The following is a 72089-nucleotide window of genomic DNA, read 5'->3' on the forward strand; positions in this document are numbered from 1 at the left end:
TGAGAACAGATTGGAGGAGGAGGAAGGGAGGCATTTGAAAGTGCAGCGAATCTGAATGACCCAGACCTCATTTTACTACTATGGAATGTGATCATTTTTAAAAAATGAGAAAAGTTGAGATGTCCTGGAAAGAGTGCAGACAGGGAGAGGAGGAGCAAGTACCGAGGTGGTGTAAGCGGCTCAGCCCCGCAGTTAAGAGTTCCGATTTCAGAATCAGTTGGCCTGAAGTTAGCAGAGCCCGAAGCCTCCACTCCTTCACCATCTGTGTGTGACCTTGAGCAGATCACTGACTTTGCCAGACTCGATCTGGGGAAATCACTGTATAAAATGCATTGAAACATAATACTTAGAGTAGTGCCTCTATCTATGTATCTACTCTTTAGACTAGATGTTTTGTTGCTGTCTGCTCTGGATCTTTTCATCTTGTCCTAGAAGCCCAGTTCTCATTGGGAAATGACCTTTCCAACTGTGATTTCTGTGTGGTTTAGGGGGGAGTTGTCTCTCTTTCTGCTCCAGGATGGATCTTGTGACCCAGTCCTGTCCTGATCAAGAATTCCATATCCCTGGCCAGAGTGATCAGAGTTGGGCTAGTGGTTTCCTGCCAGCTCTCACCAATGGCCAAACCCAAGCAGAAGCCAAAGGCAAAGAAGCAGGGCTTACGGTATTTTCAGGACAGCCTCCGGGGGCTGAGAACAGAATCCAGAAGCAGGGGAGGGGGGGTCTAGAGAGGCAAGTGGAAGACAAATGACACAGTTCATAATTAAAACAGTGTTATTGGCACCCGTATAGACAGAACAAATGTGAACAGACTAAAAAGTCCAGAAATATGAATAAGTACATGTGGAAAATTTGGTATAGGGAAGGGCGACATCTCAGATTCCAGGGGAAAAATGGTTTTGTGAACAGTGATGTAAAGATAACAGGATAGACACTTAAAAAATGATAAAACTGTGTCCACACCCCACGCCATTCATCAGGTTAAACTCCAGATGCGTTAGAATTTGAAATGTGAGGGACGCCTGTGTGACTCAGTAGGTTAAGCATCTCCCTTCGGCTCAGGTCATGATCCCGGGGTCTTGGGACTGAGCCCCGCTTTGGACTCCCTGCTCAGTGAGGAGCCTGCTTCTCCCTTTCCTCCCCATTCATGCTCTCTCTCTCTCTCTCTCAAATAAATAAATAAATAAAATTAAAAAAAAAGAAATCTAAATGTGAAAAACAAAAGCATACAAATATTAAAAGAAAACTGGCAAATTCCTCTAACCTTGGAAGGGGCCAGAGTCTTTTTCCTGTGACTCACAATTCAGAAGTGTTAAAGGATTGATAAATTTAACTACTGAATTCTTTTAAAATTTTGCATGACCAAAAACATCACATGCAGTCAAAGTGAAATGAAAAACCAAGAGAAAAATATTAGCAACTTATATCATAAAGGGCTAATCTCATTAATTGTAAAAATCTCTTCAAAATTGAGATAAAATGGGCAAGAGACAATGTTCATAGCAGAGGAGAGCAAAGGTCTTCAAACACAGGAAAAGATGCTCAACTTCACTCAGAATAAAGGAAATGCAAATTTGAACTCCACTGAAATGCCATCTCCCATCTCTCAGCCTGGCCAAAATCCAAGTGCATTGTTTGCAAAGAAACGGTCAGTCTCATATGTTGCTGGTAGAAGTGCAAAATGCCCACGTCCCACGAAAGGGAATTTTATAACAGGTAATGCTATTGCATATGTAGTTACCCTTGGATCCAGTCATCTTACCTCTAGGAATTTGCCCTGAAGATAGACTTCCATAAAAAGGAAAACATTCCCCGTGTTATTTATCTCCACTGTATTATTTCCAAGAGCAAGAAGACTAGAAACAACTGAAATGGGCATCATTCAGAGGATAGTTGAATAAACTAGGGTATGTTCACACAGTAGACTATTCTGCAGTTTGAAAAATCAGTGAGAAGTATTTCTATGTACAGCTTTGGAGTGATTTCCTGCGGATTTTGTTAAGTAAAAAAGCAAGTTGTTGAACACTGTGTAGGGTTTGCTACCTTTTGTGTAACCAAAGGAGAAGTATATACTGTATTTAGAAAAAGCAACAGGGAAGGATAAACTGGAAACTCATGCAAATAGTGTTTAGCTGTACAGGTTGGGGGGGATAGAGCCCAGGGACAGATATTTCTTGGAGTGCATTTTTTTATATGGTTTTAAGTTTTAACTATGTTAATGTTCACATATTCAAATATTCAGCAAAAAAAGTAAAAAGGCAACCAAACATTGAAAATAAACTGAAACAAGCAACCCTAGAAATAGTTAAATTTGCCACTTGATCACCCTGAGAAAAGATTTCAGATGACTTTTGATCACGGTACTCAGATTGTCCTTAAGAATAAGAAGAGCTGCAAAGAAATATCGAACTTCTTCAGCAACTTCATTTTTCATAGACATATAATGATTATAACATTGTAATCAATTAGTGCTTATTATAGGGTAAAGGAAATCTATAATATGTATGTATATGTTATCAGGAACTAAGGTTTTGGGTTTGAGATAAAAGGAGATAAAAATGTGAATTGAGGTGTTCCAAATAAGCCTTGTAGTATTAAATTTGAATTTTGACTATCAATACAGACTCATGGTTTTACTAAACAAATATATCTCCTAGTTCTGTGCATTGAAAAGACATAGAAGAAATGATATTCTAATAGCTATGAGCTCACTTGGCACCCAGATCTTAGTTTCTGAGTACCATTCTCCCCTAAAAGGAAACAGGGCTCCTGGAAGAAATGGGTGATTCTAAGTCTGAGGCAAAGTATAAAATGAGTATTATTGTATGAGAACGCAGGAATGTTGAAGGCATGTCAAAAGGACAAAGTCAGTTCATAGTTGCTCCTGCTGGCCAAATCTGGGACATTTTCAGCATCAAACCAGGAACATAACTTTGATTGCAAAATACAGAATGAATAAGTCACCAGTCCATAAGTGATTCACCAGTCCATAAGTGATTCTAGACAAATAAAAGAGCAATATGGATGGATGGATGGATAGATAGATGATAGATAGATAGATTATAGATAGAGAAACTCTTTACTCTGAAAATTGGTAACTAGAGGAAATAATTATTTAGTTTTGCCTTTTGTATTGTTATGTTAATCACCATATATTACATCATTAGTTTTTGATGCAGTGTTCCATGATTCATTGTTTGTTCATAACACCCAGTGCTCCATGCAGAACGTGCCCTCCTCAATACCCATCACCAGGCTAACCCATCCCCCTATCCCCCTTAGTTTGCCTTTTAAGAATACACTGTAGTTCATCTAGTTGATACAGGGAAGCTTTTCTTTACTAAATGATGCCACCTAATAACTGCAGAACAAATGATAGAATTAGAAAATCCCAAATTCACAGCCCTTAGTGAGATCATTTAATTCCAGAGTGGTGCTCACTACAGGTAAAAAAGGTGGCTCTCTAGGGAGTGGGTTTCAAGCATATGGAAGAGAGCTGAGGGAGTGAGAGAGTTTGTATATTTTGCCCATATGTCTTCTTCAGAATATTCATCACAAATATAGTGCTTTTACAATGAAAAGAAAATAACTTAAAAATCTACTGCAACTTCTATTTTGTAACTTCTTACTTGTCCTCCAGAACCTCACTCACTCAGCTGTTTCCACTTTTAAGCAAACTTCCCAGGCCACCCACCCTAAACAAGTTTGTCTCTTCCTTTTTTACCGGCCTTTATGATTGTACTTACCCCATTTTGAACATATAATTGATTGTCTGTTTACTCACCTTCCACCAAACGATTAGGGTTTTGTTTTTCGGGTTTTTTTTTGTTGTTGTTGTTGTTTTGTTGTTTTTTTTTTCTTACTTCTTCGTGGCCTTGGCTTCTGTTACCTGTTTGGCACATGGCAGAGTTCAATACATGCTTGCTGAGTGTTTAACTAATGAACTTGGAGAAGGGCTTTCGGGTGCTAGTCATCACAATCAGTTCATACCTGATACCCTCCCTCCTCTGCAGCAAAATCCTCTGAGGAAAGAGGTTTAATTTTATACAAGTCAACAAGTAATTATTGAGTAAATTATGTAATTTCCCTGGGCCTTCAGTTTTCTCATCTACAAAGGTACGTGGGTGTGGGGAGGAGGAACTCAGGCTGTTGGGAATAACTGAGAAAAATAATGTGCTTAATAACAACTTGTTGGATGAACAAACGAATGAATACATTATAGAATTTATAAATAAATGAATAAGTGGGTGAATGAAAGAACGCAGTGATGGCAGGAAGGAGAGAGGAAAGAACTGAGGAGGGTGAATGGATGGATGGTGGATGAATGGGTGGATGGATGGGTGGATGGACGGGTGAATAGATGGATGGATGGATGGGTGGATGGTTGGTGGATGGTTGGGGGGTGGATGGGTGGATGGATGGACGGATGATGGATGGATGAGTGATGGATGGATGGATGGATGAATGGTGGATGGATGGATGGTGGATGGATGGATGGATGGTGGATGGATGGATGGATGGCAGATGGATGGATGGTGGATGGATGGATGGATGGTGGATGGATGGATGGATGGTGGATGAATAAACAGTCGGGTCTGGCCTGATTTGTTATTAGGATTAGGTAAACCACAGAAGGACCAACAGTCACAAAGAGATCATTTTCTGTTCCAGTCATGAGTTTGTCCCCCTGTTTCTTCTGCTTTTGTGATTAGGAATGATTGGCTTTGATAGGATAACCAGATTGCAGACTCCTGTGATGTGACTCCTTCCTAACTCTGGGCCTGAGTCCAGTTGCACATGGAGTGACTCATCTCATTCAGCCTGGACCCACCCTGAGAAGATAAAGTAAGTCTTTGAGCCCTTAGAGCTGATGGGCTGCTACTATTTCCCCAAGTTGAAGAGGATATTGAAACTCCACTCCCAAGTGATGTAGCTCTGCAGGAAGGCAAATGCTTTTAGGGCAGGCTGGGATGCTCACCTGTGAAATCTACAAAAAGAAGAACTAAAATTTGCCAGTCCCCATAAATGATGAGTTACTCTTGCCTTGCAGAGGAAAGGAAATAAGAGTAGCAGATCAAACACCACCACAAGCTGTGCTTAGACAGTTTAGTCGAAGACAGGGAGGTTGAATTCAAGTCCTAACCCTGCAGCCGACTAGCTAAGGACATGTTGACTTGCCTCTACCTCATTCTGAGCCTCAGTTTCCATATCTGGAAAATAAGGGGGCGATGGTTGATGCTTCCAGCATCAACATTTGCAGGACCACGAGCCCAGAGACTGTTCTGGCCAAGGCTGACTTGCTTTGAGCTCCTCCTTGTGTCTGAGTTTCCCATTCTTCATGATGATCATAATTATGCCGGCTTTGCATGGTTGCTGTGAGGGTCAAACGGGATCATGGATATAAAAGTGCTTTAAAATGGCTTAGAATATGCTGAGAATGTGAATGTTTGATAAAAACTCCAAGACAGCCCCTGCAATGTTGAAGTAGAGAGATCAGAGTGGGGGGTATCAGAGAGTGAAGTACAGCCTGAGACAGTACTAGATTCACTGCCACAGCTCCCCCGTGGTGCTCTCTTCCTCTGAGGCGAGTGTGGTCTAAGGCATAATTTCTCTGGGTGCAGCCATCTTGGCAAAGAACCCGGTAACCGCAGGCCATCTTCTGAGCCCACCTGTGCCCCCGGCTCTGGGAATTGGGAACTGGGGGGAAAGCGTGGGTTAATTCCCTTGTTCATAGCACCCCCCAGCTCCTGCTCTCCCTGAGGTCAGTGAGGGGATGACCTTCCTAACCTGCTCAGATTGTCCCCATTCCACAACGAGTCCACCCCAAAAGGAAAATCTAGCTCTTTTTCATAACTCTTACCAAAGAAAACTCACAGCTCGCTTCGGAGCTACGGGGCAGGCACACTGCAACATCCACAAACAAGTTCGAATTACACCGTACCCCTGATTCTAATAGGTCACCCTTAGTTACTTCTACAGCGCTGGTTCCAGCTTCCGGTAATGTTGATTCAACCTTCTTGCTCCTCCTGTTTCCTCCTCCTCCTTCTTGCTTTTTTTTTTAAGATGTTATTTATGTATTCGAGAGAGAGCGAGCGAGCAGGGGGAGGGCCAGAGGAAGGAGGAGAGAGAGAGAATCCTTAAGCAGACTCTCCCTGGAGCAGGGAGCCCGACGTGGGACTCGATCCCAGGACGCCGGGATCGTGACCTGAGCCGAAGGCAGCCGCTTAACCGACTGAGCCACCCAGGCGCCCGATCCCCTCCTTCTTGCCACCTTTCCAGCCTCATTTCCGTTCACTTCTAATAGTGGATTCTCTAATCTCCTCTTGGCTACCTTGGTACTGCTCACACATGTCTTTCCATGATGGATTTCCTCCCCAAGAGAAGCTTATGCTCCTACACAGGAAGGCTGAGCATTTGTCTGATTGTCTCATGCAGGTCATGGAGGGAGAGATGCGAGCTGCCTGGCCAGGCAAGGTCTGGAATTAAGGGTTAAGGTTGCAGAGAGCTCTCCTCCGCCAGCAGTCCCGGGCTATTCTGATGGGGTCCGGGGGTAGGATAGACAGTGCTGAGCTGCCCCGAGATCAGGAGTGCCTTCTTTCTTTTCTTTTTTAAAGATTATTTATTTATTTGACAGAGAGAGAGACAGCGAGAGAGGGAACACAAGCGGGGGAGCGGGAGAGGGAGAAGCAGGCTTCCCGCGGAGCAGGGAGCCCGATCTGGGGCTCGATCCCAGGACCCCGGGATCATGACCTGAGCCGAAGGCAGACGCTTAATGACTGAGCCACCCAGGAGCCCTAGTAGTGTCCTCTTTCTTACAGTCTTGCTCAGAAAGTCCCTTCTGGAAGCAACAATAAAATATCTATGGTTTGTCCTGGGGTTGGAGAAGTCCATAAATCTCCTGATATTCTGGTAGTCAAGCTTACTGCTCCCTTTATTTTGAGAAGGAGAACCAGAGAAACATAGAGAGCAGAAACTACTTTTTCCCCCCAGGACTTATTAACAACAAAGCCCAGTCCCTGGGCAGATAGATGTTCTACAATCTCTTCAGAAACTCACTGGCTTCCAGCTCAGTTTAAAATCGAGTAACCATCAAGGTAAGTAAATGGATCTTTTTTTTTTTTTTTTTTTTACTTTTTTGTTTCAGTCCTTGCTAGTTTTCTGTCCGGAGGGCCACCTGCCTGGCATATCCCTGCAACCCACAGCCGCTAGCACAGGCTCCAAGTATGTCTCACAGCCTGCTCCCTTACTCTGTGCACAGAACCAACTTTCATTTCAGACTCAACGCCTCCAAAGACCCTTTCCACCTGGCTTCCAAACCTTTGACCTTCAGGTGGTTTCCAATACTTAGCAGCTTAATGTATCTATTCTATTGTTCCAAGTTACTTTTAAAAAATCATCTTGATTGCCTAACTCTTTCTGTATTTCAGTCTGGGTTCTTTCTTCCCCTGTTCAAGTGTGACATACTCTTTTTGAATTTGTTCAAATTATACATTCAATTAGCAGAGCACTATATTAAATTGATGACATCTCACTGAACACAGAGGACTCTTGGATTCTGTCTCTTAGCAATTAATTGGTGTCTAATCCATTGATAGAGTTTTCGAAATGAATAAACTTCCAAACACTTTTCCTGATCGTTTTGAATCCATGAAACAAATCTTGATCTCTTTTGCTCTGTCGCAGTTTTGAAATTTTTAGATTGGTTTTACTGAGCTTTGAAATGGAGATCAGGTGATCTCCAGATGGTCAGATGATCTCCTGAACATATTTGCTGGCATCTCTTTGGCAGTTGGGTTTCCACGAATATTTTATGTTTGTATGGGATCCTGGATGTCGGGTGAGTTTCCAGTCGGATTCTTTGGAGACAGGTGTGCAAAGATGCACAACTATGTCCATGCTCAGGTCACATGCCATGTGGGCTGTCTCCAGGGGTTTTCTGAGGCTTAGTGTTTTCTCTGTGTGTTGTGGGGAGGGGGTACCATTTGTCAAGTATTGTTTGTATGTTGTGTTTTCTCTATTACCTCCTTTAAACCCAATCCCATGAGGCAGGAACCCTAAGTCTCCCCATTTTGCTAGACCTGCCCACAGCACACAGACCCTGTGTCAGGCAAACACATCCCAGCCTTCTTCCATCTCCTTCCTGCCCCTCGCACACATCCTTGGGCACATGCGAGAATAGAGCAATGTGGTATAGAGGTATATGCCGGTGCCTGAGTACTGCCCCTTACTGAGGAGACCTGGAACAAGGCACTTCACCTTTCTATGCCTCAGTGTCCCCATCTGGAACACAGGGATATAGTAATACGGTGGGTCCTCATTACTACCGAACTCCAGATTTGCAGATTCTGCTACTGGATACAATTATTTGTGACCCCTAAACGCATACTTTCACAATCATTCATGGACACTCATGGAGTGGGGAAAATGTGAGTTGTTGGAAATGCACGTTCCCAGCTGCAGTCAAACCAGATGACACTCTGCTCCTTGTTTCAGCTCTCCTATTTTAAGCAAGCGTGCTTTTTGCAGTACATTCAGGGTTTCTCGTTCTGGGGCTGTTTGTGATCTTGAGGGGCTGAAGCTCTGCCACCGTTCCTGAGCACGAGAAGGCTGTAAGGTGCATTATGGAACAAAGACGTGTGTTAGCTAAGCTTCATTCAGACAGGAGTTACGGCGCTTGTTGGCCATGAAGTTAATGTTGATGAATCAACAATAGATTTAACGAAATGTCTTTAAGCAGAAATGCATAAAACAAGGTTATGTATTGATGGGTTGATGAAAATGTTGTGACCAGAGGCTTATAGGACCCTAACCTTGTGTTTCCCTTGGGAGCAATGGTTCAGAATTCATGAATTCTGGGAGAATTTATGGAACAAAACTAGCATGAATAATGACAATCAATTGCACTGGCCCTTGCAGGGTAATAAGATTTAAATAAACAGGTGCATATCAGGCTTAGAACTATGGCTGGCACACAGTACACATCAAGAAATGTTAGCTTCTATTATTGGTTGCCTAAAAAGCCCATCTTCATCTTCATCACGCGGCCCCTCCTTCTGGATTCTTCCACCCTTCACTGCCCTGCGGAATCTCTGAGACCAAGGAGGAGAAGTCCGGGTTCTTCTGTGTGCCTGTCCCACCTTGGACAAAACTTAACTGTAGCAATTTCTGCCCGGAGCCATCTCTGCCCCATGGTCTCATTTGACAGGTCACTCTGTGGGTTAATGGGATACTACTTCTAAACTCCTAACAGAGTGTCTGGACTATATAAGGGCACTACCTGGCTCACTCTCATTTCTCTACTTTGGAAAACAATCTTGTCTTCTGGAAGGTTCTCTTTCCCATTATACAGGAACGCTTACACATCCTTGCTTGGCCCAAGTCAGACAGCACAAGGGTGACAGCTCAGGGGTGGGAGTTGTGAAACACAGGCACAATGCAGCTACAGGACAGAAGCCAAGAACTTCAAGGCAGAAGCAAGACCCTGAGCAGGAAGTACCTTGGCCCTGACCTAGCCTTCTCTCTGGTGTCTCTTGAACTCCTTCCAGTAGCATGAACTTCTGCCATCCCCCAGGGCTCTGTGGCTCCGGAGTGATCTCAAGCCAATGTTCTGAATGCTGAGACCCCCAGGGACCCCTCAGAGTGAAGCTTGGCTGTCTGACAATTACCACCCTCCTCTGGCTCTGACCACTACCCCTCCTCTTCCCATCATCCATCTGGACCAGCCAAGCCCTACACCACCACCGACCACCCACCACCCACCATCTGCTTTATTAAATGATTACAAAAACATCCTCCCTTCTCCACTTAATTTAGGTCCCTCTGATAGTAAGAGTCATTTTATTTTCTCTGAGAAGACTAAACGAGGCTGATGAGTCTTAGGAAGAATTCAGCCACGGGGGCAATTGTCACTCATTCTATGTGACCATTCCAGCAATCATGTCCTAACTCTGATACTATGTATGTGACTTACTTGCCTCCTAGAGGCATCTGCTTCCCAAAGGCAAAGAAGGTCAGCACGCGTGCCTCTTCCACCTGGAGTCATGAAGACTGAGTGAGTAATCCGGGTAAAGCCCCAGAATGAGTATCCAGCACAGGGCTCAACAAACTTTCTCTGTAAAGGGCCAGATAGGAAATCTTTTAGGCTTTTGAACACTAAAGCAGCCGTAGACACAATATGCAAAGGAATGGGTGTGGCCGTGTTCCAATAAAACTTCATTTATGGACACTAAAATTTGAATTTCACGTAAGTTTAATGTTTATAAAATGGTATGTTTCTTTTGATAGTTCCTAACCATTTAAAAGTATAAAAAAGTCATTCTTACTTCACCAGCCCTACAAAACCAGATTGGGCCCATGGGTCATATTTTGCCAACCTCTTCGCTGGGAGGTGGTCATTACTCACTAAATGCCAGCCTTGGTGACAAGCAGGATCTTCTTTTGTAAGTCCCTAGCTCCTGATTGAAGTAAACTTGGTGGCAGCTTTCTCTGAAGACCTGTAACCCTTTCACTACTCTCCAAGAACAGTCTGGAAAGCACACTTGGGAAGATTCTTGGTAGGAAAGCAAAGACATTTCATCCACAATGATCTAAGCCAGTGGTGCATCAAGAGAAGGTGCGCTAATGGTGAGGATGGTGGGCTTGGAGCCACAAGAATGGGTTCCAGCTGCAGGAGTTTAAGGACATCATTAACTTTTCAGCCTCAGTTTCCCTCAGGAGGGAAATGGAGATAATACTCTTCTAATAATAAAAGTAGCTCACGTTATTGAGCCACATGAAGTGATTTACTGATAGAAATTCACCTAATTCTCATCATAACACTGTGGGTGCCGTGATTATTTATTTATTCCCATTTTACAGACAAGGAAATTGAGGCAGACATGTTAAATAATTGGCTCAGAATCACAGAGCGAGGCAGAAAGAGTCAGAAGTCAAACTTGGGTGCTTTTAAACTCCTTCATAATGTTCAGCCTGTCTTTTTAAACGTCAAGCTCTATTTTAGAGGCTGCCTACTCCATTCCCTTAACTTGTCCATATTTTCATATATCAGGTAACCCATCCATCCATCTGCCGGGCTGGTGCTGCTGATACGCAATGAGCAGGACACTGGTCTGGCTACCCAGGATCCCCAGGGGTAAAGAGGGAGGCAGATAATACCACCACTCAACTGAAGTCTGAGTGGTGTCGGGGGGACCCAGGACAGGGAGTGGTTGGTCCTAGAAGTTGGCAGGGGGCATTTGTGAAGGGTGGGGAGAGGTATCAGGAAAAAGTCATAGAAAATACCATTTTTGAGTTGGGCCTCCGAATTCCTTGGCTTGGCATTCAATGCTCTTCACGGCTTTGACCCAGTTTGCCTTTCCAGCATCCCATCTTGCCTCTTTGCCCACCCAAAGCTTTGCTCCCATAGCGTCAGACCATTCGTGATACTTCCCAACAGCTGGTCCATGGACAAACACAGCATGGGGCAAAACTTACACCGTCATGTGGCAAAAGTAAAAGTAGGTCTGTGAGTGACTCTTCCATCAGCCTGTATTTGTTCAATAGGAATAGCATGCTTTTCTTTTTTTGCTGTGTTCTTCCTAATTTGTTGATGTAAATATACTCTTTCTTTTTTAGAAATGAAGTAAGGATAGAATAGATAGTAGGTTTTTTTCTGTTAATTATTTCACTTGGCACCCCTGCCCCCGCCCCCCACACACACAGTGGTTGCCAAGACTTACCATTTTTTCAAGACAGTGGTTTGTGAAATTGCCAAGCCCATGACCAGTGTTTTTTTGCTCTAGCGCACAGGACTATTAGCCCAGTTTTATCCTTGGGATCCACTGGGTGTGATCCTTTCTTATCTTGACCTCACCAGAAACAGCTTTGGGAGTCTCTGCCCTTCCCCAGCCCACCCTTTTCCTATGTGTGGCACATACTGTTGGCCTTTCTACCCCAAACCCACTGCTTGCCCCTTTCCCTTGGCAGAGTCTGTTGCCTACCCCATGATCCAGCTGTCAGATGCTTGCTTCCTCCAGACTTCTGTTGAGTCAGGCCGATAAGCCCTTGACCTAATTCATACACATGGCCTAACTTCTGACTGTTAGCAGGAAAAAGAGAACTGATCACTTCTTTAAAAATATACTTTTTCTGGGGGTGCCTGGGTGGCTGAGTTGGTTAAGCGGCTGACTCTTGATTTTAGCTCAGGTCATGATTTCTGGGTCCTGGGACTGAGTCCCGGGTTGGGCTCTGCGCTCAGCCAGGAGTTTGCTTAAGGATTCTCCCTCTGCCCCTCCCCCTGCTCACCCTCGGCTTGCAATCTCTCTCTCTAAAATAAATAAATCTTAATAAAAAATAGACTTTTATGAAATATTTGTAACATTAATAGAAGTACACAGACTAATGCAGTGAATACTTGTGCCCACGACACTCGGTTTGGCCAACCTTGCTCCATTCCTTTCAGATCTCTTAATCCTTTGTTTCAAATGAAACATCACAGCACTGAAGTCCCTAAGCACCCCTTCCGGCCTCATTTACTTTCCTCCCCAGAGAAAACTTCCAAACTGAAGTGAGCATGTTTCTCTACTTTTACTCCATTGGTAGGAGCCCAGGAATAACACGGTTTTAAAATAAATGGTAGCAAACTCCAGGAGTCATTGCAAACTTCCTTTACTGTAATTCAAGATTGCGTTTTCTGATATTTATCCACAAACCTTGACACCCTTCGTATAAACCTGCGTGAAGTATCGCTGAGTTATGTATTCTTCTTTCCTGTTGATGGACTTCTAGACTGTTTCCAATTTGGGGATATGGCCACCAGGGCTCCTGCTAACTCTTGCACCTATCTCCCTGTGCAAGTTGGACTCCCTTTTAATAATTTCTCTGATGTGTGTGATGATGCCTGAACAGCAAAGAAATGCAGGGCAGTGAGGGGAAAAAAGGCCAGCAGCGCCCGCCCTGCCCTGCAAGTCAAGGCTTAATCTTGACCGAGTAGAAAGTGACACTTGCCAGTGGAGGAGTGCGAGATGGTCTCTTGTTCAGAAATCGGTTTCTGATTTATTTCCTTTGGACCCTTTGCCCCAGGGCCTACCCGCCTGGGCTTTGCTGATTTTCCGAGGGTATCACTGCCCTTGAGGATTTGCAAAGACTCTTTTCCATGGATGCTGGTAATTTGCACAAAGTCCTCTGTGAGTTTCAGAAGTCAGTTTCAAAGCCAAATAATTGAGGCAGTTTAATTTTAGCTCTTCAGTTCTCCTTATAAAAGTGAGCTGTTTATGAGAAATCTAAAAATTTTCCCTTCCCCAGAAGAATGATCTTTCAGGCCTGAAATAATCTCATGCAGCGGCACACTCATGGGTGTACATACACGTGAGGTCGATCAAAGGCCTTGTCCCAAGTTTGCTGTCCCTAAAATTAGCCCTGTAACTTCAGTGTGAGTTCTAGGCTGGGCTCGTCTTGACTCGCTCTGCTTCTGCCTCAGGGACTGAGGATTCGGGCCCCACATCAGCCACACACTTCTGAACCTGCTTTGGTGGCAGGCAGCTGCCGTGGGCCAAAGAGCTACAGGCTGGCAGGAGTTCAAGGAGGAGGCTTCTCTTACAATTCTGATAAGGCTTAAAATGTTCCCTCGGGGCTGTACCTACCTAGAAAGGACTTTTATATAAGTCATCCTTTCACGTCCCTGCAGGGAGCAGGGCAGGAATTCTGAGCAATCTGTATGTGAATTAAAGCCATTTTTTTGCTAAACTGCAACACTCACCATGTGACACTTTTGTTGAACTTTAACTAAAGGCTCTCGGGGCTGACCCTAAAAAGTTGGAGCTCTTTAGCTTGACATTCAAAGCCCTCCATCGGCTGGCCCTGCCGACTTTCCTAGAGCCGGTCTTAATAACTTTTGTCCTCCTTCCACCGTCTAGTTTCTGGTCACACGGAACTACGTACTTTCCCCCACTCCATACACCCATTTACACTCTAGTGTCTTCACACTGCTTTCCCCCCTGCCCAGAATGGCCTTCCTTCTCTCCTCCATCCTCAAATTCCTACTCATCTTTCAAGACCCAGGTTAAATGCCCCATCTCTTGGCAACCTTCACACGCATACTTAGACCCTCACCCATCTCTGCATCATAGTCTTTCCTACGTTGGTGTGTCTGTCTCTCTAACGAGACTGCAATTTTTGTGATGGTAGGATCTGTGTCGTACTCATCACCCAGGACAACACGGAGCCTCATGGTTTGGGAGTTCTGGAATCCAACGGGCTCTGGCTCATGCCCCAGTTCCAGCAAATATTAGCTGGGTGACCTTGTACGTTTACTTAACTGGCCTTAACTTCAGATTTAGCATCCATAAAATGAAGATGTGTCAACCTCATAAGGAGATGATAGGGATGCAAGAAAGGCCTTTAAGAAAGGGCCTGACACATAGTCAATGCTTGATCAATGTCAGCTACACTGATGGAGCTGTCATTTACTTTTGGCACCTAGCGTGGATCCAGGGATGGAGGAGGTGCTCAAGCAACATTAGTTAAATGTAAACATTCACTGCCTGATATGGTCAGAATTCTGATGGGTACCTGAAATATCCAAATTTCAGATACTTTGACTTGTGCTCCAGGGCTGAGTGGACTAACACACAGTCATTCACACCCTGGGTTTTCCCTGTCCCTCAGAAACTGTAAGCTCTGTGGACCATACGTGGCCATCGGCACCGACCCGTTGCACGTGTCCTACTGGAACTTAGGCAGTCATGACTCTTGGGGTTCTGAGGTCCCACACTTCCTTTTTCTTCATCTGACTTCAGATTTTTGTGACTTTTTCACTGGATCCTAGGGAATTTTAAATACAAATTATCACATCACTGGAACATCCTGATAAGACAGCTGCTGCTTTGTGCAGCAATATTTCAGAGCTTTCAGGAGAAAATGATGAGTGCACTTGGAGATATTGGCAATGTACTTGGGGATCATTACCAAAAAGGTGCTCTTTGAGAATTTGAATATACTTAAAAAATAATAATACTAATTCTTAGAATTTGACCTGTGCCACTGGGATGTGATCCTTCCCATGTATCAGAGGTTAAGATGCACATCCGAGGAATTTTCCATGGGTAGATGATATAGTTTCAGGGCATGTCTTTCCTGAGCAGTAGCTATTCATTTGGGAATTGAATGCTTACTTACTTGGGTAAGATAGAATCCCTGAAATCTGAGTGATTACCAACAAATCTAACTTCCATATGCATTGCTGGCAAAACAGGATGGATGAGCACACCCACCGGGGAGAGCTATGTGTAGTGCAGGTAGCTCATAACACACTGTCCCCCATCTTTTATGACATTGCTGTCACTTATTCCACTTAATCCATATGTTATCATCACCCAGTACATCGTTACTGTTATTATTTTCAAGTTATCTTTCAGATCAATCAAGAATAAGGGGAATACAGTAGGCCCACCCTTAGTCACGGCTTCTCATGCCACAATTTCAGTTAACCATGGTCGGCTGCAGTTGGGAAGCGGATGAATGGATGATCCTCCTGACCCATCATCAGAAGGTCAATAGTAGCCTAATGCGAAGTCGCAACGCCCACGTCATCCACCTCACTTCATCTCATCCCGTGGGCATTTTATCATCTCACATCAGCACAAGAAGTAGGATGAGTCTAGGACAATCGCCTATTCTGAGAGAGAGAGAGAGAGACCACATTCATATTGACTGTTATCACAGGATAGCATTATAATTGTTCTATTTTATTATTAGTTATTGTTGTTAATCCCTCAGTGTGTCTAATTTCTAATAGAAACTTTATCATAGGTGTGTATTCATAGGAAAAACCATAGTGTATATAAGGTTTGGTACCATCCACAGTTTCAGGCATCCACTGGGGGGTCTGGGAACTGATGTCCCACAGATAAGGGGGGAACTATTATAAAAGATTTTATTTTATTACTGATAAAAGACTGCATTTTTTTATTTGCTGTATTTATCTATTCCTTTCCCAATTCTTTTCCTTTCATTGTGTCGTCCTAAATTTCTGGCCCGTAGTATTTCCCTTCTCCCTGAACTACTCCTACTAACGTTTCTTGCAGGCCAAGAGTGCTGCTGCTGATTTCCCACGATTTTTGTTTGTCTGAGAAAGTTTTCGTTTCTTATTTACTCTGAAAGATAATTTCACTGGATATGGATTTCCTGGTTAGTGGCTGTTTTCTTTCAACATTTTGAATATTTCATTACATTCTTTTTGCTCGCACAGTTTCTGCCTGCTTTAATTCTGACCTCTGCAGCTTGGTGTTCTGAGCTTCCCGAATCTGTGGTTTGCTGTCTGAAAAATTCTCAGTCCTTTCACTTCTGCCTTTCTTGCCTTTCTCACTGTATTCTCATATGGTCAAGGAAAAGAGCTCTGGTACCTTCATCCCTTTGTAAGGGTACCAATCCCATTGCTATAGATTGAATGTTTGTGTTCCCCTGCAAATGTATATGTTGAGACCTAGCCCCCAGTGTTGATAGTATTTAGAGGTGGAGGTTTTGGGAAATAATTAGGTCATAAGGGTGGAACACTCACTAATGAGATTAGTGCTTTTAGTTGAAAAGGCCCCAGACAGGGGCACCTGTGTGGCTCAGTCAGTTAAGCGCCCAACTCTTGATTTCCGCTCAGGTCGTGATCTCAGAGTCTTGGGATTGAGCCCCACTTTGGCCTCCTTGCTCAGCAGGGAGTCTGCTTGAGATTCTCTTTCTTCCTCTCCGCTGCCCCTCCCTCCCCTCGCGGTCTCTCTCTCTCTCTCTCTCTCTCTCAAATAAATAAATAAATATTTAAAAAAGGGGGGGGGGCCAGACAAATCCCTCACCCATCCTGCTAACTGAGGTTATAGAGGGAAGATGGTTATCTGTGAACCGGGAAGTAGGCTCTACCAGACATTGAATCTGCCAGCACCTTGAGCTTGGACTTCCCAGCTCTGGAACTGTGACAAATAATTTCTGTTGTTTATAAGTCACCCAGTCTATGGTATTCTGTTATCACAGCCCGAACAGATTAATGCACCCATCATGGAGACCCCACGCCCATGACTTCATACAAGCACAATCACGTCCCAGAGGCTCCACTGCCAAATACTATCACATTGGGGGTTGGGGCTCCAATATATGAATTTTGGGGAGACACATTCAATCCATAGCACCCACGGCCCATTCACACATCACGTGAGAGGTTCTCCCTTCCCTGAACTCACCATACTCTTTCATATCTCCAAATGTCTTCCTTCGATGGAGAATTCCCTTCCCCGCTTCTCAACCTTCCAAATCCCCCTTAAAAACCACTTAGATAGTGCAGCTTCCCTGAGCCTCTGGGGAGCACCAGTCACCCCCAGTAAGCACATGGATGTCAGCACAGAACTGGAATTCTCTCTTACCTCCCCTCATCAGGACTAACCATGAGCCCTTTGGGAGCAGGGGCTGACTAACTCCACTTTGTCTCTTTAGGTATGGTCAGGCAGATAAAAGGTGAACTCAGACCACAAGGATCTCTTCACCATTTGTCCTGGCTTCTTTCCTCTGCTCCTCGCTGCTCAGAGGCAGAAAGATTGAGTTAAAAATTATTCCTTTCTCCTTTCCTATTATCAAGTCATCCTCTCATTGTTATTTTTTTTTTCTTTGAAATTCAGGGTGAAAGCCTACTCTCTGCAGAGCTCCAAACTTTCTGAGCTTCTGCATTCCTGAGTTGACATGTATTATTCAACCATCTCTGAAAACATGTTCCTATGCTTGTTTTGGCTCCTATCAACCAGACAACTGCATTTATGCTGAGGAACTAAATTTAGTCTCCTCTGTAGAAGTTTAAGTGCCATTTAGAGCAACTACACAACTAATTTGAGGTGGCAGTTTCAGCCTCATGTAGAATTTGCCATCACAGCAATGTGGAAGATGAATGGTCAACTGATTGCTCCCTTACCCCCCCATTCAAGCTGCTACCATTGCTAGTAGGTTCAGTCCTTCATCCTCTACAAAAGAAGCCAACTTCATTTTCTCTATAGGGTTTGATGCCCAAAGAAAGCCTGAGCTGTAGGTAGAAATCTTAGTCCAAAAACCCAGGTGAGTAAGAAATAGAGCTTCATAATTTAATTTCTGACTCTAAGCTTCCCATCTGACTGACTGGGAGAAAACTTCACTTTGACCCTTCTCTGTGGGTCCCAGCACATGTGTAGGGTTGGGCCAAGGTTCTGGGATCTTAAGCAGGGTCAAGGAGTAGTGTATACAGGTTATCATGGGGGAGATCCCTAGTTTCTGTCCTCAGGGTCTGTTAGGTCTGGTGACTTCTGCCTATTTTTGTTTACACTGGGGATCTTCTGCAAGGCCCTCTGTTGCCTCTTCTGCCATTTTTTCAGGGTCTTGCTACTTCCCTCAGTGGTGGTTCAAGTGGTATCCAGCCCCTTGGCCATGACGCACAGACTTCTCTCCTTCCCTCAAGCCCAGGGGTATCTTTTCTTACTCTGAGGTGAGGGAAGCCTTGATGTCATCCCTTCTTTGATCAAGAAGCTCTGTTTAGGCCCCAAGTACCCTCCCTTTTAGGTCTTCTAGAAAACTCTCCTAGATATTTTAAGGACCTACCTTTTGAACACAATAGCCAGGAAGTCTTATAGGCTACTTCAGCTCTCTGCCCAGGAACACACCATCCCTGAGGCAATGAGTCAGCATACAGCTGACTACTCGCCTGAAGAAGGGAAAGAAAAATGGGAAGAAAATAATGTAGATTCGTATTTCAAAATCTTACCCAGCCATAATCAGGTGGTAGGGGGTCTTAGCGGGCACAGAGACATTTTCTCATCTCAGCCTCAGTAATAATATACTGGAACAAAACTCCCCTGAGAGCAGACATGCTTTATTTTCAGCTTACATATGTTTAGGTATGATGCAAATAATTTTGGTTAGTGCTCATTGATTGTGACACTAAATTCCTTGTATAAAACATAGACTTTTTCGGTCGTTCATGTAATGTTGTATCATCCCAGAGTAGAAATGTGGGAGAGGGACTGCTCAGTCAAAGGCTGTACATTTACTATTAAAACAAACTTGCTGGTTTTCTCTCCAAGGGCTTTCTCCAATGGTTACTTTGATCAGTTGTGCATGAGACACCCATCTCTCCCACTCTCTCGGGAGAGAGAATCGGGTATCACGTCCGCAAGTGTTTTGGGCCAGGGAGCCTCTGACAAGATGATGGCTCCCCACATAAAAAAATACAAGGGACATATAGCCATTGGCTTTGGAGAAGCCAGGCAGACTCCCAGTTGAGAGCCAAAAGGAATGTTTAGATTTAATGCAAATTTGTTGATTTCAAACAAAAAAGAGAAAAATGTAATAATGTTAAGTGGGTTTTTAAAAAAATCTTGTCTTGGAATTTCAGCTAACCCTCAGAGTTTAGAGAAATGCCTGGTAAGGAACCTGCCTTCTAAAGAGAGGCACTGGGCAGAATCTCACTGTGACCATAACTCATTTTTCAGCGACCAGAAATAAATAGAAATCCAATGGAGAGGATCCTTTGAATTTAAGTGAATCGGGCAGTAAGGTGAGATGGAGAGATCTTTTCCAGAAGGGAGCCTAGCACCTCATCTCCAGCTGGACTTTTGCTCAATTGCAGAATATCCCAGGACCAGATGGTTGCATAAGGAAATGCTCAAGTAAAACTGACCTGTGTACCCTGAAATTGGCAGCCCCAGACCCTCACCTGGATGAGTCTCAAGTCAGGAGGCTGCAGGATTTTCCTCTCAGGGAGGAAGGTGGGAGGGAGTTAGAAGAGAAGGAAATACAAGTCCACTGTCTGTTGGAGCAAAGGATTGTGAGTTCCCACGGGTCGGGAGGAAACTTCAGATCGCCAGCTGAGTGCCATCTTGAAAAGACTCTTGCTGATAGAGCTGAATGCCAGGGGAGTGGTCCCCAGCAGAAAGACTGCATATGAATCTCTGGGACAGAAGACTATAGACACCTTGAAAAAGCCAGGAATGCTGTGTGTGTGTGTGTGTGTGTGTGTGTGAGAGAGAGAGAGAGAGAGCGAGAGAGAGAGAGAGAGAATGATTGAGAGAGACAGAGAGAGAGGAAATGAAGCCAAGGCAGAGGGCATTGGCCACCATAAGAGCTCCAGAGAGTACTAATTAACTAAATAGAAATCTACCTCATTCCTATTGTCCCTCTTCCCCCCCAGGTAGCCCCCGGAGGGCCCCTAAACACCAATATTCGAAGAGGGGGTTCTGGAGTAGGCCTGAGAGGTGGAGAGAGTGGCTGTGGCCTGGATGAAAGTTTGAAGCTTGGTTGCTTGGTTGGTGGAGAGCTAGAATACTTGAAAATTCAACCAATACCCAAAATGAGTGGGGGAAAAAACAAAACAGTTAAGGAGGCTGCCTGAGGTTTGGGTGGGAGGAAAAATAAAGATATTTCCAGATTGTACTTTTCCAAATTCAGATTATTTCAACATCCAGTCACGGCAGCCAATGAGGGAGAGGTGCAGCTAGAGACATGGCTGCAGAGAATGAACGCCCAGTCTGCATAGGGTGCCATGACCATTGCCCAAAGGTAGAGCATGTGGTCCCAGGGATGTAAAGCATGTAGCGCACAGGGCCACTGGGAATGGCAGAATCATTGTGACATAATGGGAAATACATATATTTAGTCCCCGCCCCAAGCTCCTGACACAGAACTTCTAAAACCCCTGTAATTTCCTGAGTAATGGAGGTGGTGGGAGCACCTCACACAGAACTCTGAAATCTCTTGGAATTTCCTGGGTGATGAGTGCATCTTTTGTTTTAATGTGGTGACTCTTGGTGGGCTCCTGGAAAGCTTCAGGATAGGGGCTGGTCATCAGAAGGCTCAGGCCATGATTAGAAATTTGGAACTTCAGCCACATGCCCTCACCTTCTCCAGAGATTGAGCTCATAATCAATTATGCCTATGTGATGAAAGCTCCACAAAATTCCCTAAAATCTGGTGTTCTGAGAGCTGTCAGGTTAGTGACCCCACATCCCCATGCCAGGAGGTTGGCACAACCTTACGTTCATGGGAACGTAAGCTCCTGTGCTCAGGACCCTTCTGGACCTCGCCCTATCTACCTCTTCATCTGGCTGTTCATTTGTATCCTTTATAATGTTCTTTCTAATAAATTGATTAAGTGTTTAAGTAAATATTTGCCGGAGTTTTGTGAGCCCTTGCAGCAAATTCTTGATCCTGTGGAGGATGGGCATGGGAACCCCCAACTTTGTAGCTAAGTCTGAGAGAAATATGGGTACCCTAAGGACCCACTGTTTGTGATTGGCATCTGAAGTGAGAGCAGTCTTGTGGGAGTGAGCCCTTCACCTGTGGAGTGTGATACCAACTCCAGGTAGTTAGTGTCAGAACTGAATTAAATTCTAGGATATCCAGGGGCCCCTGGGTGGCTCAGTCGGTTAAGCATCTGCCTTCAGCTCAGGTCATGATCCCAGGGTCCTGGGATCTAGCCCCCATTGGGTTCTCTGCTCAGCGGGGAGTCTGCTTCTCTCTCTCCCTCTGCCTGCTGCCCCCGTGCTTGTGCATGCTCTCTCTCTCTCTCTCTCAAATAAATAAATAAATAAAATCCTTAAATTCTAGGACATCCAGTTGGTTTCCAGGGAATTGGAAAATTGATTGGTGCAGGGAAGAACTCCCATATTTGCTGTCAGAAGCGCTGTGAGTGGAGACACAGTTTTTCCTTTAGTTATCTTTTGTCATACCATGTTCCCACTCTACTCCTACCAGCTAATTCCAGTCCCCAAGGCCTATCAGGATAGCGTGGATATTTTGGCCCCGTCTTCCCTTCTCAATTTCAACTGCCACCAGCTAGTCCTGGTTTCATTCACTACCTTTCCCTCAGACTGTTACAATAGACTTTTCACTGGCTTCCCCAGTACAGCCTCTTCTTCCGATAAACAACGTATTATGCCAGACACTGTACTTTATGCTTTTATTTCATCCTAGCTGTTCCTCAAGATAGGTCCAAACTCCTTGGTCTGGCATTCACGACCCAGCACAAGTCATTTCTAACTTGCCTTTCAACCCTCACCGGCCACTCTTCCTCGCACAAATTATACACGGGTCTACACCTCTGTGCCTTTGCATATTCCCGCTCACCTCTATGGGCCAAACTCCTATTCATACTTTAGCACCCACTCTTTAAGAGCCCTGCCTCATTTGAAGCCTTCATGGATTCTCCCAAGGCCATTTTCTGCATTTGCATAACATCACATATAAAGCTCTTTTCCGTGTAAAACACATGTTGAAACAACTTACATGTTTCTGACATCTCCACATCCCCAGACTGGGATGGGAGCTCCTTGAGGGCAGAGGAGAATCTGGTTCATCTCTGTTTCTCTAGCGTTCAGGGTGGGTTCACATTTGAATGAATGAATCAGTGAATGAGGTGGAGTCTGCAAGAACAATGACTGCATCATCACCATCCTATTATTTCAGCTTTGCCAACATTGTTTCCCCAGCTAATTTCTGGACAGTGACGTTATAGTATTGGAGCTGCGTCTTATTTCTAAATCAGTTGTAGAAGATCTTATTGTATCCCAGAAAGCCAAGACCAGGCACTTGACTAGATTATAATTCAGAATGTGGCTTGCTCATCTGCATTTTCAGAGGACAGAGATTGCAGGCCGTCACCCCAAACATGTTTGTTTCTTCAGGGGCTTTGTGAGATTTTCATATGTCAGCAACAGATTCCTTGAATGTTTTCTGGCTTTTCATAGATGATAAGACTAGCTCAGATTTGCAGCTTGTAGAGCAGCTAGGACAAAGGGCCCAGGGGGAGCTGCCATACACAGCCCCCCCCAGGAAGAGAGGGCCGCCACCCAATGTGGCACCCACGACCTCAGTTGCACTGGGGAGCTCTGTATGATTTCATGAACTAATCTAAAAAGAAGTGGGTTGTGGTCGTCTTTATACTCTGTGTGAATTACTTCTGTTTCCCAAACTCCAGCCAGGTTACAGTCCCTGGTTTAACATCGAAATATTTGCTTTTCCAATAAAATAAAGACGTGATACAGTTTTAGAACGTCGTCTTTCAGAAATCGGACAGGAGAGATCTATATCTGACTCTCTGGATGTGTCTCTAGACGCCAGGCCTACGAAGAGCTTGAGGTTGCTTCTGGGAGCCCGTGAGGAAGATGTCCCAGGACACAGTGATCTTCCTTCTACATCAGAGAGACCTGTGTTCGAATCCTCATCTCACGGGCTGTGCAATGTGGGGCAAATCACTGAACCTCTCCGAATCTTTTTCCTCATCTATAATCCAGGGACAGTAATACCCACCTTGCAGAGTTGCTCACAAGTATTAAAGGCAGTGTATGTAAAGTGCCACGTGCAGTACTCGATGTATAGCTAGAATATTATCTGTGACTCATGGCCTGCTTTGTATGTGCTGGGCATTTTACATGCACTGGCTCATTTAAGAGGAGGCAGAACCACCTGAGGATAGTTGGGGATACATACACATAAGGGACCAAAATCCCCCATCTGGGGATCTGTCTGAAGGAAATAACAAAGCGTGTGCAAAGAGATCTTAGTTTAAAAAAAGAAAAGAAAAAAGAGATAATTTCAACATGATTTAGTTAGTGAAAGAGATCAGAAATGACCAGTGTCCCGTAAGAGAATGATTAAACAGACTATTGGATAGCCACTAAAACAATGCTGCGGAAACAAAGAATTAAGGATACGGAGATAAATGCACAGGAATGGTAAAGGTAAAAAGTCAGCTTAAAATTTCTGTACGAAATGAATGACTTTTTGTTGCTCTGCATATACATGCACAGGTGTGTGAATATATGTCCAGAAAAGTTGAATGAAATGCTACACGTGAACCTTACCGGTGCCCATGGCAGAATTTGGGAAAACCGGTCATTCCTATCCCTGTCTTTGTACCTGTCCGCGTTTTTGGCTTCTTTCCAGAGACCTTCTGCTGTTGGGTAATAAAAAAACAAAACCACACACGAGTTATTTGTCACGTAAAAACTACAGTGGTGGGCGCGCTCACATCTTTCTGGTGGTTTTGTCCTAGCTGGGGTAAAAGCATTTTGCAGGCAAAGCCTTCATGTGATTTGATATTTATCAGGTAGGCTGAAAATAGCACACAGGGGAGGCCAGGCAGCGGCTCTTAACCTCGTTTTAGGAACAAGTGTCCTGAGAGACGCAGGGAGTCCGGATTTTGCCCACGTTCAGCCAGTGGGAGGTCAGACCCGAGGCTATTTCGCTGCCAGCCTCCTGCCCAACACGGTGAGGAAAATTACCAGGACGACAAGATGTGGTTTTCAGGTTAATCAGCGCTCCCAGCAGTTGGACACAAGAGGTCTATGTTTCAATTTTCCCCTCCTTCCTTCCCCGCCTATGGGAAGAGCTGGTCAACACATGGTCCCATTTCATCCGTGCACAGCCTCAAGGGAGAGAGTAGAGGTGAGTAAAGCATGTTCTAGAGAGGTTAAAATATTTCTGGAGAAATTGAGTACCTTGTTCAGAGAGGGAGGGGCATTTTTTTTTCTCCCCTGGAAATACTAAATCTTCTATTTTTTTTTTTTTGGATGAAAATATATATCTTTTATAAAATTTTTAAAATGATTAAGTATATCACATATTTCTATGAGTGGAATTCTAGTATATGTATTCTTTTTTTTTTTTTAAAGATTTCATTTATTTAACAGAGAGAGATGCAGCGAGAGAGGGAACATAAGTAGGGGGAGTGGGAGAGGGAGAAGCGGGCTTCCCGCAGAGCAGGGAGCCTGATGCGGGGCTCGATCCCAGGACCCTGGGACCATGACCCGAGCCGAAGGCAGACGCTTAACGACTGAGCCACCCAGGCGCCCCTGGTATATGTATTCTATGACTTGCTTTAGTGCTTTATCCATGTTGATGCAAGTAGCCATAACATTCATTTTTCACAGCCATATACTATTCCAGTGTGCATATAAACCATAATTTCTTTATCTATTTCATTTTTGTGGGACTTTTTTTTTATAGGTTTTCACTCTTACACAAAATGCTATTTTGAACTGGTACACATGTAAGAATTTATTGAGAGTACATACCTAAGAATGAAATCAAATGGTTATGAGTGATATAATTCTTCAAAATAAGTAGGAAACCCTAGATCATTTTCATTTATTAATGTACACTGTCATTAGCCTCTTATGACTGTTTCTGCTTCTCTTTGGTCTTCTCCTTGTCAACTCTGGTATTTCCAGACTTTTTTCTTTTTTCAGTTTTTGCCAATATAGAGGGGGTGCTTGTGATGTGCACTTTATTCCTGCTGGTTAAGCAGCTTTCCACATGTTTATGATTCATTTGTGTTTACTACTCTGGGCAATACTTTTCAAATCTTTTGCCTGTTTTTGCTGTCGGGTTGTTTGTCATTTTCTTACTGGTTCACAAGGAACAGTTCTCCATTTTGGTGAAGATGATGATGATCTGTGTATCTATCTTTATGCCACTATAAGCCGTCTGACTGTAGCATAGAGATTTTACTGATGATGCTCGTGCTGATGCCCATCATGGAGACTATGACAAGATTGTGGCACACTGCATGGCTGCCAAATAAATCTGTTCTTAGTTCTGTGACCATGAGCCCACAACTTGATTCCTATTATTTCCGATGACTTCTCTATGTATCGTATGGAATGATGATATTCAACTCACGAGGATGCTTTGAAGGATAATGTATTGTAAAGGGCCTGAGAAATAGCAATTATTTAATATGTGGTAAATAATGGTAAGAATAGTCACCATAGCAACCACACCAGGGTGACCTTCCCCCTGCAATAGTGCGTAGAGCACACGGGCCTGTGCAAAGCCACTCTGGGAGTGGCTAAAGATGCTGATGTGAGCTCCATTCTGTGTCTTTTCAGACCAGTCTCTTCCCAGTCCCACTGGTGAGCCTAAAGCAGTTTAAGATACCTCTTTCTGGGAGGTATGTTCTTCTGGATTAAGTTAAATGGTCTGAACTGGACTATTGGCTCATGAGGACATGAGCTCTGTCATGTTTGCTGCTGTTGCCCCCAGGAACTAGAACAGATCTGGGCACACAGTGAGTGCTCACCAAATGTTTCTTGAATGAATGGATGGGAGAATAATTTAAATCAGCGGTGCTGATTTAAACTTTCTATCACCAAAAAACTCCCCTGGAGGACTTCCTCTGTGGAAATGCCCTATGTTTTAGAACAGCATCCCTATCATCCAGCTTGGGTAAGAAAGAATGAAAGGAGAGAATTTAATTCCCAATTGTAAAATAACACTGAACTCTGCCATTGGATATTCTGATAGGTGGAGATAGCCAGTGTGATCAAATCTTGGCCTCAAGCAAAGCCGCGATGCCCTCACTGGAGAGCACATCCTGATTTCAGAGACTTCACTATTTCCAGTAGGTTTCTTGTAAACATAAAAATTGCCTGAGGATCCTCTTTACATTCCCCAAACTCAGTGTGCTTTAGTTAAGGAAATCTTACAGACTTTCGCCGACCAAATATTTTTGTTGTTATTAATGATTCTCAGTTTAGAACTGATAAAGAATATTTTCATGTCACCTGTAGGCAAGACCTAGGTCACTTTCAGTTCTGTCAGCCACATGGGCAGCATTCCAGAGACTACCAGTAGGAAACCAGAGAAGGTCATGAGAACACTGGTACATTCACAGGACAGGAAGGAGGGATGGGCCAGTCCGTTCAGGGCTTGGGGCAATCAAACACTAGGGATGGTCCAGTCCATTCAGAGGATGGGGGTAGGGCTCAGAGATCAGCAATGAGCCTGTCCATTCAGAAGCTGGGAGCTTGTGATATTGTGATTTATAGTAAATATATATTTCGTCTTCATCCTTCCTTCTGCACAGACCTCCTAAAATTCCTGGAATTTCCTAATTGCTGAGAGCTACAGAGGTGTCTTTTGTTGTGTTAATGAAGCATCTTTGGGATCAAAGCTGAGCATGGGGGCTGGTTGCCAGGAGAAGCAACCTTGCTGTTAGTGGGTTGGAGAACCTTTATTTCCTTTCCCCTGACCTCCTGGGAAGGGAGAGGGGCTGAAGGTTGAATCAGTTGCCAATGACCAATGATTTAGTCAACGGTGTTGAAGGGGAACAGAATTTGCCACCCCCAAATAGGTCTCTTTGGCACTGAATTATTTTAGGCTGATTAATCTTAAGAAATAGCAGGCATGAGAAGAGCTGTGGAAACTGGGTAGAAGTTGTGCTTTTATAAAAGACATTTACATTTAGAAGGAAAATCTCCATTTGTAAGGTGTCTCCCTCTCTGTACCTGAAAGAGAAGGGTGGCCTTAAATCTCTAGAAACTCTTATTAGTGAAAAAGGCCAGGGTTTAAATCTGTATAACAACCTTCCTCTTGTTTACTGTGCTTTTCCTGGTAACCTTCCATAACTGGCTTCCCTTCCGTCCCCAAACATTTTCTTTTCTCTTTATCTGGAGATGTTATTGAAGGTGATGGCTTGGACCATTTCAGGGAGTGACTCAGTTTTCCTGGGTCTCTCCCATGCATGTGGAAGTTTACACATTATTAAACTTCCATTTGTTTTTCTGATAATCTGTCTTTTATTCCAGGGGGCTCTCAGCCAAGAACCTAAAAGGGTAGAGGGAAAATTATTTTTCCTCCTCCACAATGCCTATGTAGTGCAGCCTCTATAAGAACCCAAAAGGACAGAGTTCGGGGAACTTCTGGGTTGGTGAGCACATGGAGATGATACCAGGAGGGTGGCACCTTTGAAGATGGTGCAGAAACTCTGCACCCCTGCCCCATGACTTGTCCTATGCCTCTCTTCCATCTGGCTGTTCCTTTTATATAGAATCAACCTTTATATTAAGGTTTATTTTTTATAAATTACCTTTATAATAAAGTAATATAATAATTATTATTTAATTATTTAATTATTTAATAATTAATTATTAACAAATTACCTTTATAATAAGGTAATATAAAAATTATTATTATTATATTTGTTATATATTATAAATAAATATATAATATACAATAATTATTATATATAAATATATATAATAATTAATAATAAATATTATATATATTTATATATAAATATCATAAACATTATATAATAAACCTGTAGTCTCATAAGTAAAGTGTCCTTCTGAGTTTTACGAACCACTCAGGCAAATCAAACCCAAGGAGAGTGCCGTGGGACCCTCTCATCTATAGCTACTAAGTCAGAAGCACAGGTGACAACTTAGACTTAGACTTGACCACTGAGTTTGAAGTGTGTGGGGGGTGGGGTGGGGTGGGAGCAGTCTTGTGGGACTGAGCCCTTCCCCTGTGGGATCTGATGTTCTCTCCAGGTAGATAGTGTCAGAATTGAGTTGAATTGTCAAGTACCCAGCTGGTGTGGGAGAACTGTTGGATGTGTGGGAAAAAAACCCCGCATGTGGGGATTGGATATGAGAATGTTTAGGGCTCAACTACTTGGAAGGCTGCACAATTTCCAGGAACTCCCCCAAGAGATAAACGCATACTTATTACTATCTTTAGCTAAGTGTATCTTTCAAGAAATAATTTTGCTCTTTGACAGTGGAGAAGTATCACATAATAGTGGTCCATTGCCTTAACTGACTTTTGTAGAACATTAAAAATATGATAACAAGGAAGTAGAGGCTACTTGAAAAAATGTATATGATACAATATAAAATTGGTATTTTATATTTATATATATATAAAATATTTATATATTTTAATTTTATATTAAAATATCAGAGTGCAAATACCAAAATTAAGGCAGCTGGCTATCCATTCCCAGAGATTAGCCTGACTCTGATCTCTATCCATCCATGGCTGCGGGATCCGAGGGACGAATCCCACGTTGAGCTGTCCAGTCAGATTTGCTCATGCTGGAACTGGAATGCTGGAATGAGGTCTTTGCCGATGGAAGAGGGGAGGAAGTGACATCTGGTTTAGGCCCCTATGTAGAGTTCCCTGATTCTGATGAGGGGTTGTGAGAATATTTGGAAGGGCCTCATGTCCAGTCCTTCCTAAAGCCTGGTGGACCAGCTCTCCCCCTGTAACCAGAGACCTTCCTGATCCCCAGGGGCATGGAATGGGCCGTTTACTGAGTGCCCACTGTGTGCTGGCAACTCACCTTCTTCATCTAATCAATCCTGACCAAGCCCTCCGAGACGGGTGTTCTTAATCTCCCACCCACTGGATGAGAAAATGGAAGCTCACAGACTAGATAGAGAAAGCTACTCCAACGTCATGCTGCTGGCAAGTGAAGGCATTTAAACTCCAGTTTCTAATTCTGTGCTTTTCCTATTCACACTTAGACCAGATACAAAATTGGAGGATTACAATGACGTAAACAAGGAAAGAAACACACGCAGATGGGAGGGAAAAAGCCAGAAAGAAATAGACCAAAATGTTGGCGGTTCTCACACTGGGTGCTGGGGCTGGGAACTTTTTCCTTCTTTTCTGAGTTTTCCTAATTTTATGTAATGTACCCTGAAGGTAAAAGGAGACCACAGTCGGCTCCTGGGAATAGCTGGGAACAGGGGGGTGGGGGGTCCCCTGGGGGTCCCGTGTGGGTACCTGCGCCTCTTCAGTTGTACTCGAGACTTTTCCCTGCTCGTTTTCCATGATTCACCTCACTCCAGTGGCAAAGAGGCTTCTCCCTTCAAAAGGCACTGTGATTGAATCACGAATAATAGCTGCTCAGAAAGATAGGCATTTTCCATCCCTCATATTCGCTGTCTCTCAAATCAAACAGCTCAGTGACTCACTAAGCAAGTCAGTTTAATAGAAATTTATCTGTTTAAAAACCCACCTCTCTCCCACGTGCCTCCCAAGTTAGTTCTGCCTGTGTTGATTGATCATGATGGAAATACTTCTCTCCCCCTATTATTATGCTATCGAGCGTGTTCATAAAGACTTGGGAGCTTCATTCCTCTCCTGGTTAGAATGAAGGAACTAGCATTTAGGGAGCACCTGGCTCAATGCCCTGAGTTAAGTGCTTTCAATACGGTATTTCATTCATAACCAGGGTGGGGGAGAGGCATGGGCATTGCCATTCTCCAAGTAGGGAGACTGAGGCTGAGGGAGAGGTTCAAGAACATGTGGCCCAGTGGCCACACTCTCAGCCCTGACATCAGCTAGACAAGGTCTTGACTGCCCGCTCTGCACCTGTGACTCAGGCAGATGGCTCAACTTTCTGCGGCCCCAGGTCCCTCATCTGTGAAGCAGGGAAGCATAGGAACTTATGCTGATATTTCTTTAATGTCATTAGCACAATGACATTTAAAGTGCTCTTTTCACAGGGCTGGGGCACTTCCCAATAGATTTACCTTTAGAGATTTGAGGTTTCCCTTTGGCATTGTGAATTGGATCTTTTTTTCCCCCATTCCTCAGTTGGCTATCGATTGTCATTTTTTTTTAAGGTTTTATTTATTTGAGAAAGAGAGAGAGAGCGTGGGGCGGGGGGGAAGAGGCAGAGGCAGAAGGAGAAGCAGACTCCCCGCCGAGCAGGGAGCCCCATGCGGGACCCTATCCCAGGACCCTGGGATCATGACCCAAGCCGAAGGCAGACGCTCAACTGACTAAGCCACCCAGGTGCCCCTTGATTGTCATTTTTTTATGTTAACTCTGCACAGGGGAACATAAGCTCTAGGAGAGGAGACATTTTATTATGTTCACTGCTGTGTCCTAAATTCCTAGAAAAGTCCCTGGCAAACAGTAGGTACTCATTAAATATTTGCTAAGCGGGTGGATCTGGCAAACTTACCGAATTCTCTTTTTGATTCTTATGGGTTTTTAAGTTGATTCTCTTGATTTTTTAATAGACAGCAAATTGTCTGCAACTTGTGATGTTTCCCTTTCCAATATTAATACTTTTTATGTAAAACAGTATTGGTCTGGGCAGACATCTCTGTTGTATTAAGTAGGAATGCTTTTAATGTGCCAATACTAAGTATGATGTTTTGGGGGTTTCTGGTGGGTGCCTTTTATTAGATTGTGGAAGTGTCATTCTATTCCAACTTTCCCCAGGTCGGTTTTTTTAAATTTAATTTAATTTTTAAAAATCAGGAATGAGTATTGGATTTCATTATTCATGTTTCTGGTATCTATTAAGATGATCCATCTGTTTTTTTTCCCTTTTAATTTTTTGATGCCATCTCATTAGCTATTAAAAGTGACAACTATATACACTAGATTAGATACATGGGGATGTGCAGATGGAATAATGTTTTCTTAAGATGCACATGAAATAGAACGCACATGGCTGGCAGCCGTGGAAACACATTACTGCTCCTCTAGGAGAGGGAATCTGCTATCCATCTGCCTGCCTCCATTGCCATACCTTACCAGGGCTTCTCCCTGAGTGGGAAATGTTGCCAGTCTGCTTAGTTATACTGCAAGACATTTCTTGGGTAGTGTTTACTAGGGGGCAGAGTGAGGGTGCATGAAGGGTCCCTCTGGGCCCTGCTCCCCCTCGGTGGCCCTGGGCTCTACTCCATGGGGCAGGGGCAGGGAGCGCAGTTGACCATCCCTTGGTTGTCTGGCATCTCCCTCTTCCATTTGTCTCTTCCAGGCGACTGAAGTGTCCTGGAGTCATCTTCTGTCCTCGGCAGCTTCCTTCATGTGGCTTTAGGGGATGGTAAGAGCCAAGGTTAGAAGCGTCTTTGCGACTCAGCTTTCCCGGAGCATCCTTCTTAGACAGTGGGAAGCCTACACCCTGTGATCCGTTTGATTTCTGTCCCTCGTGCCTGTCTCCCTCAGAGACTGTTAGGGAAAAGTGGCTGAAAGGCAGGATGAGGGCACCCCTGGGCTCCTAATGACAATACCAGGTATCTTAAGAGATTTGAAGTGAAGGACTATAGTGACTGGAGTAGTATCTTCCAAAAAGATAGGTTTAAGTCCTCAGCCCCCTTACCCCCGCCCCGTAACTGTGAATGTGACCTTCTTTGTTAATAGGATCTTATAAATGTAATTAGTTAAGGATGTCGAGATGAAATCATTGTAGATGGTGGGTCTTAAATCCAGTAACTGGTGTCCTTATAGGAAGAGAAGAGGCAGGGAGAAGCCTATGTGATGAGGGAGGCCCGAGGCTGAAGCGGTGCATCTCCCAGCCAAGAACTAGCGGGGATTCCTGACAGTGCCCAGAAGCTGGGGGAGGCAAGGAGGAATTCTGTCCTAGAGCCTTCAGGGGCACCTTGGCCCGGATGACATCTTGATCTCAGATTGCCGGCATCCAGAAATGTAAGCCAACACGTTTCTGTTGTTAAGCCACCCAGTTTGTGGTACTTTGTTACAACAGCCCTAGGAAATGAATACAGGTGTATTAAGTTGAATGTTTAGTTTGTAGCATATTCCTTGCTACCATGACATAAATAACCACATTTAAAAACTTAAATGCAAAACAATAACAGACAAAAAAACAAAAACAAAAACAAAACAAAACCCCACAAGGTCATTATTTAATAGTAGGGAATTTCTGGAAACTTTTTTTTAAGATGTTATTTATTTATTTATTTATTTATTTATTTATTTATTTGCCAGAGAAAGAGAGAGAACACAGGCAGGGGGAGCGGCAGGCAGAGGGAGAAGCAGACTCCCCGCTGAGTGAGGAGCCTGATGCGGGACTTGATCCCAGGACCCTGAGATCATGACCTGAGCCGAAGGCAGACTCTTAACTGACTGAGCCACCCAGGTGACCCGGGACGTTTTAGAAACTTTTTAAATGTCTAGCTATTGGGATCTGGTTACGTAAGTTATGATACATCAACTTATTAAAATATATTCTACCACTGTTACAAAGGATAATTACTAAAACTGACATTATGAAAAATAAAATATTTATTACAGTGTTAAAGGGCTAATAAGTTTCTATTTGAGACACATATAATCAGTTTTGTATATGTACAAAGATTGGGAGAAAATACAGAGAAATCAAAATGATTTATGTGATAGTACAGTAGAATTGTATGTGATTTTAAAAGTCTTTCTAAGATTGTTATAAAATATTTTCATAATAACTTTAATTAAAATTCTATGAATCTTTGCTAAGGAGTGTGAAATAATTATGGAACACTTACGTCATAAAACAAAATATGTCCCGAAACCTGCAGACTAACATACAAAGGATCAGGGAAAAAATGATTTTATAAGGCAAAATTTGACTCAAAGATCAGTATTCCCTTAGGCTGGTTTTATTTAAAAAGCACACACACAAAAATGTAGTCTCCTGCTCCTTTCTGCCTGGAGCTGGTGTGCAGCACCCCGCCATCCCCTGGCACACACACAGCCGGGTCAGGAAATGCCTCCCTTCCGGGTCTACCTCTGCTTGGAAAATGCCCATCATCACAGAGCCATTTTGTTGGTTGAAAGCATCACGTCTCCATGTTGGTGAAATCAGGTGAGTACCAGATTTATGTATTTATTCTCACATTCTCTTACTGAGTGCACAACAAAGCACTTCTGAGCAGGAAATGAGTAAGAAATGGTCCTTACCTCCTGGGTCTTTGGGAAAGATTATTAGATAACAAGTTGTCTCATAGGGAAGCAGAGATCAAGCTCTAAAGTGATTTTGGAGGGGGGATTTATCTGGACCACAGAAGTGTGGCTGACTTGGCTCCTTCTAATGGGGAGGGCACGTGAAAGATGAGTTGGGGAAGGCTTAAGAGAAAAAGCCCACTTAACAATTTTACCCCAAAGCTCTGAAATCCAAGGTTAGTCTGTAAACACATACTTCAATATACTTTCAACATCTAAAACTAAAAGATAATTGTTCTCTTAAAACAGTTTCAAACTTAGTCTTTTACGTATGCGTACATCCCTATATAAGTCATTTCTACTCACTCCTCCACACCCTTCAACTATTTCAAATCAAAAAGGTTTTACTGTACTTCTAATTCTATGATATCTCTCTAAAGCATGTTCTCTGTAAAAGGACATAAAATTGGGGGTCTATATTCTTTTTTCTGGCTTCTGTTAAACATTTATTTAAAACTTCTAGTTGAATTTGAATTGTTCTCCTTACAAACTTCATCGAGCGCCTATGATGTGCAAGGAATAAATCTTGGAGGGAGCAACGGATATGGCATAGACCCTAATCTTGGCAAATTCAGAATAGAATAAAATACAAGGCAGAGATGAGGCCTTGGGTGGGACTGAGAAGGACGTCAGGAGTCTATGGAGATGGCCACGGGTCCTGGGATTAATCCTAACAGAAGGTGACAGGAAGGCCACTTTACTTGATGGAAAAGGCAGAGAAAGACACCCTAGGCAGAGGGAACGACTTGAGCAAAGACACGAGAATCTTGGAGTGTCTGGTGGGAACCCACAGCAGTGGGCACGGTTTTCCTCATCTCTGGATCCCAGCACCTCATGGCATAGCTGTCACGGGGCAGGAGTTCACCAGGACAGAAACCGTGTTTCGTTCATCCGGATACCCCCAGGCCTAGTCAGTCTGACATCAGATTGCCACTCCAAAGCCCTGCCACAATTAGTACAGAGTCGGGGCCTCAACATCCGTTGTCAACAGAGCCAAAAGGCCATGAGAATGAGCGAAGCCAGGCTAGTTGTAAGACATTAAAGAATGACGGAGACTGGGGCCAAGCGAAGAATGGCACCATATTGGACTGTGGGCTCAGTGTTGCTGGCTCTTCCAACTTCTCAAGAGAAGTCAAAAAACCCTCTAGATTTGCATGCGACATGTTCAGATATTTGAAATGTCCATGGACCAAATAGAACATGCCCAAGGACCACATTCAACTCAGAGCCCACCCAGTGTGCAACCTGGGAGCAGAATGTACGTTTGGAATTGGAGGGAGGTAAGGCTGGACCGGTAACCTGGGGCTACCTTTGAAAGCACTTGGAATGTTTCCCTGTGGAGTTTTGGTTCGATGGGAGGTTGGGAGCCTCTCAACAGGGAAGTGGCGGCCGCAGATCTGTCAGTGGAGTGGAAGCAATGGGTGGAGGAAGGGGCACAACCAGAGGATGGGAGGTCTGGAGGCTGCTGAAGTATCCAGGTGGGAGATGGCAGAGACTAGCTGCTGGTCAGGGATGGGGTGGTGGCATGAGTAGGAGACACGTGGAGGGCGGAGGTGGAAGGGAGAGGACTCATGAGCAACAGAGGGAGGGAGGCGGCAGTAAGGCTGACCTTGGCCTTGAAGCCTGGGTAACAGGGTGAATGGGAATACCGTTTACAGGAAGATAGGGTGCTCAGTCCCATAGCTGCCTTTTGCCAGCACATGTCCAACGTGCCCTCTGCCCTCCTGCAACCCGTTCCACATGGGCCGTCCGATAGAAGAGCTGCCTGCCTCCTCCTAACTTCTCCCTCCTTCACTTCCTCTGAGCGCGATGCTATTTTAAGTGCCTCCCCCTCCACCACTCCCAAAGCTCCTCCCTTTTCTTTCCCTCTCTCCTCCTTTCACGGCTCCATTTCTTTTACCATGTTGTCACTTCAGCCAGCTCCTCTCCTCCGGGTGCCGCTCCTACGGGCAGCCCACCCACCTACACTTCTGCCGAAAATGAGGCTTTTAAAGCTAATTACTTAGCTTGTTTTTTTTTTTCCAGCACAGAAGCCATGCACTTAAATAAGTGAGACCAGGTGACTTTGGCCTATTTTTAGTGGCTGCAATTTGTAGGCTTTGGCTTTTCTTGTCACAGCAGTACCCCGAGACCGAAGCTCAATTCCAGAGCCCTGGAGCCTGAGGATTTGTAAAAATCTGCAGTTAGTTAGTTAGTTAATTGTGGGGTTAGCCGAGTGATAAAGTCATATCCCATGGTGTGTTGGAAGCCTTGTCCTTCTCACCCTCCCTGCTGAGGATAAGAACTAGTTAAGAATAGGAATGCAGGCAGGCAGAGGGGAGAAAGAGAGAGAAGGAAGACACACTGTGAGTTAATCAGCACTCAGCTCATCGTGACCCCTGGGTGCCCGAAACTGAGCTGTTGTGTCCTCTCAGCTCACCCCGGGCCCCATCCTCTGCTCTCCAGGGGAACACCTGGGGCCCCCGGTACCCCTGCTCTTAGAAGGAGTCAGGGAATGAAAGAAGGGAGAAAGTGATTTCTTGAGCCTCTTGTAGATTCTCCTCTCAAACCAGGTTCCGGTCCAGATCTAGGGGACCCAATCCCTGAAACCAGGGGACTTGAAGGAAATGGAGGTTTTCACCACTCCTTAAGGTGAGCTGGAGGCCCATCCATACCACGGAACACTGCTCAGCAATAAGAGCAAGATCCTGATACATGGAAGACTCAAATGCCTTCTGTTACATCACAGCAGCTGAGCTCAGTAGGCACGACACTGTACGATTCCATTTAGAAGATGCTCTGGATAATGCAAACTCACAGGGGAAAAAATCAGGCCAGTGGTTCTGTGAAGAGAGGGGCACGAGGGAAGTTTCTGGAGTGATGCAAATAGGCTTGGCTAGGGCAATGGTCACAGCTTCCCTGGAAGAACAGAGCTCCTGCAGATCAGGGAGTGTGCATCCCATTCATCTCCTGGCCTAATTGTGTTGCTTTCTCTCTCTCCTCCGCTCAGGGTTGCCACAGCAGCGGTGAGGACCAAGGGTGGACAGTGCCGGGTGGCAGAAGTAAGGTCACGGGGAAGCCAACCAAGCTTTGGCAGGGACTTGCTCAGGGAGGTGTGGGTGGTGGGAGCTCTCTGCTCCGGGTGCGGGTGACAAAGAGCTGCATCGTCTGCAGAGAATTTAAAAGCAATAAAACGGACTCTGGTCTGGGCTTTGCTGACCCTGAGGTGGATGGAAACCCTCAGAGTCGGAAGAGAACCTGGACAGAAGAGAGCGCAATCTACAAGGGACTTTTCTTCAGCAGGAAGAACACATCCTCAACCTCGGAGTAACGGTGTGTGAGCCCCAGAACAGGCAATTGGAACCGTGTTTGTCGGAAACCCGAGGAGCTGAGGGCTGGCTCGCACACCTGCACAGGTGTGTGCTCACACTCAGCATGAGCGGGGCCACTGCACTGGGACTTGCAGCCACTTCTTCCTGTGTTCTAAGTCAATATCCACTCCCATACCTCATTTCGTGTTTGTAACTGTGTTTCTATAGAAGCTCCCACACAACTTGGAAGAAGGCCCCACAAGCCTGGCTCGGCTCCTGCTGTGCGTGTTTGATCTATACGTTACGTGCAGTTTTTTATTTTGATCTTGGGATGTTGTCAGTGCTTTCTTGGGACAAAAACAGCCCTTCATTATTCAATTAGTCTCATGATACTTGACATCCATTGCGCCCTGACAGTGTGCCAGGCGCATGTAGTACTTCCCTGCATTGTATCTCATAGCTCTCTCAGCGGCTCTGAGATGCAGGAGGAGTGGTTGTCATCCCATTTTACAGCAGAGATGACTGAGGCTTGCAGCAGCTAAGTCAGTTGCCTAGGGTCTTACTGATGGGGAGTGGTCTCTAGAATTCACAGTCTAGCTGCAGTTTCCATGCCTTCCGTGACAGGGAAGAGAAGAGAGGTCGAATGCCTCCAATGCCCTGGCCTCTCACACATATTCTCGCACTGAATCTTAGCCTAGGGAGCTTGGCATTTGTCCCTTTTCACAAAGGAGGCCCAGAGAGGTGAAGTGACCCACCCCAGGCCCACAGCATTCAGCCAGTGCTCCATCCGAACGAACGGTGTCCATTTTGGCAGCTGTGTCCCTTGGCTTCCAGGGGACATCTTGAGCTCAGAGGCCCTTCCCCACCCTGGGCCGGCCCCGTTATTCTGCCCTCGGCCTGCTCCCGAGTCCACATCTCCTTCAGAAAAGCAAAGCTCCGAGATCCCAGGCCCCGGCAGACATCCCACGCGGCCCATCTGCCAGTCACAAGACTCCACAACAAATCTGTCAGGAATCCTAGGACACCTGTCTCTTTCACTTCTGGCCTTCAGAGACATGGTGACTACTTGCTGTCTTACTGCAGGAGTTGGGTTTTGCTTTTTAATTGGTTTCCCCTAAAGGCAAAAAACCAAAGCTCAGCTCCTTTCCCCCACCCCCTCCCCAAGGAGGTTGGCAATGATGAGAGGGGCTGTTTTGGGGGCGCTCCTTTCTCAGTTTGGACAGACTCCTCAGAGTTGGATTTCAGAATTCAGAGGTAGGAAAGCAAACATTGCCTCATTAAAACTTGGGTGCCTGTTTGATTCATTAATCATCTTGCCCTAATACTCCTTGATAAGTCTGTTCATCGTTATTAATCACTGGGCTCGTGGGAGGGAGCTGCCGGCTGTCACCGCATTTCTCTTAACCCCTTGTCTACCCACGTCCAGAGCCTGTGATAGAATGTGGGCTGCCGGGGGGCGGGGGGGTGACAGTTTGCGAGATGGTGCTGCCTGCTTTGTCCTGTGGGCCTCAGATGCCAAGAGGCTCTGTCTTGAAAAAGGTCGTGGGCCTTCTTGCCCTCGCAACAATGTGACAGTGACGTATCACTGGAGAGCTCCCAGGCTTATTTCCTAGAGCTCCCCATTTTACCAATGAGGAAACTGAGGCTCAGAATCAGCTTGCCCAAAGCCCTCTGTGCGGTAAGGGCTGAGTGAGAACTGGAGTCATGGGTGTTGTCCCAACAGCTCGAAGTAGCACCCTGTACCCTGTACCCCCTGGGGCCCGTCTTTCTGTCCGTCAGTAGGCTCCTGGGTGGATTGGGCAGAGTGTGGGTTTTAGAGTCAAACAAACCTGAATGAAAATTCCAGCTCTGCCAGAAGCCTTTCTGGTGACCTCCAAGCCTCAGTTTGATTATTTATAGAAAGGGGATAATATGTTTCTCATATGGCTATGAGGATTAAATCAGAAGCCATAGAAAGTGCGTTGCACAGTACAAGTGGCAAATAAATGCTCCGCAAATGGCAATTTTCTACAAACACTCCCTCCCGCTCTGATAGTGTGGGCACTTTCCTTTCAAGGGAATGGATCTGACAAATTTCTTCCGACTAAGTGACTGAACTCTAATGCCCACTCGCTCCCCTCTCTTCCCTTCCTGGAGCAAAGTTCCTAGAGAATGTTCATGGCACACAACAGTGCCTTTGCACAGGCTGTGCCCTCTGTCCTGAATGCTCAACCTCCACCTCCAGTCCATCATTACCTGACAAGTTCCAGTTCGTTCTCCAGACCCAAGTCAACTGTCCCCTCTGCTGGGAAGTCCTTTCTAATCCCACTGATCAGAATTAGGTTTTTCTCAGAGTCAGGGAAAAAGGAAGCTGATCGATACAAAGCCTGACAACAAGTGGGCCGGCACATCTCCCGCTCTCTTCTTGACTTCCCTAATTAATTGCCTTGCAGGAACGTGTCTGAATTATCCTGGATCAATGGGAACTAATGAGGTGTCAGAGAGTGGGGCTTCAAAAAGGAGGCATTTGAAAGTGTTTTATCCCCCCCAAGATCAAACTTTCCCTGGACTTTGAAGACACTCCACTCTTTTATTTTAATTATTTAGTAAGGGTTGTAGACTTTGCAGCACGAATTTGCTCTGGGATTTGAGTTTGAAAAGACCCAGAGTCCAAAAGTTAAAAAAAACCTCCCACGTATTAATGAATTTACTTACTGATTCATTTGTTCATTTGACAGACAAATAATATTCACCCTGTCTGTGCCAGTGCTATTGATGTTCGTGTGGCGTCTGTCCCTGGAGCTGGGCCAGTGACAGGGTACCGAGCCCCATTACCTGATCACCTGATGTGTGCCTGGAAAGGAGGCCCCGGGAGGGAGTCACCGACTGCCCCGTTTGTCTGATGTTGTCTCATGATCAGATTCATGATCTCATGATGTGACGGTTGGGAGGACTGCCACAGAAGTGACATTAGTCTTTTTAAGTCACTTGGAACGGTTCCTCTCTCGGTGATTATGCCACCCACTGGACACACTGTTTAGGCTCATTTGACTCTGGGTTTTAGGAGTTTATTTTAAATTTAATGCTGTCACTTTGGTTATATAAAACATGGACATGTTTCCTAAGCTTACAAAAAAAGATACAGGCAAAGAAATCTAGTTTCTATCCCTGTCCCTCTACCTGGTGCCCTCTCTTCCCCTACAGGGAAACATTTTAAAATTACGGTTTACCTTTTCATGATTTTTCTAAATGTAAACACGCACATATATTATATATCTACACATACACATATACCTATATATGCACATATATGTGTACATACATATCTATGTGTGTGTGTATATATATTGCTTTATTTTCATTTGCATTTATTCTTTATCTTTTTTCCTTACTTTTCTGTGTGTGGGTGTTTGCATCCTTTGTTTCTTACATCACTGGTGGCATAGGATTCCCACTTTGTGTACCTTACACTTTTCACCGACCAGTGCATCCTGGAGGGTCTCCCCGAGCATGAATGGAGGGCTCAGTCATTGCTTTTCACAGCTGCCCTGGGCCCTGCTGACAGCCGTGCCCCGGTTTCTCCAGGGCCCAGCTGGGCAGCACCCAGCTGTTGGGCATTTGAGGTATTTCCAGTTCTTTGCTCTCTTTTTATAACCCCTTGCCTGATTTTTATTTGCATTTGTGTTTATTTTCTTTACCTTTTAAACTTATTTATTTTGTTTAGATTCATCTCTTGTAAACAGTATGGTATTGGATTGGACTTTATTAACAAATCTACAGAAAATCTTTTCCTTTTAGTGAGTGAGTTGAGCCCACTTGTGTTTATGGATGGGACTGATATCTTTGTTTCTAGTTTCGTCATATTATTTTTTAATTTATAAAGCCATATACATGTGTGTTATTTATATATATTTCCTTTCGGTCTATTTTGTCTCCCTAGCATTCTCTTTCTCTCTCAAGTATACATCTTGGTATTTAGGAAACTGTGTTTTTGAATTTTTGTTATAATAGTTACCTTGATACATTTATGTAATTCCCTAGGTCCCTCTCTCTTTCTCTTTCCTTCCTTCCTTTTGTTCTTTCTTCCTTTCCTCCCTCCTCCCCAATCTCTTTCTTTTGTCACCTGCTACTGGATCCCTTGTGAAGAGAATTGAAATTTACTAGGCACCTCCCCTTCCCCTGTGCACTCTTTCTGACAGAACCTTTCATTCTCAGTTGATATTTATAAGGCAATAAGTGAGTTTATTCTGCTATTCCTGTGTCTTCTCTCATTCTCCCTCCATTTCTTCATACTTCTCTCCATTAAGATTTTAAAGATTTATTTATTTTATTTTAGAGAGAGAAAGAGCATGCGTGTGCATGCACACACGTAGAGGGAGGCAGGGCAGAGGGAGAGGATCTTCAAGCGGACTCCCTGCTGAGGGTGGAACCCGATGTGGGGCTTGATCCCATGATCCCTGAGATCATGACCTGAGCTGAAATCAAGAGTCAGATGCTAAACTGACTGAGCCATCCAGGCTCCCCGTCTCCATCACTTTAGTCTTAGTCCCATGGACTATGTACGACTATAGGACTAAGTTTTACTGCTAGCAAAAAATAAATGCATATAGTCACAGAGGAGCTGGCATTCATATTCTCCTTAATTATGCCTCCATGTTTATTCAAAGGATTGAAAAAATTGAGCCTTGCCTTAATTATAATCCTTGGCTGATGGAATGGACAGCAATCTCTAGTGGACCAATATAGAAGTTGAGTAGGCTCATTGAGAGCCTCAGAATATTTTAATAGAGGGCAAAATACTCACAAAGTTAAAGCACATTTATAAGAACTTTCTCTTAAAAGTTCTTTTAAGTTTCTACATCTTTTGAAGGAAATTTTATCTGATAATATGTATTTACTCATTAAAATGATCTATTCTCAGGTAATTTGGATGCTGACAAATTTAAATTTAAAATGTGGTTCTTTTTACTTCATTTTTTTCCCTTTAGAAACATCAGTAGTTTTCACTTATCGAGCACTTACTGCATACTGGCATCTCTGCTAAGCACACGATGTACATTATCTCATTAAAGCCAGCAACTCAAGCAGATAGGTGAAAACTATTATCCTTGTTTAAAGAGGTGGGAAGTGAAGCTTGACAAGTTTAAGGAAGCTGGCGAAGGTTATACAGTGAGTAAGTGATACTACCAGGATTCAAACCTGGTCTGACTCAGAAGCCGGGCACATGACCAAGTTGCCATGTTCAGAGCCTTGAGCTGAGATGGGGATAAGCATGAGCATTTGGTTCACTTAATGATGGGAAAGTCTTACCTGGAAAATCACTTCTCTACAGGTTCCTGTTTGCTACCTTCATCCTCCCTCCTTACTGCCGTGTTCTGCCCTTGTTAATGTGGTGTGCTCGCCTCCCCTTCCAGAAGGTCACCTAAACATAGCTGGTAGCAGAGCCTAGGGGTTTGGACAAGAAGTACTAAGCTTAGCTTGTAGTACCTGTGTGTCTTTGGGCCAGCTATTTAAATCTTGTTGAGCTTCAGTTTCTCCTTCTCTAAAATAACAACAACAGCAACCACCATAATAATATTACCTAACCTGTATGGTTATCAAAGGATTAAATGGAATCATGTATATGAAAGGAAAGTCTGGCATGCAGCAAATGCTTAATGAATAAGAAAAAGCATGAAAATATCTGAATATCTATCTATCTATCTATCTATCTATCTATCTATCTATCTATCATCTATCTATCATGCTAGATTTACCGAAGAAAAATTATAGGAAGCAGAAATCAGCTTTACACTTCTCTTTATCACTGTGTTCACTGGTTAATTTAAAGTACAAGTTTCAGAACATGGATTTATTTGCACCCATACTTTCACTTACTCCCCATCTAACTCTAAGGGGTAGATATTAAGCACCAGGTCTTCCCTCTCCAAATCCAGAAGTTTTAATAATATGAAAACTATACTGTCCTCTTGCCACAGTGAAAAAATCAGGAAGTGATCATTCTCTTGCTCTTTTTTTTTTTTAAGACTGTATTTATGTATTTGAGAGAGAGAGCGCGAGCACAAGCAGGGGGGAGGGGCAGAGGGAGAGGGAGAAGCAGGCTTCCCGCGGAGCAGGGAGCCCGATGCGGGGCTCCATCCCAGGACCCTGGGATCACGACCGGAGCCGAAGGCAGACGCTCAACCGACTGAGCCACCCAGGCGCCCCCTTCTCTTGTTCTTCTTTAAAACTTTGGGAAGAAGAAACTATTGGGAAGTTGAAAACTTGAAGTTCTGACAATTTTAAAGACACCCAAGTGAATGGAGTAGCTGATACGGCTGGAATCGCTTGCCGGGACTATATAAATAGCAACTTGTACCTACACTGCACCTCATCTGCACACATCAAAAAGCACATTAGGAGAACATTAAAATGTCAAGTGGGTTAAATCTGAAATGTGACCTACCTTATTATCTTGTGAGGGGGAAAAAGCTGTCAAGAACTCAAATCTTCCCAGCTGCTTTGGATATGCGGGGGGCTGCCAGGTTCTTTGGAAGACTTGCTCAGGGCCACTTCGAAGGAAGCCATTGTCCACTTCTACAGAGTCTGGCCCGAAAGCTTGGGGGAATTATTGTGGGGATCCTCCTCTGGGTGTCTTTTCTAAGAAAGTCCACGTCGGTTCTAGTAGTTTCTCTTCCAGTGCAGCAGTTGCCGGGGAAAGCCAGCTCCCCAGCTGCCCCTCCCACTGCCTCCTGAAAACAAGCCTTTAGGCTTATTTCTGATCAGAGTTGCCCCACCAGTGCAACTTTGGGGAATTCTCCCTGGGGCTCGTAAGTTAGTAGCGAGAGGCAAGGACAAGCCCAAACATCTCAAGCGATCTATAGCTAGCCTCCCTGCTGTCTGGTGGCTACCAGAATTCCAAAGCTGACTGGGGAAAGTGGATGGATTGTGCAGAGTCAAAAAGTCTGATGATTCAAGGTGTTTTATAAGCTGGAGAAATCATCCTAAAATGACACAGCACACTTGGCAGAAGTAGACCTCAGGTTCACTGTGTATTTTGCTGAGGGTCTATCTACTGGCCACCACTCCGGGGGTCAAGGAGAGGAGCAGGGGTGTCTGAGGACATGCGGAGCTGCACATTTGCTGTTTTCCTCCTGTAGGGAGGGTGGGAGTGAGACAGGCTTCTGGCGAGGTGAGGGGGTGGCATGAAAGGCAAAGACCCTGTAGCATCCACCCCAGACAAAGCACTCCTCCTCTGGCTCCCACAAACGGAAGCCACAGATGGGCTTGGCTCTCCAGTCCTAGCCCAAGAAGAACCCAGAACCCAGTATCTACTGCTGTCCACGTCCAACCAGTGTCTGCTTCAGATGATCTGGCTGAGTGAACAGCAGTACAAACTCAGTCTGGCTTAAGTAAAGAAGGTGATGTGTTGGGGCGCCTGGGTGGCTCAGTTGGTTAAGCATCTGCCTTCGGCTCAGGTCACGATCCTGGGGTCCTGGGATCGAACCCCGCGTCAGACTCCCTGCTCAGCAGAGAACCTGTTTCTCCCTCTGCCTCAGCCTGCTACTCCCCTTGCTTGTGCTCTCTCTCTCTCTCTCTCTCTGTCAAATAAATAAATAAAATCTTAAAAAAAAAAAAAGGTGATGTGTTGGCTCCAGTGACTGAAAAAGTCAAGACATAGGTAGAACTTTGCACCGGGCTTGATCCAGGGCCTTAGACTCTACCAGCAACAGGGGTGAATAATAGCTAACGTTCACTGAGTATTTTCCTCTTCGTCAGACGTTCTTCTAAAACTTTTCATGTTAACCCATTTAATGCTCAGAAAAACACTGTGTAGGAAGTTATTATCACATCCCTCATTACAGACAAAGGAATGAGGCACAGAGAAGTTAAGTAATATGCCCGAGATCACACAGCTTGTAAACAGAGAAGCTGGACCTCAAACGTGGTCATCTCACACCAGAGTGCAGGCTCTTAACCGCCGTGCTGTATCACCTCTGCACTGGACTCAGTTAGGATTGTTTCTTACTCTTAGAGAACTCCTGTTTCAGCAGGGGAAGCAGAGGAAGGAGATAATCACAAACCGATGTGTGACATGGGATGCCATAGGAAGTAATCCTGGGACGCACACGGCCCTGCAAGTCGATCCGACAGCTCCAGACTGACAGCAAGCCAAATCCAAATCGCCCTAGATGAACAGCCTTTCAACCGTCTGAAGAAACCCTGAGGGTAATGGCTTCAAAAGTGCTCTCCCCAGCTCTCTATGTAGACTCTTTTTTAGAAAGGCTACATTGCTCACGATTGCTTGTGTCTCCTTCAAGAGAGGAAAATCCCTTGCCCACTGGAAGGTTTTGCTTTTACCCTCAGAGTGATTTCAGCAACCTTTGACAGGGTAGGGAACTGGGGCGTCGGCCATGGTCCTCCCAAGGCGTCAAGGCGGATGCAAGACGCACATGGCATACGGGAGCCGGGGAGGGGGTGGCACGGCCAGGGCCCGAGTCACACCAGCATGGAGTGGAACCCCAGCTCGGCCCTTACCAACTCTTGAGCAACTCATGTCTCCTCCCGGAGCCTCCTTTTCCTCACTTATAAAATGGAGACATAACAGCTACCTTCTAACACTTCAGGATTCAATGCAATAGTATGTGCTGATTCTTTTTTTTATATATACAGAGTCTTCTTGTGCATTACCTGGTATGTATGAACAATTCAATAAATGCTTGCTATTGCTGAGATGTTTATTTATCATTCTATGATTTAGAAACACTGCAGACTCTCTGCTTCCTTGGATATGACATTTGGGGGTCACTTAGTGTGACAATCAGCCCACCGTCCAGCGGTTGAAATCTTAACCCGGTTTCCTGTTCACTACTCACTGTTGTGAATGTAGTTACTCCTCCTTAGGTCCTGGGAGGTCGATTCAAATCAGGCATTTTATTGAGAAGATTATATGTTTCGGTTGCCCTTATAAATCTATAAGAAAGTTTTCATGGTTCACCTTGCAGGGATGTCAAGTGCCCTAATTGCCAACTAATTAAGCATAATACAGAAATGACCTTATTTGGTTGCTTCAATTTGATAATTTATCAGTTCACACGGGGACTATTTACTGAGCATCTACTCTCTGCCAGGCACAATTCTTACTGCCGGGGACACAGTGGGAAATCAAAGAGGAAGAGTCCTGCGTCTCCCCAAGCTTAGGTTCTCGTAGCTTTTCCCCGTTTTCCGGAACAGAGTGGAAGGCAGGCTGGGCAAGCAAGGCAAGCAGGGAGACCAGGTTAAGAGCTGTTTTGCAGAACATGGGTATTTCAGGTGAGGGATGGTGTGGTCGGAGGTGGGACAATGCGAATGGAGAGACTAGACGGCGGGAGTGGAGTCAACAAGGAGAATAGGGAGCTCTAGCCAGTGACCTTGAGATTATATCAGATGCGGTGAGGTGGCTGGGGAACGTCCCACTGATCTGTAGTGATGTCCAACACTGGAATGTCTGGGGCTTTTAGAGGGATTCACTGTGCAATGATATCCCCAGGAAAACTCTGAAGTTAAATTCTTTCTCATTCAAAACAGAAAAAAGAAAAAAGAAAAGAAAAAAGAAAAGAAAAGCCCCACCCTTGGTTCTTACACATGGCCACAGTGAAGACTCACATTGAAGTTCAGCTTCATGCTTAAATTCACTGATCTCCTCGCCTATTGTCTCTCTGTCCTTTGGCAGCCAGACCTCTTTCTAAAGCATACATTTAACTGTACTTGTCTCTGTGTTTTGTTTTTATCTTTTCAAATGTCTTCAGGAAAACCTCCAACCCCCTTGACAAAGCTCACAAGGCTCGCTGCTTTCTGCCTCTGCCTGTCCCTAGTCTCCTGTCCCCCACCTGCCCTGTGCCCAGCCACCTGGGTTATTCATCACACCCTCCTCTGCTCGCAAGGCCCTGCCCACCAAGGCCCCCTGGCAAACTTTTACCCCCCTCTCAAGACCCAGTTCGAAGAGCTCTCCCTGCCAAATGTTCTCAGACTTTTGCAAGTGGAGCAAAAACATTCTCTGCTTTGCATTACCCTGGGGGTTTGTGCATCCCTCAGTAGACAGCTTCCCTGAGGTTCTGCCTTCACTGAGTGGCTGCAAATGGGTTTCAGGGTGCCCCGGCCCTCATGTGTATGTGAGAGGGTCGGGGGTGCTCTCAGGACCAAGTCACCTCTGGCAGTGAGCAGACGAATAGCAAGGTCAAGGTGGGCCATGGTGGATGAAAGGTGGGCAGGGGTGAGTAAGAAGGGGGCAGCATCAATCAGCCAGAGCAGTGGCGTGAGATCAGGAGTATGTTCCCGCACCAGGCCTGGTCCTCCAGAACCGGGGCATGTCTCCTGCCCCTCTGAGTTGCAGAACTTAGCACAGAGCACTGGGCCTGGCCCATGTTTGCTGAGCCAATAAATGCCCCTGCTGCCCTGAGATGCCCCCCCAAAACATCTTTAACCTGCACCTTTTCCAGGGCACACGTACCCTTTATCTCAAAGAATGGTAGCGTTTGCTCAAGAATCCAATGGTTTGCTCCCTGCTCAGCAGGGAGTCTGCTTCTCCCTCTGACCCTCTTCCCTCTCGTGCTCTCTATCTCTCAAATAAATAAATAAAATCTTTAAAAAAAAAAAAAGAATCCAATGGTTCGTCCAGTGTTGCGTGCTGTGGGCCACAGAAGGACGAGGCTCCCAGCGCTTTCCCTCCAGGAAGGTCCCATCTCCTTGGAAGAAGTGAAGTGAGCCGGCGTGGTCGGCAGTCAGTGCTGCAGGAAGTGACGTGTTCCTGTAACGGACAGCCCCACAGTGCCACGGGGGCCGAGGGCTCTTGGATCCCCTCGGGGGCACAGAGTCCCAGACTTTGTCGTTTGTCTCCGTATGGCTTTATCGGATTTAATGGCACAGCTTTCCTTCGCCACCCCTGAAACGTGCCACCTCACACACGCGTGTCCATGCCTGCGTGTGTGCGTGCACATGCACGCGCACACACATTCAGTTGAGCAAATTAGTGAATTAAAATGACATTGAAAATTGTCCAACCTTCTCTGAGATAAGTGCAGATGCCCCAGAGGGTCACAGAATCAAGGTGACAAAGGAGCAGGAAAGCACCTGTCAAAGCTTTCTTTCCATCCCCACCTCCCATCCTCCAGAAGCTGCAGGACCAGAGGCTTGGGCTTGGTGCTGGGCAGGCCTCAGTTCACAACCCAGCTCTGCCTTTTCTCTGATGTGAAACTGTGGGCAAGCCTAGCTCCCTTTTGAGCCTCAGTCTCCTCATCAGAGCTCTGGGAATGGTGCCGAGTCACCTCTCTTTGCTCAGGAGGATTAAACGGCACAGGGAAGGCAGTAGGATGGCAGCAGGCACATGGCAAGAGCAAAAGCGTAGCTGTTCGTGACAGGACTCTTGCAAGAATCTCACACGTGTGTTCTACACATGACCTCTTGCATGTCATGGAGAAGGGGGTTGGAGTTTGGCCCACTTCGTGTTCAAGATCCGTCTACTAGGGTTGCCCTAGCAAAGTACCTGCCACTGACAGGGAGCTTAAACAACAGAAATTTATTTTCTCACAACTCTGGAGTCTGGAAGTCCAAGGTCAGGGTGTCAGCAGGGTTGATTCCTTCTGAAGGCTCCTTCTTTGGCTTATAGATAACCACCCCCTCCCTGTGTTTTCATGGTATTCCCTGCATGTCTGTGTTCTAATGTCCTCTTACAAGGACATGAGTCAGATTGGATTAGAGCCCACCCTAAGGACCTCATTTTAACTTAGGTTACCTCTTTTAGAGCCCTATCTCCAAATACATCCCATTCTGAGGTACTGGGGTTGGGACTTCATATGAATTTGGGCGGGGGGGGGGGGGGACAAAATTCAACCCTAACATCACTTTGTTAGCAAGGAGACTCTAGGGTTCTATGACAGGCTGTGGTCCTCAGGGAGTGAGTGAGTTCTGGAAGGAAGCCAGGGCCTGAGCAGGAGATCCTTGGACAGTGCCAAGTGCCACTGTCCCTACTAGGGTCCCAGCCCAGCAGGGGATGGGCGGCCAGCCCCCTGCTGTTACACTTGGCCATCTTGTAGTCATTCCCCATTGAGATCTGAGTGGCTGCAAAATCTGCCCAATTCAAAGGAGATGCCTTTCTGTCATGCCCTCAAAGAGCTCACTGAGCAGATGTCTGCTGCTGCAGTGAATGATCAATCAGAGCCTATAATGGAAGAGGCTGGGTATCCTTGGCTCTGTCTATATGCAAAGGCGTTCAGACCTCAGAGGGCTGAAAGGAGCCAAATCAGAGTTCACTTTGAGGATTCAAAAGCTGGAGATGAAACTATTTGGGGCTTTTTGTCTATTCCTTCCCCTTCACCCCCCACCCCCAACACACACCATTACTGCTATAGGCAAAACTTACGAAGAGCAATTTTCTTTTCAGTAGAATTCCTTTCCTTCAAGAATATAAAATACAAATTCCAATTTGCTTAACATTCTTCGAGAACCTAGTACATGCTAGGTCTTGTGCTAGGGCTTTCATTCCTGTTGTGTTCCTTAATGCTCAACACAGCCTGGAGAGATAGGTGCTATGATTCCAATTTTACAGCTGAAGGGAACAGAGGCTCCATGGGCGGAAGTAGCTTCCCGATGACTCTCTTCTGCAAGTTGATGGAGCCAGAACTTGAGCCCAGTTTTGCAGAGCTCCAAGTCTCATGCATGGTGCACTTGGCTTTGCTCACCTTCTTAGCACCAGAAGTACCTGGGCACCAACCTGTGCCTTGAAATCAGCACAGCCATGGTGCTGACCAAAGGTGAAACCTTGAACTCACACCCAAGCTTTCACTTGGGTGGTGCCCTTTGGTCCCATTCTTACGCATTCGCTCTGAGCACCTTCCCGCATTTTCTTTCTTTCTCTGACCTCCTTATGTTCTGTCTGCACTCTATAACAGCTTGACAGTGTGGGCTCAAATGCATCTGCTCCTCCATAGCTCCACTCGAGGGGATAGATTTATTTCTCCAAAGTCTCCTATAACTTGAGTATCAGCATTTCTAATTCAAGTTTGCCTTGGTCCCTATCATAAAATCAGGCATGTGTTCTGGGGAACAAACCAGAGAATGAAAACCACATTCCATGGTACAGAAAGCTTTATAAATCACCTTGGGTGGGGAAGGAAGATTTCATAAAGCATGATTGTTACTAGCAAAAATACATTTTAAAAATAAAGTAGCAGCACAGTCAGGTTTGTTTGGGGCAGTCATCATCTTGGCTACCACCACTCAGGTGCCAGGCTCTGTTCTAAGACTTCTGTGTAGGGGCGCCTGGGTGGCTCAGTCTGTTAAGCGGCTGCCTTCGGCTCAGGTCATGATCCCAGGGTCCTGGGATCGAGCCCCACATGGGGCTCCCTGCTCAGTGGGGAGCCCGCTTCTCCCTCTCCCACTCCCCCTGCTTGTGTTCCCTCTCTCTCTGTCAGATAAATAAAATTCTTAAAAAAAAAAGACTTCTATGTGAATTAAGTCATTTACACTTCATTGCCACTCCTTCCAAGCAGTTCTTTAGGAACCCTTGCTCCTTCCATCCTCAGCATGTGGTCTGTAAGTTTAGTGCGGTTGTCTGCATTGAATGGATTAAGGTGAAGAGTATGGAGGTTTTCACAAGTCTGGCTTTTTTTTTTTTTAAGAGCTTATCTATCTATTCGCAAGAAAGGGAGAGCGCACAAGAAGGGGAGAGGGGCAGTGGGAAAGGGACAAGCAGACTCCCCGTTGAGCAGGGAACCCAGCACAGGGCTCGATCCCAGGACCCGGAGATCATGACCTGAGCCGAAGGCGGAGGCTTAACCGACTGAGCCCCCAGGTGCCCATGTGACTGGCTTTTATGCACCAGGCCTAGGAGTGGAGCTTGTCACAACTGCTCATCCCATGGCTAGAACTCAGTCACTTGGCCACACTTACCTACATGGGAGTCTTAGATGTAACCTCGATGTGTGTTCAAAAAAAGGGTAAAACAGGTTTGGTGATTAGCTGGACGCTCTACAGTATTCTTGCAAACCACCTCTGTTCTGTAATAAACTCTGTTCTGCTTCAACAGACTGGAGTCGAGATGGTGGCTTATAATCAAGAACCCTTTTTAACCACAGCCACTGCACACCTTAAACTTGGCTCCTGGTGCAGTAGGATAACTAGGGGCGGGAGGGGAATAACAATGCAACCTCCAGTCACCGTATCACTCAATTTCTTGTTGTAAATGAGTGTCCTACCAGTTTCTTGACTCACGTGGGTGCACTGATGCATACATACCACACTAACTAAACATCTTTTCTGTCGGTTTGTACATACTCACAAGCTTAGGAAGAATGCTTTTTGCTCTAGGAAGGTTAATGTCTCCGAGTGTTCTGCGTGGCCAAATAGTGAATAAAGCCGGTAGAAAACTTTTCCAGCTACAGTCCCTTCACTGGACCCAGCACCCAGAGCCTAAAGCATTGCTTAGTGTCCACCTTTGTTCTCCAGGAGGCTAAGGCATTCAACAAGTCATCCAGAACCAGCTGCATAATTTGTGGAGTCCAGTGCAAAGTGAGAAGGGAGGGGGTGCTTATTAAAAAATCTGTACCATTAAAGATATCGGATATAAAGCTTTTTCCTTTATACACGCTCTTTCTTTTGACTTGTCATGAGGGTTTTTCCCATTCAATGTCTAAATAAACAAAAATTAAAATTCTAAATGATTAGCATGAATGACACCATTCATTTTTATATCATGCAATGCCAATTTAAATGTAACCTAAGAACATTTTTCTAAGGATGTGTTTGTTTATTTATTTGAGAGAGAGAGATTGAGAGCACATGTTGGGGGGGGTGGGGCGGAGGGAGAAGGAGAGAGAGTCTTAAGCAGAGTCTGTGCTGATGCGCTGAGATCATGACCTGAGCCAAGACCAAGGGCTGGACGCTTAACTGACTGTACCACCCAGGCAACCCTAGCCTAAGAACATTTAACTCATGTACAGATTTACCAAAATCGTACAATTCGTATTTTGGGGCTTGTATGTGCCTATGTATTTTGTTTTTCCCAGAATGATAGAAATGCTGCACAAAACTAATTCCACTATTTTTATTTCACTTCTTGAGATGCGCATGATCTTCCAGCATTCTGTCTTGGGCTTAACAATGAGCAAGGAAGGACTGATAGGAAAATGAGCTTTGGGTTTCCCCACCTTTCCCTTTCCAATACCAGTGATTGGCTAATGCGGGGAAGTACCATGAGTGAAAAAGGCTATGTGCTAAGTTTCCTTGATGGTCCTCGGTTTTTAGACCACCATTGCCTTCTTTCTGCATTCAAAGCCAGCTCTGGTCCAAAAGGAAAGTGTGGCCTTTCTGGCTTTTAGCGTCTCATTTCCTCTGTCTTCCACCTCTGTGATACCCGGGAGTTTCTCGAGACTCAAAGCAAGGATGAGGTAAGTAGGTTTTGGGAGCCAGGTGGCAAGCTTCACAAATGATTTATGTGAAGGGGAGGCAAGGAAGTGCAGACATGCACATCGCACATTCTCCCGCTGCCCAGGAATGTGCACCCATGAGAGCAGAGCATTAGGCCAGGCATGGGGTGCTTCTGTGAACGGCTGCAGGGGGAGCACGCCTCTGGAGCCAGCCCTGAAGCTGAACTCCAGGGAGTCAGGGGCCATGAGGCTGCCAGGGGAAGGGGAGAACCGTGACAGGCAAGACCTCTGTTCAGTTCTGCAGCGGGGATGCTCTCCAGGTGCCTCTGTCCTCTCGGTTTGCTTCCTGAATTCCCATTCCCATGTGAAAGACAGATTGGACTGGAAAACTTGCTTCGCTTACTTCATAAGAATTAGCCCAGGACACTGGCCGATTCTCTTGAAGCAATATGCCTTGCCTCGTATAAAACCTAGGAAATGAAAAAGATCCTTCCTGGCCTCCTCGTTGCAATCAGGAAGCCTATTAATGAAGCCAAATGGCCCGAGAGGGAGAAGCAGGGGTGGGGGAGGAGGTTGAGTCGGCCCCACTGTGTGAGGGCATATCAAGGGCACTAACTACAGGGACAACTCTGTCCGACTTTCTGTCTGTAGCAATCAATGGCACACACGCTTCTTGTGGGAGTCTGGTTTCAGCTATGATTTTAAGTAACTAGGTGGCTCGAGGGTACTCATCAAAATTTCCCAGGCCTAGGTATGATTTTTTTTTTCCTAGGTATGAATTTAAAATTACTCCGTATGGGCGCCTGGGTGGCTCAGTCGTTAAGCCTCTGCCTTCGGCTCAAGTCATGATCCCAGGGTCCTGGGATCGAGCCCGGCATCGGGCTCCCTGCTCAGCGGGGAGCCTGCTTCTCCCTCTCCCACTCCCCCTGCTTGTGTTCCTGCTCTCGCTATGTCTCTCTCTGTCAAATAAATAAATAAAATCTTAAAAAAAATAAAATAAAATTACTCCATAGGCTCAGGCACAACTAAGCTTTTATGAAGATTTGAAGCAGAACTTGGCATTATGAGGAGCAACAGTCTATGAGCTAACAACCTGTTGTCTGGTTTGTCCCTTTGGGTCGACATATCGTCTATATATATTTGAAATTAAATATATATACATATTTGAAATTAAAGAATACAATTGTCTCTTTTTAACAAGCACTCTCCTCTTTCTTATAACTACCTTTCTATCTACTTGCCTCCTATTTCAGCTGTGGTCAGAGCTTTTCTTCCCATCCCAGTGCGTGTTACTGTATGTTGCTGCACTAATTAGAATTCTGTTATGAAAGAAGTAACACGTGCCATATACTGAAGATCTACTGTGTGTTAGAATCTTAGCCAGATGCTTCTATGCACACCATTTCATTGAATCTTTAGCTTAGCTGTGATGTAAGGATGATTGTCCCCAATTTTAAATTAAACCTTTTATTTTGTGATAATTATAGATTCATATGCAGTTGGAAGGAATAATGCAAAGAAATCCTGTGTACTCTTTCCTCGGTTTTCTCCAAGGATAACATCTTGCAAAACTACAGTATAATATCACAATCAGGGTTGACATTGACAGAATCCACCGATCTTCTCCAGATTTCCCCAGTTTTACTTGAGCTGTGTGTGTGTGTGTGTGTGTGTGTGTGTTCAGTTTTATGTGGTTTCATCCCAGGCCTAGATTGATGCATTCACCTTCACACTCAAGATGCAGATTGATTCCGTCACTGCAAGGATCCCTTCTGCTGCCCTTTTAAATCACATCTACTCCTTTCCTTCTCCCATCTTAACTCCTGGCGACCACGAGTTTGTTCTCCATTTCTATAATTTTGTCATTTCAAGAATGTTACTGTATTAGGCAGAGTTCTCCAGAGAAATAGAACCAATAGGATATATAGAATGCATGCATACACACCCAGCACACTACTTGAGTTCATGTGTGCACGCGCACACACACACACACACACACACACAAGAGATTTATTATAAGGAATTGGTTCACATGTCAGCAAGCAGGAGACCCAGCAGAGTCCACAGTGTCGTTCCAGTCTGAATGTCAGCAGGCTCAAGATCCAGAAGGAGATGATGTTTTAGTTTGAGGATGAAGGCGGGAAAGAACCCATGTCCAAGCTCAATGCGGTTGGGTGGGAGTTCCCTCTTACTCACAGGAGGGTCAGCCTTTTAGTTCTATCCAGGCCCTCCACTGGCTGGATGAAGCCCATGCACGTTAGGGATTGGGTAATCTGCTTTATTCAGGCTACCAATTCTAATGTCAATCTCATTCTGAAATACTCTCACAGAAATAACCAGAATAATGCTCAACCAACTGTCAGGGCACCCCGTGGCCCAGTCAAGTTAACCATCAAGTTATACATCAAGTTAACCATCAAGTTATACAAGTATAGTCGTTATTCAAGTATAGTCACATATTATGTAAACGTTGGAGACTGGCTTTTTTTTTCAATGAGCATAATTCTCTAAAGATTCATCCAAACCGCTGTTTCGTGATGAACTATTCAGCAATAATTCATTCCTTTTTTATTGCCAACTAGTATTGCATGGTATGATTCAGCTTCATTAGCCAGGAGGGAAAGGCAAATTAAAACCACAATGAGATATCACTGTATGCCAACCAGAATGGCTAAGATAAAAAATAATGGTCATACCAAAGGCTGGTGGGGATGCGGAGAAACTGGATCACTCCTCTGTTGCTGAATATAAAATGAAATGTGAAATGGTACTGCCACTCTGGAAATGTTCTGGGAAACTGAACATGAAGTTCCCATGCAACCCAGCAATTGTGCTCTGGGACATTTATCCCTGATAAGTAGAAATTTATGTTCACATGAAAACCTGGACACAGATGTTCAGAGCAGCTTCATTCCTGGTAGCCAAGAACTGGAAACAAGCCAAGAACTGTCTTTCCACAGGTGAATGATTGTGCCCATTTTATTGACAAGCAATTTGAGGCTTAGAGAAGCTAAATAGCATGTCCAACACCCATAGGTAACAGAGAGCCAGAGGTTAAATCCCATAAGATCCCTGAACCTGCCGAGATGAGATACCTTTCCTCCCTGTGCTCAGTTTCCCCAAAGCAAATAGTGTAATGAAAGAACCTTCCCTCAGAGAGGGAGGTTATTATGAAGATGTAAAGCATTTAGCCCAGGGCCTGGCACAGAATGCAATTAGCTATTGTTACTTTATACCAGAGAAGAGAAAGAAAAATCGACAATGGAGTCAAGACAGACGGGGACAAAGAGAAGATGCACAGAAGTAGCTTAGGGATGCAATAAAGTAGTTTAATGAAGCAAGACCCATTTGAGAGCTCCAAAACTACAGAGATGATTTTCAGAGGCACACGGAACAGATCTCGGAATTCCCGTTGGCGGTCATTTGTTATCCCTCTCCAGAGCACAGCAGGCATTTGGGAAAATTCACTGGTCAGGATGCCACGGAGAAAATGGTATGCACTGGGAGATAGCCATTATGATTCCGCTTAACTAGTGCAAGTGGGGAAAACGGGATGGCAGGGGCTGTTTGGTAAAGCAGGGAAGATTCAGAGCATGGATAACTTGAGAAGAGGACAGATGAAGCGTCCTTGGCCAGCGTAGCAAGAGATGCCCTGGAAAATTCAAATCCAGCTGTGAGTTATGCCATAATAATAGTAATGGACGTAATAATAGTTGCCATTAATTGAGAGCTTATGTGACAAACTGTATTTTTTTAAGGTTTTATTTGAGAGAGGGGGGTAGGAGGCACAATTAGGACAAGGGGCAGAGGAAAGAGGGAGAAGCAGGCTTCCCGCTGAGCAGGGAGCCCGATGCGGGGCTCGATCCCGGGACCCTGGGATCATGACCTGAGCCGAAGGCAGATGCTTTAACGACTGAACCACCCAGGCGCCCCTGTGCCAAACTCTTAAAAAGGTTTCCTAGTGATGTGTCCCATTCCACAGACAAGGCACTGAAAGCTAGATGAGGTTAGAGACTAATTGAACAGCATCTTGTGAGTTTCAAACACCAGACTGTGGATTCAAAGCCTCTACTCTTAACTCCTGTGGTCACTGCGGAGGAGAAGGAGGGGGGTCTCTGGAGGAGTCACCTCGTCTCTGCCTCTCAGGAAGGATGCTGAACATTTACTTCCAAGTTTGTCACTACAACTGCTTGGCAGGGAGGCAGGTGGAGTCCTTTCAGTGAGAATGTGCTAATGGCAGGAGGCCTGGGGCTGTGTTCCTAGGCCTCAGGCTGTCCCCCAAACTGGAAGGTGCTGGAGTTTGTGGGAGCTATAGAAGAGGGAACAGTGCCAGTTGAATAGAAGCATCGGGAATAAGAATCATAAAAGCTTAAATCACCCAAAGATTTGGAAGACACTTGCTGGAAAAATCACTGTGTCAGTTAAGGATGCAGGACAAACGTTCTCAGATGTTCTGCATTTGCTATCTTCTAAACAACTCCGCAGAGGTCATTTTAAATACAGAGACCATATGAATTAGGCATGGCAGCCATTGCTCTGTCTTTTTTCCTGATCCCCTTCCTTTGGCACTAGAAGGGTCTATGCATTCCAGGTGGCTGGGCTCAGTCTGATTTATGCCCCTTGTCCTGGCTTAATTATTGATCTTCCCCTCTTGCTCCCCGGAGGATCCTAGTTTGAAGGATAAATTATATGCTCACCCTAGGTCACAAGGAGAAGTGTGGACCCATACCCCAGGTAAGACCTGAGTTTGCTTGGACACAATAAACACGGGTCCAGGGCTGAGACCATTCCCAAGCGGGTTAATCCACAAATCCTTCCTCAGAATGGATTTGTGGACAATAGGAGAGAGAAGTGCTTTGTGCTTGTGCTACTATTTTATAAAATATATGCTTGGAGCCGGTGGTAACTGCAGAGAGTAAATCTTCCCGAGACAGTGGATGAGGGTGGGTCAGCACACAGAGGAAAGCAGCAGAGAGGTTGTGAAATGACAGAGGGAGAGCGAGAGAGAGGGAGAGAGGGGACCCTCACCTAACCTGTCCCAGGATCCGAACCTGTCCCCGAACCACGGGGACATAACGGCCCATTCCATCCCTGCGGCCATGCTGGAACCCTAAAGCACACGGTTACGTGAGTCAGTAAGTCTGCTTTCATTTTTTAGTTGCTTTAAATTGGATTTCTGCTGCTTGCAACAGAGAAAAACAACCTGAGAAATTTGAAAGGGAACCAACATCTTTCAAGCTCCTGTCAAAGCAAGCCCTTGTGCTGACGACTTTACATGATTTATGTCATTTAATCTTGGCAAACGTCATGCCAGGCAGAGATCATTAGCCCCCTTGGATAACTGAAAAACCCAAAGTTCAGACACTGATGACTTGTTCAAGGTCAAGCATAGTCAGCAAGGGCCTCAGCCGGAGGTGCTGGTGGTGTATGCAGAGCCCGTGCCTCCTTATCACACCATGTGGACCCGTTTGGCTGGTGGGAGGCCACACCAGTGCTCCCATGATTTCCCTCCTGGAGCTGTGAGTCCCCACCCTGCAGCCCCAAACCTACATGCCTACACCATCATTTTCTCTAGTGATCTCTTTCTCCATGAGTAAAGCATGTCTGGTAGGGTTTACCCATGTCTTCACCTTGAACATATCAATGAATACCGTTGATCCTCGGTTATTGTGGAATACCAGGAAAACTTAAAGCACAAGATTGCAGTGAACATTGAATTGATGGAAAGGAAAATGCTTAGCAAACTGCAAAGTACCTTGTCTGTTGCTTGGGTTTTCATTTTTCTCTTAAATTTGAGTCAGTCTTTCCTGAACAAATTCTTAACTCACTCTGCGGCAGGCAGAAAAATCCACATGCCAGGCAGACCTGCCCAGGTCCAAGGGGTTTTCCAGCATGCAGAACTTTTGGTGCTAAAACTGGGAAAGTCCCTGGAAAACCAGATGATTGGTTACCTGCTGGGCACTGACCCATCCCAGGAAATCACTTGCTGTGTTCGTTGCCTATACGTGACTGCCTTCCAAGAGGTTAGGGCTCTCTGATAAGAGGAACCGTATCTTATTCAACTCTGGATCCATCCCCCCTTAGCACAGACCTGACATTTGTTGACTTAATCACTGACTCATGACTAAATGACTTAATGAGCAATGCTGACAGTTTTGCACATAAGCTACCATACTTCTTTTAAAGGCACTGGCCCAGAGAAGCTGAGGCTTGAGGGAGGAATTCACAGCACAAACTGAAATTCAGGAAACACTTCAGGCATCTGGAAGGCCCATGGGGAAGATACCCCTTTCCTGGAATTTTCCTCACTCTCAACTTAATTGCTGTATGAACTTGGGCAAGTTTATTTAATCAGTAACTATGTATTGGATACCTATGTGGCTAAGCACCACTTCCTCAGTTTCCTCATTTATAAAATGGAATAATAACACCTGCCAACAGGATGAGTACAGGAATTCAATGAGGTCATGTTTGTGTAGGGCCCAGAGTAGCTATCAAGATGATGACGGTGATGATGTCTGCTACCTACCACCTCCCCTCTTGAAAAAGCTCCAGTCATGCCCACCATGCCTTTAATTGCAAAAAAGCCCCTTTATATTTCCTTTTGACATTGCCAATGGCTCCCGTAGGAGCTCCTATGAAGTGGTACTTGGGCTTCTAGAACCCGGGGTGAGCGAAGGAGGAGAATGGCTTCAAAAGCTCTGGTCTTCAAAATTGCATGGCTCACACATTATCACCATGAGAGGGAGAAGGAAGTCTGCACTTCTCGCAGCCACCCTAACTGACTCTGAAGGATCCAGTCCAGACTTCTGTTTGGATCTTGTCACATTATCTGCCCACTGAAATGGGACGGGACAGACCTGGAGAGGCAGCGGTCTCCACTCGCCAGCAATTCCATCACTTTATATGGATATCACTCAGGCATTTAGATTCTGAACCAAGACACAAGACACAACCCAGACAGAGGCAGAGCTTGTAACTGTCCCATGGAAAATAAGTATCTGGGGATGACAATGATGACCCTAAAGTTTCCATCCATATGTGAACATCCAGAACCTAAATAAAATGGGTCTCAGACCTTTTAAGGTAAGCATGAGCCGTTGGGAACATGGGTCAGTAAGTGCCTGGTTCATCCATTTCTGAGGCCCACATGGTAAACACTGGAAAGATAAGAGACATTTTCTCAACCACTGGACCAATACAGCGATCTTAGAAGCCCATGTGCTGAATTCTCCACTCGTTCCAAATCCCCAGCCAAATTACAAAGGGATACAGCAATATGACAAATCTATGTAGTAATAATAACAGATATTGTTCCTAGGTGAAGAGAGCTACCCAAATTGTACAGTTTGGGTCAGCAGATACCTTGACAAACAGGTTACCCATGCAGGGAATGAGACTTATGTTGAGTGTTTAGGCCAGGAGGAATGATTTCTGAACCACCACTCCGAGGTATAGGATTTGGAACTAGTACAGATCTGCTTGGCATGCTACGGTTTTAGGTAAAGGCTGTTTGGAGAAAATGATTCAAACTGACCAGGACACAGAGAGTGTGGCAGTGGGCAGGCTCCATCCCGCTGCTCCTGTAGGAGGGTGCCCCAGGCTGATGGTGCCGGGGAACAGGGGTGCCATGGGTGTCCAAACTCCCCTTCCACCCAGCATCCACAGCTTGGAAGGCACCACAGTAAAAGAAGGGGCTGCCAATGCCCCACTAACACTGAGCTGCTACAGCAAAAATCAGAAAAGGCACCTTCGCCAATGAGTAAGCATCTTCCTTCCTCCCCACCAAGGGCTTCCTCTGTTCTGACCCCCAGATAATTACTCAGCTTGAGTAGCATTTGTGAGAGGGTGGGAGAAGAACTTCTCAGGAAAGCAAAAATTCAGCAAGAATGTCACCAACATGCTCTTCCATACAGAGAAGAACACTTGTCATCATCTAGCAAACCTAGAAATAAATCAAGATCTAAAACTCAGCCAGGAAATGATGAAAGGAGTGCCTCTGAGCCGTGACACCAGCAAGTGCTGGAGTAATTTCTCCTAGCTGCCCTTTGGCATACACGGTGCCCACCGAAGTCCATGGAACCGGTGCCATGAGAGCCCAGGAGAGCACATGGCAACTCTGCCCAGGGAGCTGCCGGCCCACTTGATCTGGGTCTTGACCAGACGCATGGGGGGAGCTAACTTGCTGGGTAGCCGATTGAGGCTCCCATATTCCAGGTGGGAGAGAGGCCAAGAGACTTCTAGCTATTCCGAGTGCATGTTCCGAGAACAGAGAAAATGTCAAGATGAGGACTTCCGCTTGGGCTGGAATTTGAATGTCTTTTGACTTCCTGAAACTCCACACAGACATGAGTAAAGGGATTTAAAAACAGACACAAACCCACAAGGACAGAGACTGGGCGAGGAGACAAGAGGAACGACGTGGTGGAAGTTTGAAGGCAGAGAGTGGAGACATGACTGACCTAGCAGAAGAGAGCTGAATGCCATGCTGATAGTGGGGAACCCCTAACAGCAACGACAGCCACACCACAGGACCTCGGGGACTTGGCCTCTGGAAGGAGTGGTGCCGGGGAGGCTGAAAGCAAAGCTGTAGCTATCATTTTGCATACAAAGAAGCTAAATTTGGACCCCTGACCTGCGCTGTGCTGCCAGAGATGTGACACGTGCTCATCCTTGCAGGAGACTGAGGTTTTAGTCCCTGGCCGTGTGGAGCCATCACTGGATTCTGGGGCTCCAGACACAGCTGGGATCAGGGAAATTGATGATCATGGCAATTAGATGACCATCCACATACCAATTGGTAAGTGGCTCCCTCCACCAGCCAGCCATCTTTCCCATCTCAAGACTGACAATACTGTCATCCAGCCTTATATAAATTCCAAGTAAGAAAAGGAGGATTAGGGGCACCTGGGTGGCTCAATCGGTTAAGCGTCTGCCTTCAGTTCAGGTCATGATCCCAGGGTCCTGGGATCGAGCCCCGCATCGGGCTCCTAGCTCAGCGGGGAGCCTGCTTCTCCCTCTCTTCCTCACTTGTGCTCTTTCTCGATTATCTCTGTCTCTCTCTCTCTCAAATAAACAAATAAAATCTTTAAAACAAGAAAAAGAGGATTAATTTTGGGGAAATGGTCTAGCTTAAGAGAAAAGACCCACAGGAACCTACAGTTGTGGGGAGCTGCTCCCCTGATGAATTAACTTGGCTAAATCACCCCGTCAAGTGAAGCCCACCAGTGAACCATCAGCCAGACCTGTCCATGTACACAAAGCTTCTAATCCTCTTTCTAGGGCCTCGCTCTGTAATGGGAATGGATTTCCTAGTATCACTAGATGTTTGAGCAATTCAAGAGAGAAACCAAACCGACCAGCTAACCGACCAACCAACAACAAACAAAAAGCCAGCTAGGCGTGAGAAGTAGAGGGGAGCCTTTTTTTGAGAAAACAAAATATATCCAGCAAAATAGGAGAGACAGCATTTATGAAACAAAGAGAGAAGTTTATAAAGCATGAATGTTCAGAGAAAAACAGAGAGCTCTCGGAAATTAAAAATATGACAGAAGAGATTAAAACGTCATGGGAAGTTTCAAGAAGATCAAGTGAAAGACCAGTCTCAGAATAGAGAACAAATAGAAAAGGAGATGAGAAAAAAAATAAGATAATTAGTTAAAAATTTATAGAATCAGTCTCGGGGCCCAATATTTAAAAAAAGGAGAGGGGGTTCAGAGTAAAGAAAATGAAGAGCAGAGGAGAAGTGACCATAGAAATGATACAAGAAAAATTCCTAAAACTGGATTCAAGTTGATAGCACCCACTAAGTATGTAGCATAAAAATGCAAACTGGACAAATGACTTCTTAGAAAAGTTAAGACTACTGGAACAAAATAAAACCTCGAAGTTGGCGGTAGAGTGGGTGAAATGCATTCGTTATCTCCAAAGGATCAGAAATGAGAATGGAACTGGACTCTCGATGGCAGCAGGGAACACAGGGCAGTGCCCTTGAAATTCTCCAGGAAAGTGGTATCCATTCTGTAATCCTATACACATCCCACAACCAAATGTGAGGGTAGGGGGACAAAACCCTAAATCCATGCATCCTTTTCCAGGCATTTACTGGAAGGTGTGCTCTGCTAAAATAAGACAGAAAAACTGAGACAGAGGAAGACATGAGATCCAGAAAAAGAAAAGGAGGAAGGGAGTCCCCATGAGGGTGGTGACAGGAGAACCCAGGACCGAGCCGGGCAGGAGGACCAGACAGACAGCAGCGGGTTCGGGCTGGGAGCAGGAGGAAATGGTGGCCTGAGAAGAAGAAGCCGATAAGATCCCTGATGTGCTGGAATATATTGAGAGGACACTGACACCTCCGTCAGAAAGTTTTCGTATGAGTTAATGGCAGGCATTATAAAAAACAAAGCACATGAAAAAAATGAGACAGTTCCAGAGACATCAAATAGGCAGAAAGGAAATACAATCATACGAGGCTCCACTGTGAGTAATATTTATTTGGGCATAATAACGTATACACGGAATATTTGCTCTAAATGAACTTGTCATTGGGAAGATTGGGGGAGAGAAGGCATATGTTGAAGGGAAGGGTGTGTAAAAGAACTAAATCCTCATTATCTTCCACTGGAAGAAGTCCAGGGACAAGAAATAGTAGCAGAAATGCATTGCCCGGAGACTGGAGGTAAGTGCCAGAAGAAAGAGCTAACACCACTGTACGATCTTTCTCTGGGGAAGCAGAAATCTGGTGGGTTTTTTTGTTTAGTATTTTACTTCTTTTTATATACCATAAACTTCGTGGTGCTATTTAGCCAGTTGAACTATGCACCATTATAATTTTGATGGAAATAAAAATTAAACATTTTCATTTATTTTTAACTTTATTGGAGTATTAATTGATATACCCAAACCTGCACGTGTCATGTATACAACTTGATGAGTGTGGACACAGGCAGTAAGCCTGGTGTGGCTAGACCTTAGGCTGGAGTGAGTGGAGGTGTGAGGTTTTGGAAACAAATGAGAGATTGCCTGTTGTCGGCCACGAAGATCTGCTTTGATCCCGTCCCCATGCTACCATGATTTTTTCACGATTACAAATGCTCTAGCTGAAATGGGGTGGAACTGTTGAGATGGATGGAAGGTAGCGCACACGGCCACCAACGTAGGGCACATTCCATAGCAGTGAACCCTTGTGATTTCATGAATTACGGTGGTTACATAGACTGTAGCTGAAAAAAAAAAAAAAAAATCAAGTAATACAGAAACTAAAATGAACGTCCCCTTGTCTCCTGCCCTGGATCCACACTGTCTTCCTCAGATGTCAGTTAACAATTTAGTGTCTAGCATTCCTTCTTTCCTTCCTTTTTCTCTCTCCTCTCCTCTCTTCCTAGTCAAGTGCCTTTATTTGGAATGCACAGATTCTGTGCTCCCGATGATCTCAATTTTAGGAAGCACACTAAGTAAGGATGTAGAGATAGAAGGCAAAGGTGTGAAAGAAGAGGGAGGTGAAGGCTAGCTCTGGCCTTCCCAGGACCCTAGTTCATGAGGCTAGCTCTGGCCTTCCCACAGCAGGACCAGGGACCGGGCCGGGCTTGTTTAAATGTAGCAAAACTCGGATTCCATGTCAGTGGCAGAGAAGAAGTGGCACAGACATTCGTGGTTCCTGGGGCTGGCACTTGAAGCGGGGAAAACCGTTTCCATGGAGACCGGGACACTAGAGATGCTCTCTGAAATTGCTCCTTGGGGCTCAGCGACAAATAGAAACATTAGCATGCAGTGGCCTAAATATAGCTGCATTCAGGGTGATTCATCAAGCCTGAAACTTGGCTGGGACGTGGCTTTGGAACAAATGCACCGAGCAGGACCCAATGGTGTTTTTAATATTTTACAGTGTTTATGCTACCCTCAGAGGAAGTATCTAATGGAAAACACAGAAAGGTAGGGGCCAGTGGGTTTTGTCCTCCTGCATAAGTCACCATCAGAGTCCTGCCTGGGGATGGCAGGGTCCAACAGATTTTTTTTTTTTTTTTTGGTCAGAAAGTCCCTTCACCACAGAGATCCCCTTTAAGAGGACCCAATAGAAAAATGTTCTCTCCTGTCAGAGAGGGAGATTATTGCCTATAATTAGAAGAAAAGTATGCCCATGCCCCCTTCCTCTCTCTCCCCCGGTGTTCCTGGGGACTGTAAATTCTCATCTGCATTATTACACAGAAAATTCTGCTCTGTCTCAACTTCTACCCCAAAGGTGCGCCTGCAAACTTGCACTCCATCATGGCACAGTCAATTCACAGGACAGCTGGGTTCCCATTGGCTACCAGGATGCACCTTCCTCAATTCATTCATTCAGCAATTATTCACTGCGCCACTACCACATTCCAGGCAGGATGCAGCTAGATACAGGAAAAAATAAGTTAGCAAAGGTCTCAAGAAGCTTTCATGCCAGTGGACGACAATCAGTCATCTGTCTGATTTGCAGTTTCAGATTGTAATAAATATTATAGAGGAAATAAAACAAGGCAATACCAGACTGGGGAGAAAGTGTGGGGGCTAGAAGGTCAGGGGAGGTCTCTTGGAAGATTTGACCTCAGAAGTCAGACCTAAGGACAAGCAGCCAAAGGGAAGAGATTTTCAGGTAGAGGGAATGGCAAGTACAGAGGCTCAGAGGCTGAACCATGTTTGGTGAGCGAGCAGAGTAGGAGATAAGGTCAGAGAAATAGGCAGGGACCAGGTTACTGAGCTTTGCAGCTTGTTCTAAGAAGTTTGATGATATTCCTCAGAGGGAAGGTAAGCAATCGCCTTCTGCTACTGGGTCACGGCAGCCCCTGCAGCCAATAATCTGTCCAATATCTGTATGAGAGATTTCTCGAAGCACTGTGCCTCTTATAGGACAATAGACTTCCTTCTTTTTTGAGAGAGGGGGGTTGCCAAGATTTTAGCTTCCCTCTTTTTTTCCTATCATCTTAGCTCTTTAGCATTTTCTGTCCCACTGTACTCTGAGTCTTGTTGCAACCCATCTCGGGCATTTTGGAATGAGAGACACAGATGGATAAGCACAAATCTGATTCCTCTTCCCACATGACTGACCTTCCTCTCGGCCTGTGGTAACATTTCCAAAAGGCTTTTGTCTTCAGAGTTCACTGAGGTAGGTTGTGTTATGACTTTGATGGGCCCTGGGCATTTTTACCTTTGTGCATCCCTTCTTTCTTAAAAAAAATTAAAAATGACATTTATGACAATTGGCATAAAGAAAAATATATTAGTATCATATGTTGAAACATTTTTCTTCAGCCCAAAAGTTACTTTTTTTCCTCTTCTGATTAATAAATTAAAACATGTCCACGGACCCCCGCTGTGTCTACTAGATAAGTTTGCCCTTCACAGAGGTGACGATGGACCATAACACAGGGCAGAGACTGAAAATGACTCCCTAGCCTAAAACACACTGTCAGGTGGGGAGAAGCTATTTTTCAGTTACCCAAAGGGGTGTTTGCTACGCTGGGTGGGGTGGAGGCATGGGAGGGAGCACGAGGCTGGGAGTTAAGGGGCCCGGGCTAGTCTTACTTTTGCCACCAAACAGCTGGGTTGGTTGGAAGTCATTGACCCATGGAGGACTTCAAACAAGTTCAATCTGTTAAATTTGTGGGGGGGGGGGTTGGCAGAGGAAGAAGGGAAGTGGTTAGAATAGGCCAGGTCTCTAAGGAGTAAATTTCAACTTCTTCCAAGGGGATTCTCTAGGCTTCCCTTCCCACAGTGTTGATGATGATGATGGTGGTGATAATGGTGATGATGATGGTGATGATGGTGATGATGATGGTGATGATAGTGATAGTGATGGTGATGATGATGGTGATGATGATGATGATGGTGATGATGATGGTGATGGTGATGATGATTTTGATAATAGTGATGATGATGGTGATGGTGATGATGATGGTGATGGTGATGGTGATGATGGTGGTGATGATGATGGTGATGGTGATGATGATGATGGTGGTGATGATGATGGTGATGGTGATGATGATGATGGTGATGATCATGGTGATGAAGGTGATAGTGATGATGATGGTGATGATGATGATGATGGTGATGATGATGGTGATGGTGATGGTGATGGTGATGATGGTGATGAAGGTGATAGTGATGATGATGGTAATGATGATGATGGTGATGATGGTGATGATGGTGATGGTGCTGATGGCAACGGTGATGATGATGGTGATGACGATGATGATGGTGATGATGGTGATGGTGATGATGATGCTGATGGTGATGATGATGGTGATGATGGTGTTGATGATGATAGTGATGGTGATGGTGATGATGGTGATGAAGGTGATAGTGATGATGATGGTAATGATGATGATGATGGTGATGATGATGATGATGGTGATGGTGCTGATGGCAATGGTGATGATGATGGTGATGACGATGATGATGGTGATGAAGGTGATAGTGATGATGATGGTGATGATAGTGATGATGATGGCGATGGTGATGTTGGTGATGATGATGATGATGATGATGGTGATGATGGTGATGATGACAATCTTTATTAAGCATTTACTGTGTGCCTGGAACTGTGCTAAGCACATGACCTCATTCTCCTCTCTGGTGCCGTGTTGGCTGGATTATTGTACAAGCTGTCTCCACAGGGTACAAGCACAAGGCATCTTGACTGCTTCCCTCCACTGCTACCCACACACTTTTGAGTGGCTCTCCTCTGCCTCTGGATGAATGTCTGGTGGGATCCATGACTTTCCTGTCACTCTCTGCTAATTAACAGTCTCTTTATCCACGTTTTAAAAAGTCTGGTCCAGGGTAATATCAGAACCCCAGACTTTTCATCGGACTCCCCTCCATGTGGGCCCCCATCTGGCCTGTGTGGAATTCTCCCATTTTCCCCATACCGAGGGTGCGGTTCACTCCCCACAAGGCCCTCTACCTCACCCTCTTGGGGGGTTGGCTACTTCCCCACTTTGAGACTTTCCAGGCTAGGGTTAAAACAGGTCCTTACAGCCCTGAAAATCAAAGGAACACAAAACAACAAGCTGGTGAAATTGTCCCCTCACCTGCCCGCTACTGGGCTTGAGATGAGGCATCATGGTGGCACAGAGTTGGGGGGGTGGCACAGCATTGTGACCTTTCCTTCTAGAGAAGTCTGTGTACAGGCTTCTTCAGCTTCCCAGCTCTTTTTTTTATACTCTAGAGATAAGTGATGAGCTACATGTTGTGATATGTTAACAAGTCCTGCAAGGGGTCAAGCACCTGGCTTGAGGATGCCAGGGTCCTGGCATCTACTCTATGGTTCCCTACATTTAGGTCTCCACTGAAGCCCAGGGTGGCAGGAAAATCTCATCCAATTTCCTGCTTCATTCACATCAACATTATGAGTTGACTCAAAATTTTACCCTGGGATGGAGGGACTGCTATTGTTCCCATTTTCCAGATGCAGAAACTGAGGCTAAAGGTCTCCATCCAGTAAACAGCACAGAAAGGGTGGATACAAGTCTGTCATACCCTGGCACCCATGCTCCTTGTCACTATGCCACACTGCCTCTCATGCTGAGGGTGACTCATGCCATACCATGTACAGCATTGGCAGGCGTAAAGGGGATTTTTCAGACAATATATTTAATCTACTCGTAGAGAAGCAATGCTTGCACTTGTGCAGTGGGCCCCCGTGAATGGCCCCTGACCCTGGGCTCTGCTGCTCTGAGCTTGCCAGCAAGCAGGCCCTGAAACTGGGGCCTTACAAGAAAGACCTCATCAGTCATTAGCCCAGAAGGTCAAACCAGTGCCCGTGTCAAACCCATCCATCTTTGTTCATGGATCAAGTGGTCTGAAGAAGAACAAATTCAGACCCACATTTCCAAGATGACATGGGGCAAGTTTCCATTCCGTCTTAGGTGGTCACTCTCGAGACCCAGGGATGAACAAATTGTTTCTTTGCAGGAAAAACAAACCAACAGACAACAATTTCAGTTATTACTGACTGCATTTTCAGAATGAGGACAATCAAGTTCATGGGGACGTGACACTGAGTATTCTTAGGGTCACTGTTTTACAAGCCAAGTCCCAGGCTTTTGAAATTCCAGTCTCTTCTCTCAAGAATCAAGAAGTGACTTACTTTGAGCTATACCTTACCATCCCTCTTGAGCCGGGGAAAAGGCCTCAGTGATGATGATGATGATGGATAATATCCTACCATGAAAAACTTCCCAAAATACACAAAATTTTTTTCGTTATATTTTTCCCCAATCAAAACAGCTATCAAGTGAGAACCTATAATATTTATAAATATAATTTTTAAAAAAGTCCTCAATTTTGGAAAGGTTGAAAATCTGTTTTATTATTATTTAAAGATTTATTTATTAATTTAGGAGAGGCAGAGGGAGAGGGAGGGAGAGAATCTCAGGCAGACTCCCCACTGAGCACAGAACCAGATGCCGGGCTCAGCCTCACGACCCTGAGATCACGACCTGAGCCGAAACCAAGAGACAGATGCTTAACCTACTGAGCCACCCAGGTGCCCCTGAAAATCTGTTTTAAAGTGCTTTGCACATTATTATTTAACTATGGTTCTTTCAGACATAACAACAGGACCATGCAAAGGTGCTTTGGGACTGTGCCACCTCCTCCTTGAGCAGAGTAGGCATCCTAAACCATTAGCGCTGAGGTTGCCAGATATAGCAAGTGAACATTCAGGACACCCAGTTAAAATTGAGTTTTTAGTAAACAACGGACAATTTTTTTTTTTTTTTTTTTTTTAGTGTTAATTATGTTTTGTGCAATACTTGCAGTATCTGGCCACCCCTGTTAGGGTCCAAAGGGGATTTGGGCAAGGCGTCTAGGACCTGGCCTGACACTCACAGCTGGGGTTTGGCATTCTTTTCAACGTAAAAACAGTCTTTCAGAACATCAGCATCAGACAAGACCACTCTGCTCCCAGGATGGCTATCAAAACAAAAACAAGACCCCTCAGTAATCATGTCTGAAATACAAGAGCATTGTCCAAACCACCAAACCCCAAACACCTCCATCTCCTTGCCGATAATGGCAGTCACTTCTTTACCAATGATAACTCCTGCCTTGCTCTGCTCTGCCCTCCCGGCAGAGAAGATTTATTGAGATGACCAATCATAGAATGACACCACCTCCTCGCAGTGTCCAATTCAGGGCAAAGCCTTGCTTCCTTAAATTCTCCCCCCAAAATCTCCTATCATAAGCCTAAACCTTTTAATCAGTCATTTCTAACATTCTTCTACTAAGATGCCCAGGTGTCCTTAGGCTATACATTCTCCCTCGCTTCTCGTGTAACGAACCCAAAGTGCTTCATTACAGGTGTATTCCAGCTGCTCTCTGGCTTCAAGACATAGACTGACATCCCAAATGCCCCAACTGGGGACTGGGTAAGGGGAAGGTGGGGAGATGCGGATATGTTGCTCCCACAGTTAGCTGGCTGACTCGGTGGATACTGAAGGCCTTCCATTCCTACCTGCCGGCTGCCAGCCCTCGGCCTGGACCTCGATGGTGGAGAATTCTTAGCTTCCTCTTTCAGCTCATTAGCTCTTCATGTAACGTCATATGCTTGATGTCTCTACATAGTTCTGTTGCGGGCTTCCAATATCCTGGAAACAGCCAGCAAAATGCTACAGTGGAAAGATTCCTAATGAATGGAGATACTGACCAAACAAAACAATGACAAAGTAGCCATCACCGGGATGGCTCATTTAGCCAGAGGAAGAAGCAGGCAAAGAAGAGGCGATGTGGAGGGTGGTTCACAGTGCTGGCTTTGCCTCTGCCACCGGAGTTTCTGGCCTCCAGACCACAAGGACTGTCTGCTGTCAGATCCCCGATCACTGCAACATGGCCTTCCTCCAGCCCCTGGAATCTGAACTCTTCTAAATGCTCTGGCTAACTACCTAATCACTATTTTTTTAAGAGAACATTTTATTATGTTAACCAAACCTCTACTCTGCAATTAACTCTAATTACACAAGCAATTAAATTGGGAGTAAGATTATTTTGCAGTTTAAAGCTATTTATGCCGACACTAGGGTTTTTCTCTATCTAATTAATTCTTATTTCTTGGTTATAATTGTTATTTAATTAACAGACTTTCTGACTTTAACGGCATGGTTTTTTTAAGCAATTGTCTGTCCCCACGCTCACACACCTGAGCACATCACGTCTGCTCTGTTGGAGGCTCCCAAAGGGGGGACAGAAGAATTGGCCAATTCTGTTGAGCTACTTGGAAACGAAACTTGGGTTGGTTAATTTGTCACTCAAAGGTAGGGAGGAAATCATTCCAACACGTGCAGTAATATAATCTGTAGCATATTAAGTACTCTGATTAATGGCCCCAATCACTAGTATGAAATCTGGGGTCCTCGGTGGGGTGGCTCAAGGTCCTAGAACTATCTTCAGTGTTTGAGACTCTCCCAGTGGGGACTGTTTGTACACCCACAGTGAGTTCACACAGGCTGCCTCAATTTGTTTCTGGGTGGAGTCATAGCAATTTAGGGAGAATCTATCAACAATGGCTTTATGATAAGCAGTTGACTCAGGTCAATCAAAAACTCTGATTGGATGCGGATGAAGTCAGAGGACAAGGTGCCTGTGAGAGGGCTCAGGTTTGAATAGGTAGAGCCTATCAGTGGAGACAAATTTAGAAGTGTTCCTTGGGTATGATATCCACGTGGTGACATCTTTTAAATGAAGGATTTCTCTGACTCTCACTGCAAAAAACCAGATGTATAAATGTCTAGGACCTGTGGAACATTTGCAGCTGTCCCCAACCTGTCCTTAATTTGTGTTCAGGTGGAGCACCCCCTTGCCCCCCGCCACAGCTGTGGTGGCCCTTCCTGAGAATATACACCTTCTCCCTGCCCTTCTCTGCCCTGACATGTTTCTAGGTATCTGGACATTTGTGCTAGTGGCAGCAATTGCTAAGGCTCAGATGGGACCTGCCTTCAACAAACAGACACATCTGTCCCAGTCCCGTACTGCAAACAGGAAAAACCCAGGGATATCCCATGTGCGGGATCCCGGTCACCACCCTCCTGCCCCAGACGTCTCTCCCTAGGCTTGCAGAAAGGCTCCGAGAATTTACACAAGGTCTGATCTCTTTGCGTATGACCCCTTGTATGGAGCTCTCAGGGCTTTGGTGCCTTACACATGATAAAAAGCCCATTTACTGGGTTGAAGACGGAGAAGGAAGAACTAGAATGGTTGAAAGGGGACAGTCCCTGTCATCGCAGCAGCCCCCGCCCCACACCCACACACATGCACACCCGGCTCATTTATCCCCTAACAAACCGGCCTAGAGTACCTGCCCACAAGATCATGGATCCAGGCACATTTCATCTCAGGGAGCCTCAGGGAGGCTCCACTGCAGGGTCTCTCTCCCCACCCACTTCATGCCACCCCTCCTTTTATAAAAAAAGGGAATAAAGTTAGGTTTGGGGAACTATTTCCATCAAGATGGTCACCCCAAAGAATAGCCTCAGCTGGGCTCAGGGCTGGGGGTCTTCATGGCCCTCCCAATCACCCCCCTCTTCTGCCCATCAGGACAGAACAAGTTTCTTACTTAACTCCTCTCTCCCAAAGCCATATGTAGGATTCTGTGGTTATTTCTCATTGGCATATTTCTCCTTAAAACCCAGTCAGACAGGAGAAGGTCTGTCATTGACTGATCTCAAATATGGAGGCAAATAAAATCATTATGTGGAAGCCCTTAGAGTTTATCTAAAAATGTCTTTATCTCATCTTCATTTTGAAAGATATTTTAATTAGGTATAGTATTCTGGGTTAACTGATGTTTTCTTTTGGCATGTTAAGATGCTATCCAGTTGTCTTCTGTCTTCTGTGGCTTCCGGTGGATGTCCACCATCATTCATTTGCTGTTCCCCTATTTGTAACGTGTCTTTTCTCCTCTGGATGATTTTTT

The 72089-nt window shown here is 45.1% G+C and overlaps 1 long non-coding RNA gene across 3 annotated transcripts; it reads left to right on the forward strand.

Annotated features, from left to right (window-relative positions):
* The first annotated feature begins 24165 nt into the window (after positions 1-24165).
* On the forward strand, positions 24166-37238 carry LOC113929643. Of its 3 annotated transcripts, none has more exons than XR_003522272.1 (5): positions 24166-24411; positions 31538-31615; positions 32008-32205; positions 36488-36539; positions 36778-37238. It is a non-coding gene; the product is annotated as an uncharacterized LOC113929643 (long non-coding RNA). The 3 variants fall into 3 exon arrangements; XR_003522273.1 differs by having other exon boundaries at positions 36781-37238; XR_004820103.1 differs by lacking the exons at positions 36488-36539; positions 36778-37238 and adding an exon at positions 32506-32556.
* Positions 37239-72089: the final 34851 nt, after the last annotated feature.

The sequence above is a fragment of the Zalophus californianus genome, chromosome 5 (assembly GCF_009762305.2).
Source record: "Zalophus californianus isolate mZalCal1 chromosome 5, mZalCal1.pri.v2, whole genome shotgun sequence".
Classification (NCBI taxonomy): domain Eukaryota; kingdom Metazoa; phylum Chordata; class Mammalia; order Carnivora; family Otariidae; genus Zalophus; species Zalophus californianus.